Source organism: Anarhichas minor, unplaced genomic scaffold (genome assembly GCF_050575085.1).
Source record: "Anarhichas minor isolate MPS153535 unplaced genomic scaffold, ASM5057508v1 ptg000027l, whole genome shotgun sequence".
NCBI classification, from domain to species: Eukaryota; Metazoa; Chordata; class Actinopteri; order Perciformes; family Anarhichadidae; genus Anarhichas; species Anarhichas minor.
The window spans coordinates 3344639-3416727 of NW_027466473.1; the positions used below are offsets into that span (position 1 = coordinate 3344639).

A 72089-nucleotide genomic window follows, 5' to 3' on the forward strand; every position below is an offset into this window, starting at 1 on the left:
GTAATTCACAGACAGATACAACTCTATTTGCTCATAACGTAAATAACAGTAGAAAGAAGAAAGTGAACAATGTTCTAAGTTCATGAACAGTATATTACTGACAATGGAATATATTTTCTACTGAATATGTTTTTCTGCCTCGCAATTGACGAACATACTTAAACCCTCATAACTTCTCACATTATGATAAATATATTTGGTACATAGTAATACTACGCTCATACTTATGCTTTGTGTTCTCTCACCATAATTACAACAGACACTTTAACTTACATGCTCCCCTTTGACTTCTACCCATCACGGCCCCCCTAAAACAATACACAGATGTAAGAGACAGAAAGAAAGTCTGTGGCAGCTTCATGCCAGAAAATAACAAATCTAAATCCATTGACATTTTGAGCCAGAACACTTTACCCTGTAATTCTAAAAGAGGTTTTTATTGTTGGTCTTCAGACCACGGGAACTCTTCATTGATGTCCACAGCCCTTGTGGATACAGTACTCTTGAAAATCTACTGTAGAGAGTGTCCCAACCCCCCCACTGATATCACACTGATTCAGTCCATAGGAGGCCTAGTAATGACTAAATGGTGCAGTCTCCTTCAACTCATGGTACCCCTGGTGGTTTGGCTCTGTGAAGAGACAGAGAGGGCAGTTAGGGCTAGGAAGTACCACAGATCTATCTCCTCTACATTAAGCAGTGCTTTTAATAGACTCTTTTAGAAATACAGGCAGTTCAGTCTGGCTTTAAAAACAAGAAAGAAGAAGCAACACAATAAAGAGAGAAAAATACTTAATTAACAACGTTTGTATTTACTTGAATTTGCTTACAGTTGCAAATGTTTCTCAAACTGCTTTCTCAGGTCCACGTGGATACGACCTTATTGTGTATTCAGTGTCTGTTCAGAGAGAACTGCTTATGCTATCTTAAATTTAAAGCACTTGCTATTCATTTTCAGAGCCTGTGTCTGTAGACTGGAGGTCACTTAATAATTTTCTGTACATCCCAGATTATGTAGGTAAAAATAGCCACTAGCAGAATGCGTTTGAGTGTGTAGATAAGTGTTACGGTACCGAGACTCATATTCTCCTCCACCAGAGGCCTCTTCTCGCTGCAGTTCACCACTCTTCCCTGCGCCGCTCCCAGAATAGTCATGATATCCACTAGGTTGAGCTTCCCTTCTTCCTTGGCCTCCTCCACCTCCTCTGCCAGCTCCATCGCAGCCTCCTCACGCTCTTCCATCTCCTCTTGGGTCAGCATTGCGCTCAATCCCTGCCCTGCGGTGGTGTTGCCCACCTGTGGTGGCGCCAGCGAGCACAGTGCCCTCACCTTCCCATAGGACATCAGGTGAGCTACGTTGGCACGCAAGAACAGCAGGAGGACATTGAGGTCGTTTAATGGGCAGCCGAGTTTACGGCGGTTGATGAGGTCGAGGGCTGGGAGGACCTCGTAGACAGAGAAGAAGGTGGTGTCCCAGACGAAGAGCCGAATCAGGCTGAAGAGGACGATAGGAGCCAACAGGACGTAGATGGCACCGTTTGCCACGCTTATCACCTGAAAAACCAACTGGCCAATCATTTTGCACTGAACCAGTTCAGGAACCCAGTTCTGATCACGCAGCATGCCCGTGCGGACAAAGCAGCTGAACTCGTCCTGCAGGAAGGCAGACAGGTGGAAGTAGGCCAGGTAGAGACAGGCAGCTGTTATGAAGGTCAAGAGGAGGAAGCCTCGCAAGAAAAGCATGCTGACGAGGAAATAGGAGTTTTGCTTGCACTGCATGTATCTCTCCAGAAGAGGGTACTCAAAGTATCGCTTCTTCTTGGCCCTGCAATTGGACAAGGAAAAGAAACTCAGCACCATGTTCTCCTTCATGTTCATCAATCCCAGCTGGGAGCGCCCCTACCCAACCCCAATCCTCTACTTTTGGCAATTAGGAGCTGCCAACAAGATCACTTCTGTATACCCTTTGAGCAATATTTCTCACCAGCAGATATTTTTATTTGCTACTGCAGTGACCCAATTTCTCTTTTGGAATCAAGTTTAATCTAACAAGGCATATTCTAGTTTGGGGGGCAAATCAAATCAAGGCTCCCTGAGATCGGGTTACTGAAAACATGGATATGGAAGCATTTTGTTTAAAAAAGACATAAACAGCAACGGATATTATTATATAACGCTGGTCTCTTACCTTTGCAGTTCGGCCTGAAATGTGAGGGGGTTCTTAGTGTTCTGGCGCATGTCAAGAATGCTCTGGGCCATTCGGATCGAGCGGTTGTACGACTTGTCCAGTTCGTCAATTATGAAGAGCAGGTCTGAGCCCAGCGTGGGCATGACAAGCTGGCGCCAGATTAGAGCCGGCAGGTACATCAACACTGCCATGGCCAGAAGAGAGTAAGGGAACATCTGGATGGACAATGAGAGAAAAGAGTTGAATCAAGCAGTTGAGTCAAATCAACAATGACTTCACAACCCAAAAAAGGTTTTAGCAACAAAGCATACTGTGCTTCATATAAAATGTGGCACACTGACATTTTTAACTGAAGTTTTGCAAGTTACAGCGAGGAGAAAGAGGGTTTCAGCAGTTTAACTTCGTCAGCCACTCTAGGTGGGAAAAACAAGTCAAGCACGCTTGATCAGAGTCTCTCAGCTTACTTTGTGTACCCAGAGCGAGCGCTCCTCAAAGTTCCCATTGCTGTCAAACTCATGATGCATGAGAGAGTCCCAGCAGTATGTGTCGACATAGCTGGCTTGCTTCATGGTGAAATTGCTGGGAGGGAAACAGCTGATCTGAGGCCCTGCAGAATAAACAAATGTTGATTTGTAACATTATCTGCTAATATGGGGAATTACTATCTGCTTTATCAAATTGCCTGTAAGCAGTTGTTCAGCACTTGATTTCACACACACACACACACACACACACACACAAACACGCACACAACCTTGTACTTCTATCTTTGTGAGGACACAGGCGTTTGAAGGTCCGTCCCAAAGTGAGGACCAGCCAAAATGCCTTCACTTACCAAAAATGTCAATTTGGTCCTCACAAAGACAGCTGTACAAGTAGATAGATACACACACACACACACACACACACACACACACACACACACACACACACACACACACACATGCACACACACACACACACAGTACTGTGGGTCCACTACCTGACATGTACATGTGAGCTTCTGCATGCCCTTTTCTTTTCAGTGGAACATAATTTCACTGGCGAAAGCATATGTTTCCAAATGGCAACCTGGCATTTAAAACCCTGGGCCAAATTTGGACTCCCCCACCTTATATTTAGTTCACCTTGATATAACCACATGTAGTACAACCACTTGAATCCATGCTCCATGCACCCATCTGTCATTTCCCAAGGGTGCTCCACCCTAAAGAAGAGAGCTTGGGAGGGAACACACCAAGGGTGTGCCCCACTTAATGCAGAGCCTTAAAAGAAAAACATGGAGCTTCTATTTTTTTTACAACACCACATCTGCCCAGCTTTCTGTAAGTAGAAACATACTGCCACTCATTTACTGTCAGGATGTCATTTATCCTGCCAGTCCACCTCTTTATAACCAACTGTTACACGGTCCAGATACACTACAGCGTGTGTGTGTATGTGTGTGCAATTAATCAGCCGGATTTTAACATATTGATGGCGACACCTAAAATATCATTTTTGGCAGCTGAGGTTATTAAGATGGAGGATATTCATTTTGGACTTAGATACACAAGAAAGAAGAGGTTGCAGTTTATATTTTTAGACTCAAACTGAACTCAAACTAATTATGTATTGTCTATGTTGGTTAGTTCCCCATATGGTTTGCTATGTCAGATTTATATTCTTTCACATACTGCAGGTAAAAGCTATTTGGTACAGCAGCACCGGCCATAAGGTTCCTCAAATTTCAGCTTTACTTATATTAAATATCATATACAAATTGCCCAAAATGAATCTACTAAATGTACGTGATACATTGAGATATTAAAAAGTATTTATTGTTCATTCATAACATGTTTCACGGCAATGCATATGCATTCTGGGCCAGCTTGTAAAGACATATTGAAACCCTATTAAAAGCAGATTATATGGGAGGCCAACATGGTGAGGCTAATGTTGGGGACAGATGGTAGAAGTAGTGAGCAGAACAGCGGTTGGTTCATCCATTATTGGCAGCCCCATAATGAAATGATGTTACAGTGTGTCATTTCTAAAAAGGTTTTGTCGAGCTGTCACATTCTTTATCTTCAGAGTTTCACAAACCCCTAAAGGCAGCATGGCGGAGCAACTCATGGAATCTGCTTTGAATTGTGCAAAATATGTTACAAACATTAAACACATAAGTGGAATTTGTGTTGTTGTTGTTACTCAATGTTCTTATGGTCTTAGTTGTAGTGTTATATGTTGCTGAACTGAAGCTGCATTGGCACTTTAAGTCACTGTGAGTGCTGTAGTTATAATACTATCTGACGCCACTGTATGTTCTAATGCAGCTCACTGTGGGAATCCGTTTTTCCACTATAGGTGCATGTGTGGGCGCATGCATTGACAACTCACCCTAAATAAAAACAACGACAGCAGATGCCTTGTCATGAAATCTTGTAGAATATTCTCCCGCTCACTCCCAACCCCTGTGAGCCATTTGGCAAAGTGAGGCAACCTACATTTCTGCCACTGCTCCTATCTCCGACTCCCACTCCCCAATTAACGTTGGCAGATCGTCCCCACATTTTGTGCTTTGTACAAGCATTCTTGGCTGAGAGTCCAGGTGCAAGTAAACCAGACTCCAGACAGCAGCGCAATCAAGCACTACTGTGGAACTGACGAGCCAGCAGATAGGCAGCCAAGATCCATCAGTAGAGCCGTGCACCCCCGCCACCACATCATGTTCTACGACCCCCCCCCCCCCCCTCTTGTTAATCAACATATCCTCTCATTTGACTCAAATAAGGGGGAGCTGCCACAGAAGAACTTGGCCTTGTAATTACAGCGTGCCAGCGTTAGTGAACGCTGCTCTCAATCATCCCCATGGCAATTAGCATCAGGAGCATCCGGCTGATTGCAGACCAGCTCTGGAGAGACAACGTTTAGTTCAAAGTCAAGGGAGTCAGCCTCCTCAACGACAGACTTGTACTATAGTATTGCCACGTATACTTTGGATTGTCAGCTCCGCTCTTTGTGTTCTTTGAATGACCATGGATGGACAGGTTGTTGGCATGTTTCATGTTAAAAACCGCCCATTTTTTTCCTCTGGTCCAAAACACTTTAGGCAACAGCAGAACAGTAAATGGACGAGATGAATGGAGTCCAAGAAGATTGTGACCTTATGTTTTCGGTAATATTGTGTTGTCACATCATGATTGCTGCGGTGGTATGCACTGTATTATGCTGAGGAGGTCTTAAAGGGTTACGTGGTATTTTTCAACTTGGACACAATCTCTCATGTTTTTGTGTTCAAGTGACAATTTTTGAAATTGGTCCGGTATTAAGCAGGCAGCTGCTTAAGGGGCTGCAAATGTAATGCTTCTGGGCAGTTTCCCACCGTCAATGTGCGTCCACTAAGAGTGCCTGTTTTTGTTTCCCTTTAATGGAGTCAGTCTTCCTTTTATGATAAGTTGTTAAAGTGTTTTCTCCCTCTTGCTTTATTCTGTTAAGGAAAGTGCCGTGCAATTACCACTCTCGTTGTTATTGCTTATATATTTAAAAGGGAGGAGTAAGGATTGGGAAGATGTACCTTAGTGAAAAGATCAAAGCCTGCAGGGAAAGAGCACAGACATGCTCACTTGCCATGATTCAGGACTTTAAACTCAGCTTTGAAATTATAACACGTTTTGGTCACTACTTCAGGACATTCTGTCCAAACCCTTGTGTTTACGTTGAATTAAATACCACGGGCCACAGGAGCTTCTAAGTATGATATTCCTCCATATCAGAAGAACAACTAAATGCAGTTTAACAAGTACAATATAAGAAATTCAAGGACAAACACACGATTACTTAACAGAGGATACCGCTTAACAGAGTGATTGAAACACAGAAAATGCTTTCACATGGTTTAAAAACAGGATGGAGACAGGGAGTTGCTCACCCAGGGAGATCTCACGAGCGAAGGCCATGGTCACCAGCAGCAGCGGAAGGCCGACGGACACAAACTTGATGACCTTGTCCAGAGGAAGCTCCAGCTCCAGGTGGCTGATCCGGTTTAACACGGGGCTGTCCTGCAGCAGGGCATCAGATAGCATGGCCTTGGCCGCTGCCTGAGCGATGGACATTTTGAACTCCTACCCAGTGATAAGAAACGGTTTCAGTACAAATCAGACTGCTTTCCTTTCTCTACCTATGGTCTCTCTCGCTCTTCACTAAATGTGATATAATAAAGCAGAAATACCTATAAATCTGCATTTATAAAAGAAAAAAACATTTCCAATTTGGGGGAAATTCAATTAGAAATGCAAATAACATTATTCCAAGCAAATGTCCTTAACATACCGTAAGTCTTCCAGCTTTCTTTGAGAAAATATGTTTGCAGAGTCAAAGAGTTTCTCTAAAGACTGGCACGGTGTTGGAATGATTCTTAAGTATTCAGGGAGGGCCTCTGTAAATGAGAGGTTGGATCTGGGCTGGACCGGGCCGAGCCGAGTCTGGCTTTAATTACAGGGAGGACATCTGGGAGCATGTAGGCGCCCAGATGGCACTGACTGCAGCAGACCTCCAGCACTCAGTCACATTGGGCAATGCAGTTTGCCCAGTGTGTGTGTGTGTGTGTGTGTGTGTGTGTGTGTGTGTGTGTGTGTGTGTGTGTGTGTGAAGCACGGTGGCTATGGCCCACTTCAAACAAGTGAACCATCGCCAGTGGCTCTTTCAGCCTCTGTCATTGGGAGACTATTTTTACTGCTTTACAGCCTCAGAGCGACTGCTGGCTGAGATAATGTAGCATACAACAGGGATGGTCATGTTTCTGTTCACTGCAGTATATGTGTCAAAAAGAAAAACTAACAGTGTGTAAACATGTATTTGATTAAACAGATCTGACAGGACTCAAGAACTTGAACTAAAAGGAACAAACTAGCTTTTGGCTAGTGCATGCATGGGATCTGTGTTATAGTTTTTCTGTGTAATAATTTGTGCTGTAAATTAGGGAGAGCCACAGTGCAGTTCAGTGTCAGACATGGTGTGTTGAATTGCGTTTGAAAAAAACAAAAGGGTTTAAAAGAACAGCACCGTTTTTTGAAATGCTTCAAATAAAAGGTTCAAATCAGCTTGAAGTCACAGTATCTATGCACAGCAAACACAGGGTTTGATTGTTGTAATCACACTTTTTAAATCTGATTAGAATGTAAGTCATGGGGGGCAGAGTCCACAGCCACCAGGGGGCGACTCCTCTGGTTGTATAGAAGTCTATGAGAAAATGACTCTACTTCTCTCTTGATTTATTACCTCAGTAAACATTGTAAACATGAGTTTATGGTCTCAATCTCTAGTTTCAAGTCTTCTTCAATACAGCATGATGTTCATTTAGTAAATTATGGTCCATTTAGAGTCAAACAGACCATAAAGCAGGGGATGCTTTAGGGCGGGGCTACACAGTGATTGACAGGTCTCTACGACAGTGTTGTCCGTGTTTTTGTCTTAAAACTTTAATCCTTTTGCAGTGTGTTCTCACTTCACCAAAGTTAATTGTAACATTTTGGTCAACCAACAATACTGTACTCAGTGTTGAGTTGTAGTTAGCTCCACCCTCTTCTGTCTCTTCTGGTTGCAGATGCTAACGGCCACAATGCTGAGAAAGCTTCACAATGACAGTCCACAAATGAATTGATGACTACTTCCACTTCTATATACAGTCTATGGTGAGGCCTCAGGTCTTTCTCTCCTCCCAGTATGAACATCCTCGATTCCTTTCCTCACCTCCTCTCCTCATGTCTTGGTCCCACCAAAGTGAGATGCTATCAGAGGAGTCAAGGCAACAGGAGTTTAACAAATGAGACATCTTTGGGCCGAAGCGGTCATTTTAAAGAGATGTAACTTAAACATGACGTATGTCACAGCATCCATTGTTTTGTTTTACCGCTACATTTTATGATCTCAGTCAGATGAACATAACAGTGTTCAACTTACATATTTACTTTTAATTTGATTTACAACGTGGCATAATGTGACACGAATGTTTGGATATCATTTTCATAGTCTTTATATATTTCATTGTGTGAAGCACAAACAATGTTTGTATGAAAAGTACAATACAAATAAAGAGTGATATGATTGAGTGATATAAATATGATATATATTCTACAAATACAGCAAACTAGTGCTGAATGTAAGAGAATGTTCTTGTTGACAGCATCACTTAACAACAGCAGCCGTCTGCCCGAGTAAACAAAATGTCACCTTTACAGAAATTGAATTGGATGCAGTAATATCAAATGTCAACAGCTTCACGATGCGCTACACATGTGGTGAGTAGAACATTTTATCATCCTGAATAACTAAAACGTATGAACGCAAAAGGAACAGCTTCATTTGTAGAATCCTGCCATGGTCTGAGGTAAATCCAGCTGTGTGTCACGCAAATGATACAGCGGTGTTTCCTCGCTGAAGCATCTCCGACAAATCTCCTCTATCCTCGCTCCTCGAGATGCATTTTAAGAATTGGAACGTCAGATGGAGCACTGAGATGAATTTCTAGGTCACAAGTCGGAAGATCGAGGAGCTACGAGAATGGCTCTTCATCTCCTTTCAACAGTCACTTAATGTTGTAAACACAACAAAAACGTAACGAAACTACTTGGTTTAGGTTTAGTAAAGCATCATCGTTGGCGTAAAGTAAGTACAGTTGTTAGATTATTTAAGTAGATTAGAAGAAGGGAATGTTTTTATTTCGTAGTTTTTTGACCTTTGGTTTCACGCGGGAGACGATCAGCGGTCTCCGGTGAAAGTTCCGTGTTTATTTGGCCCACAAAATCTATAAAATAATCTATCCCTTTTTTCACATATTCATATGAAAAAAAGTATTTTTGCTGACCATTCTGGCATTATTAAATATTGTATTTATTGAACCTTGAACCCTGCTGGTGTAAAGTGAACCACACTGTACCCCAACAACCCCAAAAAAATGCCGGTAAATGATTTATGAGCAGTTGTGCTGCTGTATATATGCTGCCCATGATCAATTAAAACGCCTACGTTATACTGCTGCATGGGATACATTCATATATTTACATTTTATCCTACTTGCTCTGTTTTTACTGTTCAGGCCAGGTCAGCTGCTACTTCCCTCCTGCTGTACAGAGAGTCCTGTGTGGAACAAGAAGAAATGCTGCGATGCCCATTCTCTCAAACAAACGTTTTATTAGATCACTTTTAAAATACGATGATTTCCTCCCACACATGAGACCTTGTGAGTGTTGCTCTCTCATGGTAATGGTAACGACAGATATTTAATAAATGATGCTGCAATTAAAGAATGACCTTTTGTAGGGGGGGGGCAGAAAACAAAGCAAGGATGCCATTATACACAAGCATTACAAGCCGTGTAAACAACAATATAATGTGGCTCGGGCAGCAAACACCCACAGGAGTGATTACCACTTTACTCCGGGAGGAGCAGAATCCACATTTCAGAAGCTGAAGGCTGTGGTGGAGAGAGCTCTGCTCTGGTAGGCGGGGGACCATTTGGGCGGGCATCTTCCAGCAAGTTAAAATCACAGGCTACAGCAATAACCAGTGGGTGGGAGACTGCACATGTGACAGGAAAATGAGGGAAGTTAAACCAATATTTAGACTACTAACTCTATAATCTGGAAATAGGTTACAATGAAGCCGGAGCACGAGGGGGATGGGAAATGTCGCACATACATGAGCCTCGCTCTGTTAATATCCTGGCTTGGATATGTGCAGCAGGAACAACGCTCCCGCTAATTATCTAGTGTGTTGTTCTTTTTATTTGGTGCTTTTCATCTCTAAATACTCTCGTGAATCTATGGCCCTGCATGTGTCTGCTCAGCCGAAACTTAAGCAGAACTTTCACATCACAAAGTCAACATCAGTACCTTTACATGTTTTAATTATTAAAATTGGGCTATTGAAACACAATAGATTATGACAACCAAGTGTATAAATGAAATATAAATATTCCCTATTGTCTGTCACTTGCTCTGGAAGATCCATTTTTTTAAAAAGCAATCAAGAAAAGAATATTATTGAGCAACATACTTCACAATGGACAATCAGAACATTCAATATAACATCTTTTTTTCTTTTGTCTTCACATTAGAAACGAGCGCCTGCATTTGTGTGTTTTAGTACAAAACAGAGAGCTGAAATTCTTTCACAGTTTCTTCAAAATCCTTCACATAAAATTGAAAGAGACGTCGCTGCTGAGTTTTTACTCTCTTTCTCGTTTTCCTCGGAATTGTCATCTTTGTCTCCTTGAAAAGGTTTGTCAGTAAAAGACAGTTGGCTCTGTAGGTTGGGGATTCCAACGTCGCTGGCCTTGTCTGTGTCCTTTCCCTCCGTGTGGAGATGTGGGTGAGACAGTTTGTAGAGCACGGCAGTGCTTTCCGTGCTCTCGTTTTGTGACAGATTCAAGGTCACGAAAAAAAAAACACAAGCAATTCTCTAAGACTGACTTGATGGCTGAAGTCAAGTATGTGCATGGCCACCTGCTGATACAACTTATTCAGAAAGATTGCAAAACAGGGTTCCGCCACATACTGGACTCTATGGTGAAAACTCCCCTCCAATCACGGGCATGCAGTTCAGAACAATCAAGATGTGCAGATACCTGCATGTCCTCCTTGAACTGGTGAATGTGGTGTGCTGGGTGTCTACTGACTACTCACCGTCTTTTTGACCCCTGCAGGATTAGGCCATGCCTCCACCCAGTTCAGGTGCATACTACCTGGGGTGGCTTCGTTGCTGTGGGGGCCAAGGTTATAAAGAAGTAGGTGAGCCAGTCAGGATCAGACTGGTTTGGTTGATGTTATGTTGCGACAGGGCGTGTATTCCTGGGGCGGTGATTGGCAGGCTACCCTTATGCAACTCTTCAGTGGGCGAACACGTGCTCGTGATTGGACGAGAGTATTACCCATCGAGTCCAGCAGAGGGCTCCCCTTGTGCTTATAGACCTGAGGTTACAATAACGTAACCTTCAGCTACGCAGAAGCAACTGCCATTGTCTCGTTGTTCCTTGAGCTACCATCTGAGGCCACGCAAAAAAAAAAGAATAAATATGCAAACCTTTAACACCAGAATGCAAACATATGAAAAATCTGATGCACATACTATAAGTGTAGTCAGTCACTGGTTTACTACAGTTTTTTTTTTTTTTTTTTTTTTTACTATTTGCACATGAGAGAAGAAAAAAATGAACTAAGATTGTTTAAAAAGTCATGCTCTAAAAGGTTTGCTGGAGCAATGAGTCAAGTGTTTCACTCATGAGGAAGAAACACGGCGACCTGAGAACCTATGGATCATTGAAAAGGCGTGAATGATGTCGCAGCAGTGGAAGCCAACACTGCTTGGAAGCCAAGCAGTGGAAGCCAACGACTACTGCACATATTTGGACAGCATTACTATTTTTTTGTTGTTGAATTCTCTTCACTCCTATTTTAGGAAGCAAAATGACACAAACTGCAAAGTTACATGTAGATCGTTAGTTGAAAATTGAGAGAACTTTCAGTAATTGTACGGTGTCATGATATTTGGACAGATTATATTAAATTTTAAAAGTAGTTGTTTTTCACATACATACACATAAAAATCTTTTTTTTTTGATCCACTGTTCACTTTTTCAGTTCACAGTAAACTTTGCTTTCAAAACTGCCTTAAAATTTCTCAATTTAAAACTGGCAGCGATCTCTTCAACTTCTGAGTTCCTGTGCCATTTTTGTCCATAAATAACAGGAGCTATAGAGTACAAAAATGTGCTACTATCCAAATATTTCGAGAGCTCACTGCATTAGAACATTCACTAGTAAAATGAAACAACACATATTCATCATGAAAGTCACATCCGTCCTCTGTAAACGTGAGCATGATGGTCATTGTGTCTGACTAGAGTTGCTCTACATCAGAGTCTGATGAATTTGGAGAAAAATATGTCCTCACATGCTCTCAAGAGTCACTTAGCATTCCAGCTGTCCTAGTTCAGGTTTGAATGAGGCTGTGCTCAGGGGACAAGTGAGGTCAAAGTTCATATGGTCTTTTCCTCTAGTCGACTACTCTAGTTCCTCCCTATGCTCCATGTGCAGATCTCTCCTTTCTCCTCCTGCTCCCCCGGTGGACATTAGCCTCCCCCTGTCATTTTCCTCCTCTCCCTCCTCCTCCTCCTCCTCCTCCTCCTCTTCCTCCTCCATCCCTTCCTCCTCCTCCTCTTCCTCTTCCTCTTCATCCTCCTCCTCGGTGCCGTCCATGGAGTCATCGGCTCCCAGCATGGCCTGCTGCATGGCCAGGGTGGCCGAGTCCGAGGACAGCGACTGGAGGCTGTCCATACTCAGCGGGTCTGAGGGGAAGCAGAGAAACAGAGAGGGGGGAGACTATTCAAAAACCCAGTGACAGACCACATCCATTTCCTCCACATTCATCCGCGCTCCCTTCTGTACTAAAGTTGCTTTCAGCAGCTAAGGTACGGTGGCCCAAGGAGGCCATTTTAGTGACTTTATCTCCTGTACTTTGCTGGTTCCCCAGTGAAACACAATATTTGAGCTATTTACAGTTACAAGAGGTTAAGTCAAATCCTTTACATTTGATTGGACAGCTAACAAGTGTCCGGGCCTAGAATGACATGGAGCTACAGAGGACTGTGGCTCCATGCACACCTCCCTGCACTAAAAGCTGTAGATTGATTGAATGGACATCAAATTACTGGTAGAAGTTGGCCGGTACTGCTTATAAAAGCAATAAATACAAAATAAATATAAAATATAAAAGCATGTTTTGTTTCACAGGCGAAACAATTACTGGACTTTGATATGGTATATATACTGTATATACAATTATTATAATTTTTTTGAAGAACATATGCACATATTTTAGAAATACATTTGACCGAAATGTGATCTAAAAGGTTTAAAAATAAATGTTTAATTTCATCTCAACTTTAAATACCAGCGACAGAATGGCGCAGACTCATTGATTGCACTTGGTTAATTCAGAGTTTAGAATGGTGGTTGTTTACTAATATAATGTCATATCAGAATATGTTAAGTTATGTATTTGGCAGTACTTACACTGAATACAAACTTGCATACTAATTATGCACAGTTTACTACTGCCTAGAGGCACAGCGTCCTTATGTTATGGCCTGGCTGTGCTTTTGCTTATTTCAGTGTCTATTATGTCTCTCTCTCTTTTGTCTCCCAGTGTCCCCCACTTCTTCCATGTTTTATGTGTGCGGATGTATGTGGGTCTCTTCCTGTCCTAACATTAACCTGGGCCCAGAATACCGTCACACCTGTAATCGGCTAATCACCTCCCTTAGCTCACACACCTGCCATTCGTCAGCTCCTCATCCCTGCAGGATATCCACCCCGGCTCTTCGCCAGATCAGTGTCTCAGCTACTGTGGTTGCTACACTTATAAGCCAAGCTTATAAGTTAAGTTCATTGTAGTCCTGTTTCCTGTCCTCCAGGATTCCTGTCCTGCCATGTCTGCTCCCCCTGTGCAACCTCAGCTTGCCCACGTCACCCTTGTCCAGCCTGGTCTCTCAATAAACCTTCTTAAAACTCCACCAACCTCTGTATTGTTTTACATGTAGGTCCATCCTTATGATTCCACAACAAATGATCCAAATCTTCCCCTGTCTGAATGAAACCTACGCTGAAGAATATCATATTACTGCTGGTTCCGTTACAGAGATGACAGTGAAGTTTGCTTCTCCACGTTGCTCAGTCTTTGCCTTCTACAGCTGCAGTGCAGAGATAGCACATAATAAAATACACCCGATGACTACAATCTATAACCTAAAATGGGCCATGGATGACTGAAATCTATTTCTCTATCTAACTATTCTCTAGAGAGTTGGACCCCTCCGGATTCCCAACACACACTCAGATCTAATTTAAGATTCCGTAGAACAAATGCTGATTTTTTTACCCACCAAGAATATTATACTACTTTGTTGTTGACTTTTGCCTTCACGTTTTCTCACATAAGTAAAAGTCAATAGTGACATCTAGTGGGGACATTTCAAACACACAGTGTTTGAATTGAAAACTTAAGGGGTTGTTTTGTCTTTTTCATTTCCTGGGAAATGTTGGCGTTATCTTACTGTCGGAGTTGTTTCCTGATCTGTGCGCCTGCAGAACTCCAGCCACGATGGAGTCGGGCCAGAAGCGCTGTGTCGGACGGTGCTGGGACTTCATCTTCTTGGCTTTAGGAGCTGGGTCTGGGTTACTGGCGTCCAACATGGGCTGAAGGATACGCCGACGAGCATTGATGAACCTGAACAAGAACAGGACAAGGCTTTCTTATTTCCTTATATACAGTCCACTGATCAGTCATGTCACTTATATATCACCAAAGATACCAATTCTATAACATTGCCGTCATCATTTTTAAATATTTATTTTTATGAAATACAGTATTAACTGCTAGTATAGACATTTACAAGACAATTGTAAATGATGGGAAATAAAACACATGCTAGATAATATCATTTAGAAAAAGCATCTTTCATCTCAACCAATCAATGGATCAAAAGGCTGAATTCCAAAGTACAAAGTAGCAAATTGTGCACCTCTTATCTTCAAATATCTTCCATGTCAAAAAAAAAACTCAATCCTAATCCTTGAGATCAAAAATATATCAAAGAGTGACACATGACAAGCAGGGAGGCACACTTTGTTCTGAGGTGTACCTGCTATATAAAAGCAGGAGATGGCACCACAGAGCCAGCAATGTGCTGAGGAGCGACAGTATGTTCAAGTCCAAGTAAATCCTCCACTCCACACATAACTCTACTACAATAATAGTGTCTTCCTGTCTCCCTACATGAGGACTTTATGGCAGTATTCTTATAGGAATACAGCATCTTACCAGTTGTTGACTTGTAAAAGCGTTAGATTAGTTTGTGCTGCAATCTGCCTTTTCTCGTCTTCTGTTGGGTACGGGTGCTGAAAGAAGGAAGAAACACAGTCTCAGTTGTTAAAGCACGTTTTCTCTAGTTAACAGCATTTGTGTGACACTCCCTGATTATCTCTGACTTTTAATGTGAGAACACTGAAATGCTCTACTCTTCATAAACCTCCTTCAACCAGTTTGCTCTCCATATACATCCCTCACATCATCAAACGCTGCTCTGATTCTATAGCTGCCACTTCAAAACATTTCCCTTGAACAGGCCAACGTGTATGACCGTCTCAGACTCACACTCTGCCTCACCATGAGATGCTGAAAGAGCCAGGAGCGCATGATGTTGGTGGCATGTTTGGGCAGGACCCCCCTCTTATTCTTTGACTTCTTGTCTTCGCTGTCCAACAGGGACGACAGGTCCAAGTTTACCTTTACAATAAACACAGGAGGAGAAGAGAAGGGAAGAAAAGGAAAGAAAAGAAGTGGATGGTATCTTACTTATTGTTGCCACGGAAACAAAGGGAGACTACCAATTACCTATCTTTTTTTTCCAGTGACAAGGGCAGAAACACCTCCTCAGGAGTCACCATGGAAACTGAATTTGAGTAATGACACTTCAAATATAAGAAAAGCAGCGCATTGACTGTGGTAACACAAGAGGGTCAGTCGTCCTGTTGGTGCTTCGACGAGGAGCATACAGAGTCGAGGGTCAGGCGAGGCTTCGCTCTAAAGTTTGGATTTCACACTTTGGTGCTGAATTAGTGAAGGGCTGCTACAAAGTGTGACTGTGTTTGTCTTGCTTTTTCATTTGTGTTGACCTAAGCCTGTCTTTGTGTTCAGTGAGAAATCATTATTCAGATGTTATTGTTTGGAGTGCAAGTGCTGAAGGACGAGATGCTCTCAGAGTATTGACAGTGTTTGGCAGCCTGCGGTGCATATATGGATGTGTGTGTGAGTCCATGGGTTTGGTCTGGCTGAGCCATACTTGTGAGGACCGACTTCGTTGTCCACTGTTCTTGTGAGGACATTTAGGGCTGTGATGGTCATCAGTGGGTCTGTGGTCACACTCGAGGTTCAGTGAGGGTTAATAAATAGTGTGGCTGTTCCAGGTAAGAGGAGAACTGAGAAGAAATGGTAACATGTTTCTTATTATCAACAAACAATAAAAGAACCAAACCACCAGTGATTGTATCTACTAACAAGTATTTATCAATGCCTGATATCTCTTCTTTCCTCTGTGCCATAGAGCTCCATTAAAAACACATCAATGCTCTGGGTGACATGTTCCTTCATCACCATGAACACACACACTAGTTTATTTTGACTCAATTCTACATACACCGTCCCGCTGCCACAAATACTCATAAGAGCAAACAGTGTGGATTAATCCACCACTGAAAATAGTCCTCAAAACATGACATATTTACTATTTAAGAACCGTTTCATTAAATCTACAGTGGCCAGTTGTTTTAGGAAATGACTGAGCCTATTTAAAAAAGATAAACAATATATTTGTGAGCCATTAAAAATGTAAGTATTCAATAAGAATCAATGGAATTGGGGCTAAAGTGCAAGAGGTAAGGTAGGCAATTCAGAAAGTATTGGGAAATGCACTAATTAATTGTTGGTTACGGTCTTTTAGTGGGATTTGTTTAAAATCACAAAAATATTTAAAAAACACCAGACTGATTCTTTAATGTAAATAAATGTGATATCTTTTTGAATGTGATTTCTTGTGTGTGTAGGAAAGTCTCATGTGGAGACTCCTCCTAAATGGGGACCTAATGCTGGTCCCCACATGGTAAACCACTAAAGGGTTGGGGTTAGACATGTGTTAGTTATGGTTGGAGGTTAGCCCCAGAGTCCCCAGAGAAAGAACGCAAGATGATGCAATGTCCTCCTATGGGGAAAAAACAAATGCATCTGTGCGTCTGTATGTGTTCACTATAGAACAGTACAGTATGTGTTTGTTCACTTCACTGTGGAGATAGATATGTGTGTGTATGTGTGCTCTGAGGCAGATAATATGAAACACAGTGAGCCCTCATTCTTCTTTGACACTATTTCTATCCATACACATGCACCAAGTCACTTCGCACAATGTCTTTTATTGCCTGCATAGTTGTACCAATGTAATATATAATATTAGAAATAACTTTTTAATCCAACATTCTAATTGTACCATGCAGTACCATCCACTTTGAGTTTTTTTCATGATTTCTTTGAAAGAGGTACCCATTTGTGAAGGCTAAAACACTTTAGAGGGGAGCATACTGGATGGACATTTCTTAAGCATAAGCATGGAGGACAAAAAGCATGAATAAATAAAAGTATTCTAAAGAATATAAAATGTATTAATTTAATGAAGAGCGTAGTGGTAGAAAGAATCCCTGCTGTCTTGGAGATAAATAACAGACAAACCTATATGCAGCCAACAACATGCAGGCCCCCCCTTAACCCACACGAGGCCCACAAATACACATTCACACACACTAACATCCCTCTCTCATACTCCCCACACGAAACAACAGTCCTTACAGTTGCAGCTGGGTGTCACATGGATAACCCCTCCTCTTATACCCCCCCCCCCCCCCCCCCACACACACAGCCCTGGGAGTGCGTGTGTTGCGGGGGAAAGCAAGGTTGAATTAATTGGCGGCACCGAGCTTGAGAGTGTGATTACTCAGGGCTTGTCGGCAAAGTAGCAACGGGGCTGTGTTCAATTCCCAGCCCGCATGTAGCCCTCTGCCTCAGCTGGGTCGGGCCTATTCACAGAGGCCTCCTTTGACTGTCAAGCACAGAATTACCTGCCTGAAACTGAGCCGCTCTTCAGGCCACTGCCGCTGCACAGGGATCACTGTTTGAACTCCCAGTTTTTATTTATATCTATAAGCGAGTGTTGAGACTGTACAGTCCAGACAAAGACTGGCCGCACCAGTGATGCTTTAAATCCACTTAGCATAGCTCAGATTTCTTGCACTTCTTTGTACGAAGCCAAACAGAGACATTTGTCCTGTGAGCAGACCTAACAAGGGCTCAATTGCCTGATGGCCTCTACTCTCAATACTCTTAGACCTCCATCCCAACAGAGGAGGGTCTGTGATGGTGGATACAACAGGAAAGTCATAAAGGTTCTGTTTGCCAACAGTCATCTCCTACCTTCATGGAGATTATCTTTCAACAAAACAATCACACTTTTGAAAAGACATTTAAATAACATTCTAAATGCTTACCGCTGGCCTAAAAAACATGAAGGCAACAAACAACGCATCATCAGGGTTAGATGCTATATTCAGCTGTGATGAAATGTTAAATTGTTAAGCTCAACTTAATAAGCACAGGTAAGCAAGTATCAAATCAACTCTGACTCATCATTCAGAGAAAAACAGAGGGAATGATTAAAAGAAACAAAGAGAGAGAGCACTGAGGCTAAATAGTGGTTCACTAATAGCAATGTTTAAGCACAACTTCAGGGAAACAGCTGTAGCTCTTCGTTGTCAATAGCACTGCTTTTGGCCTTTAACCATGTAGCTCAGCTTAGCCAAAGTAAAACATGTACTCTGAGCAGCTTTACAAAGCTTTTTACAGTAGGCTTCATCTCTAATATTCTGAGGTTTTGCCCCTATGCATGACTATGATCAAATGACTTCTTTTGAATGAGTTAGCTTTCAGCTAAATTTGTAATTGACCCTTTGCTAAGCCTTGCATTCTGCTCCTGCTACTTAATTAAGCTGTCACTAACAATTACAAAGCTAAACTGACTGACAGGTCTAAAATCTGCGTTTGAAGGGTATATACAGGTTGTTAAACTGATTCAGCAGTGAAAACCGGTTAAAAAGACAGAAGCTTAAGCTACAGATCACAGTGTAAAAGTAAACCAGCACATCACCTGGAGATCCAGACGCAACACATTAAATTAAGGAACAACAGTGTTGCTGTCAAGCCAATTGGTCTTTATTCACTGTTACAATCATTAAAAAGCAAAAGCAGCATGTGTATACATTCAGTATACCTTCAGTAGCTAGCATAGCATAGAAGTGCTAATGCTAGTTAATGATGTGCTAACATACTCTGCTAATGTTAGCTCCACAGGTTTTTAAGTAGAAACATAACGTTTTATGAACGTACTGTATATCTCCTTCCAACGTCTCCGGGTAACCACTATTACTATGACAAGCTCCAAATCCACTAAACCGGCCTGAACATGGAGATGATCTGAAACGATTCAATGCGATTCTATAGAGCAGAGCCAGATAGTTGTTGGACGCTGGTCTGGGTTGGCCGATGCTACGCTATGATAACCAGTCTGCTTATGGGCGTTGATTACTAGGAACAGGTATGAGGCTCATTCATCTCCCAAACAACCTAACACTCAAAAGACAAAAGAACTGTGAGTATCCTAAAATAACTGCAGAAGCATTTTGAGTTGGGAAATATTAATACCACAAATGCGGCCTTGTGCCATAAAAAAATCCAACTCCAGGCATTCATGTGGAGGTAACTGTTCTAAGGTCCTTACATAACTCGTTCACAGTCAAACCTGACAGGATCCTTTTAGTGCCCTAAACATCATAGGAAGGAACTATTTCTATTGTGTCTGTCAGCGGGGGTGCTGTGTTCAGACAGACAATGAAAAGGTTGCGGGGGGTTTTCTGTGAGATGTAAAGAGCCTCTTTTAATAATAACAATGTGATAACAACAGCGAATGTGTCGGCCAAAGCACCATCGGTCAGACGGCTTTACCTGTGAGTTCTGGATCTGGATGGTTCCCGGCGGCAGCGCCTGCGTTAACATTTGCCCTTGCGATGTCACCATGGCAACCGGCTGGTACAGGGTCCCACCTGAGGGGATAATTTACCATCATGAGTATCAAGTGGCTTCAGCAGCTACTGGCAGCCACATCTCGCACTGCCACCGGAGCCTTATTAACTTCTTGTCAGACGCACAAACAAACACAAGACAAACGAGAGACGACAAGATTAAATTCGAGGTGCGTTGATGTCTTTCAGCCCAACAGAAGAAGAAGAAGGGAGTGAGCTTTTGCTTCTGGCTTAATTAGTCTTGATCAAGACACTCTTATCAAAGTCTGTTTGAGCTCTTCAGTGTGTAGTGATCAAAGGCAGATATTGATTTATTTTGGGTTAAAAGGGATTTCCGGAGGGCAGGATTAACATTTCACTGCACAGGCTTGACATTATAAGATCATATCAGCCAACCAATCCAACATGGGAAGGATACTATCATGGCTCTCCTAGACACATAGTGTACAGTATACATACTATACACACAAAGCTCTGTCACTAATGCATGCTAACCAAACTGATTCTTTGTTTTACTAATATGCTCATATATATTTGATAATAATGATTATTAATGCAAACCAATGTTGATTTTGCATAGTAGTAAACTACTTTTAACATTCCTAATTTTTGGAAGAATATTAGAGATAATAATAACCTTTGCAGGACTTTTCTAAATGCAGTTACAAAGAAATTGTAAATTTTGAAAATAAATGTGGTTAAAAGGCAGAGAAGAAAATGTTAATAAATAAAAATAATGCCATGATGAAAATAATATTAATTTGAATGAATTAGAGTTAAAAAATTAGGTATTTGTGCCAGGCAACAGCCCTCTGAATAAGCTAGAGCAAGCAACTATGGTGTCGTATGGCTAAGAGCTGAGTAAAGGGTGTTGCAGTAATCTAAACTAGAATACACTAGAGAGTTGAAAATTAATTTATGTTGGCTTAGGAGAAAGCATGATGGATCTAGTCTCACTTTATTTTCAAACAAAAGTCTAGAGTCAGATATCACTCCCATGTTACATGTCCTGTGATGTGATGACTCCGTTGTGACTGTGCAGGAAGGGTGAACAGAGGGAGGCCAAAGAAAGGTTTGGGTCATCTAGCTTTTCACTTCCCAACATGACCAGATCTGGGTTACATTAGCTGTGTCACCAAATCTAACATGGACATACAGCTGTGTGTCATCAGCGTAGAGGTGGAATTTTGTCTAAAATCTCCGTGACCCAGTGGCTGCATATACATGTTAAAAACAAAAGTGGTCCCTAAATGAATCTCTGGGGGACTTCACCGGTGGGCAGGTATAAATGAGGCTCCTCCATTGGAGACATAACTTCTGCTCGTATGGTAGAAATGAAACCAGAGAGCCAGAAGAAGAACATCACGTTGGATATCACTGAATACAAACTTCAATAGAGTAGACTTTATCCCCGTTACCAATTAGTATAAATTAGTAATGGTAACCCTAACCCATGCAGGTAAACAGTTCATTTGGTGAGCAGAAGAAGCAGAAACCCATCTGCTATCGTCTGATGACAATTTAGCTTTTTATTAACTAAAAGATAAACTGTAAAATGGCTACTTGTGAAACAGTCCGATCATAGATGACATCTCAACTCCCGCAGGCTACACAGGAAGCCCAGAAATAGTGTCCGTTGCCCCCAGAGGCTAAATTGTCATTAGACTGATAGCCGATGGGTTCGAGGATTGGCACATTAGTCACCGCTAGTAATCATTTAGTGTCTAGTAACTAACACAACTTGAAGCATTAAACATAATTTATCTACCTTCTCATTCTGTGTTTTGCCCCTGATAATGAAAATGAAAGCATGAATCTCTATAATTCCCAATAGGTTTTGCATATCACGATGTTTCCACCATGCATACAGACAGTAATACTATTCAGTACTGGTACATACAATGATACAATATTGACCATTGGACAAATGAAGGGTTTAGATTATAGACATAATGTATTCCCATTAACTGAAACCAGAGAGATGCAAAAATAGGTGTATTGTAAAAGCAAGTGTGATCATGGAAAATGTAATTTATGTCATATTATGTCCGTGGAATGTATGTGGAAGCTTCAGTTCACTCTGTGTGAAAGGAAACTGCTGTTCTTACCAGAACAGCCTAAACCAATCCAAGTCACTTGGATCTTAAATATGCAGATTTTTTAAAATAACCTCTCCCCAACTTTTAAATGTCAAATTACACAAGAAATACTGTGCTAATACTAATACAAGCCATGAAAACTGCACGTGACTGTGTCAGAGTCCTGGTGTTTATGTGTGTAATCACATGCTTACCCGATACCACTTGAGAGTTGATGGTAGTCATGGCGACATTGCTCTGTTGCAGACCCCCGGCGGGCACCAATATCCCTGAAGGGTTAACAGAGCTGGAGACAGAGGTCATGGATGGAGAGGAGGTCTGAATTAGTTCCTGGGGGATCACAGAGAGATATTAGTGAGCAAATGCAAAGAGGCAGCTCTACTGTTAGTGACTGAAAAACTCCCAGAAGCAAAATCTACCTGGTGATAAATGACAAGGTGTATCTTGGGAAGTGCTACTCAGAGAGAGATACCATCAAGGAAGTGTAAGATCCACAGAGAGTCCATGACTGACCTGCTGCACGTTGAGACTGGTGTGTGACGGGGAATAAGGTCCTCCGAGGTCGTTACGGAGGAGGTTGTCGCTGTGCATCTTGGTCTTGAGGCAGGTGATGTAACGGTTGCAGAAATCTTTACAGAGCTCATTGACCTTCTCTAATTCTAATAGATGGATTCGCAACACCTGAATGGCCTTTACCATCTGAGGGAAACAGAGACTAACTGTAAATAGATCACCTCCACAACATACGACAGAACTGATCACTTAAACACTTCAAATCTACCATGTAGCATGAAGCAAGACTTATTTGTCTTTTCCAAAACATTCAGGAATATCTATGCAGAAATGAGGGTGTTAAAAGGGGAACAAGTCTATCACTCTACAGCCATGCGAACGGCTCTGTGGGGCTCTATGAAGCACAGTGCTGCTTTGAGCTTAATGCTACCTAAATGCTCGCAATCATACCAACACCTCCAGTTTGTAATGAAGGTTTTTCAGTATTAAATTTTCAAGACTCCAAAGTCCAAAGACCGGCAAGCTCCCTCCTCCATCGCTGAAAACATTATAATGTGAACCTCATGCGTACAGCTGGTGGATTGGTCCCTTCAGATACAAATTCAGGGATTCTTTTAATTTAGTTGATTTCAAGGTTTAATCTCCTTTAAAAGTCAATGCAGGAAACCCATTAAAAACCCTTAACACTGGTGCACATGTGCCCCAAATGACTGGATACAAGTTAGTTCTAAATATACAGCATAGATGATCCCCCATATTAGCTCTCAAACACACATTTGGCCACGTTAAGTGAATTAATTAAACTCTAAGACACTAGGTGTGAGATGGGATGTTTCCAGTAGGTTTTTAGAGGGTGAGATGTGATGATAAGAAGTGCCATGCAGCGGCTTCCTTTATTGATGAGTGGAGTGACATCCACTTTTATTATTTATTCCAGAGATGCATATAGATTGCAAGTATACGGGGGCGGGGGGGATTCTGTAATCTTTTCATCCTTCACTCTCCCAAAGATCCAGCCTCTAATGTAATATAATGCTGACAGGGCAAAGGTACAGGACGCTTTTCTACTGTCTGTCTGCCTTGTGGGCTACAACATTCAAACTAATCCATTAAAATAGCTTATTTTCATCATAATAATATGATAATGACGTTGATTAAATATTATGTTTAGTTGAAGGTTTTGTTTGATCAATACAGTCCTTTTAATTAGCTTCACCAGAAGAATCTTTGTCACATATAGTAGCCTCATCCCTCTCTCTACTGTTTGGAGATGTAATCTGTGCTACAGGGGCTTGCAGAGATTAGAGTGTTCGATTTTATAGCTCACAGTAAAGAAATATTGTGTGGTCAGATGTACACTTACTACTTTTTCAAGGCTTTCAACTGCATCTCAGGGTCTTCTTCAGTGGATGAGGACTGTGAGACTATGCAGTTGAAAGCTCAGAAAAGCTAAGTGTAGATATTGTGTTATACAGTACATACTGTTCCCAAATGTCAAGAATGAACTTGAAACTCAAAGTCTATAGCTGTTTCCTAAGCCATATCACATGTTACTTTATTAATGAAAGCTTATCAATCAGCCATTACTTTTAGAACACTAAAGTAGGCTTCTCATGTTAGAACTCAGTGAGAGATAACACAGCCCTTCTTTGTCATAGCTGAGTCACTTGTTACTGAAGCCCTAAGAGGCCATTGAATAAAACAATCTGGTGATCCCTTTTCTAAATCGAATGTAAAGAGTTTTCTCTCCTGTGTTTATGACTTAAGAATAGGTGAATTTGTTTTTTCTGTCAGAATCTTATTTGTTGCTGTAATACTAATTTTGGCCACAAAATGCTAAGGTGCACCACTACCCCATGTTCTAAACAGGACTAAAAGCATCCGTGTTCTTCCATGTGAGTTTTCATTTCTCCAAGCACTCTGAACACACGGTAAATATATTGTGTGTTAACAAGTTATGTAAATTAAAACTCACCTCACCATTGAGAGCATGGGATAGTGGTGGTCAATGAGTGTAACAACAAGAAACGCTTGATCCTGACCAAAACAAAGTCACCTGCTACAACCACTTTCTTTCACCTGTCCTCCCAGATGAAAAATAAAGCAGTTTGAAGCTTTCTTCTTTTTCTGAAACAATTTACAAAATGGATTTTTAGATTTTCTTTTTTTCTCTTGCATCTCAGGGCTTAAGGATTTATTTAAAATTAGCCTGCAAAAAAAGTAAAACTATAGCCGAAATGGCAAGCAAATAAAGACTTGAATACAGCATTCAGACCATCACGGGCCGTTAATTATTCACTGAAACGCGCTCCAAAGGAACTCTGAAGGCAGATGAGGCAGGTTTCAGTACAGCTGTTACAGACCGATGTTTCCGAAGATGTTGAGGAAAATCTCCCCACACCACAGTGAATTATTGCTCTACCCGCATAAAATAATGAATTAAATGATTGCAATAGCAGGGGTCAGAGAGGAACTTCAGCCATATTAGATACTGATGGACAGATGTCTGCTATTTAACAGACCATTTCATTGGTTGTGTTGCTAGGAAACTGCATGGGCCCAGGTTTATTTCCTCATAATGGCGAAGAATATATTTAGAATATTGTTTGGAACTATAAAAAGATTAGAATCTTGAGGGTTTATTTGTAGTAAAGTGTTGTTGTTGTTTTCTAAACAGGAATAATAATTCTGTATTTTCTTGGGTTAACTGACCATCAGCAGGGGGGGTCTTCTTCACTCCGCACTGTGCAGCACACTGCAGTGCACTCCCTCAAAGTTACCACTCAAGGTCAACACAATGGACAGAAAAGTGCTTGGCCAAGGAGAAGATAAATCAGCTAATTAAACTGCGCTCGCTTAATCAAGGGACCAGTAACTCTTTGTCCATCGCAGCCAGTCAGGCCCAGTGTAACGTTACTGTCCTGTGGAAGAGTTAGTGCCCTCTGGGAGGGATGCCCGTACCCAGTGCCTCATAAAACACACAGATGCAGGGTTAATTGACTGTTCAGCACTTGTCGGCCTGTAGACCCGAGTACTGTGATGGCAAGAGAGCACATTATTTTTTTTTCCTTCTCTGGTCTGTCTTTGTCTCTGGCTTCAACTCCTCCCCCTCTTTTCTCAGTGAATATGATCAGCATCCTCATTCTCTTAATTAGTAATTACTGCTAGCTGTTGTGCAAGGGGAAGTGCAGGGGGAGGATGGGGAAGATTACATGAAAAAGGAGGGAATGATTAGGAGTAGTAATGATGGGATACGCTGGAAACAGACAAACAGCTATTGCTACATCTTCATTATTATTTTCTCTTATTCTACATTTAAGTTGAGCATGCTCCCTAAACTAACTATGCAACGTGTTCCTGTTATCAAAGTGGCTGAAGCGTTCCGTGTTGGTACTGATTACCAGGTATGGGATAGCAGTTGTCTTACCAAGTTGTCCAGCTCTGGATCCTCACTGAAGAAGGGCTTGTGTTCTCGCTCCTGCTGATGCACAAAGTTCTCAATGTCCACGTCAAAGCTGGCTGACGTGATGCATTCAGATCCTTGTGTGGCCTGCTCGCATTTCTCAAACAACAACGCCAGCAGGGGGAACAACGGATGTCTGGGGAGGAAGAGAGGGAGGGGCACAGTGTGTGTCAGTTTCTAGGGACTTCTTTCATGCAGTAAATGTTGGTCATCATCAAGCCATAACTATTGAAAATATTCATTTCACTGTATTTCCAGTTCAAGTTAGACGGTAATTCATGTATTTTAGGAGTTTGGGGCATTTTGTGTGTGTTGCAATTAATGAAATTGGTGCAGCCACTAGTTTTATCTCAGTTGGAGGTGTCCTACATTTCGCAGAAAACCTTTCCACAGTCCGAGAGAAGTGGTGTGAACTCTCAATCAATGGCGGTTGTGCTGACAATAACTGGCCAGCTGTGCGACTGTGCATGTGTGGAGTGGCCATTTGACATCATCCTGTTTCCATACCATACTAATCCCATCAAAATATCACTTGAGTGCTTTTCATGGACCCTGAGCAGAAATTTGCTAAGGACTCAAACCTGCACACACACACACACACACACACACACACACCAAGTTCATATTCAGAGACCGTGAGAGATGGCATGTTGATGCATCTCTGTGTCATTTCATTGTAATACTTGACTTTTGAAAAAAGTAACATTTTCCTTGACAGTGAGTGTCAGACTCAGTCCTCACTCTAAATGAGTTGTTCTGATGTCCTTAGAGGACAACAATGTCAGCGTCCTAAAAAAACTGATTTTGAATCCATTATTTTCCACTTCAAAGTTTAGTCTTTCAGCCAACATCAGTCCTGATCATAGCTACCAAATATTAATTTTCAGAATTCTAACCCTTTCAGTGCAAGTATTGTGGCATCACACAGGGCCAGGTGGTAGATGGGTGCTACTTCTCCTTTAAGGAGCAGCAGCCACACTACAAGATGGCCACCGAGGCAACAACCACAGCTCCCAGAAGGCCTCACCACTCACCCAGGTGTGGGTGTTTAGGCCACCTGATTGATTTTGTCTGTTTTTGTTAGTTTCCCTGGCACCGCCCCACCCTAGCCTGCTCCAGTGACCTCTCATGACGTTATGTTCACACAAGGCCACTGTTATGAAAAAAACACACACAAATTTAATTTTTATTCTGTATACTAAATTGTCTTTAATATTTCAATGATTAGCAACAACATTGATTTTGATGCATTGTCATGCTTCTGCAGGAAACCAGGAAAATAGCATGGATTTGCCCCATAGGGAAAACACAAGAAAATGGCTCAATCTGGTGGAAAATAATAAAAACTACAATTTTGAAGCCAGGGCTCAAGATTGAAAGCCTGATATAATAGAATGCATGATTTGATGTTTTCAGTAGCTCTGCTGGAGGCGCGCTCTGTCCATCAGGTCTGATGATCAGTTCATCAGAAAGACATTAAATCAGAAGGATATCGGTGTCTGCTCATTCAGTTACAACTGATTCTCTCGGCTCTGTAGCTGCATCTCCATCTTCTTTTCTTTTCACGCTTTCCAGACACTACAGATGCGATTTCCCCCTTTTTCTGTAGTTTATTGCAGAAGAAGAGTTAACATTTGCTTCTTGTTGTTGATACTTACATAATATTCCTACAATGTTCATATATTCTACAGTAAGAAAGTAAAAATGATAGTAAATTAGAAAACATAAATAAATATAGAAAAGAATAAGAATAAAAAGGAAAAGATTAAGAAAATAAATGTACAGAATAAAATGAAAGTTAGTATGTTGTTGTGTACATTATGCCATTCTAACATTTATGTACACACCACAGGAAAAGAATGAGGCTGAATCATTCAATATTGTTCATTTATGATCCTATCTAATCCATTATTCCATCGTTGGGTAGCACTTTATAATAACTACACACTATGAAGCATTAGTTAAGTATGAGTAAATACTTAATACATGCTTTATAAGGCATAAATAGTCCTCACTTTAGATGAGGTCACATAAAACACTTTACTAACGAGTAGTAACTACCTTAATAAATCATGAATTAATCATGAATTGCAGTATTAATATGCGTTTATAAAGCATATATTAACATAGTCCCTAACCATTATATATATAAATGGATGAATAATATACATCTAAATAAGTTATTAATCATTTACTAACACTTTATAAATTATCTTATTAATCATCTACAACTCCTTAATAATTGGTTTGTAAAATATATAATACTTCATTTACAAATGGGGAATCCATCAAGTATGAAAACACAATAATGAAACACATAATAGATGGGCTTATTAATCAAGAATAAAACATTTACAACTGTTGTTATGAACTGCATACTAATGAATTATTAATGTAGGAACAATGCTTTATAAATGATGAATTAAGTGTTTACTCATACTTAACTAATGCTTCATAGTGTGTAGTTATTATAAAGTGCTACCCATTGTTGCATATATTCCTGTTCTTGATTCCTGATTATATTGTATATTTCTGTCTATTTCTAGAATGCTGTTTACATATGACTTCCAGTTATTAAATGAAGGTGGAGTAGGTCTTAACCATTGTTTTATGTTTCATAGTATCCTGTATGGATATCTGTATATTCTATTGTGAGTTCAGATGGTGATACACCTAAAATAATGCATTCTGGTTCAAGTGTTTGATTTGGAAAAGTGTCATGATAAAGGTTATAATTAATTACCAGAATGTTTATGTAAGATTTGTATTATTTTCCACACAGCTAGTCCAACAGTGTGGTTTAATGGATGTTGCACATTTGGATTGTATCTTGGTGTGATAAAGAATCCTGTGTTTCCATCAGTGCTCCCTTTAATGTGATTTCCTCTTTTGAGAGTTGAATTAGTGTTACTTTACTGAACTGGTTATGTTACAAAGTATTATGATGATATAACATTTGTATTTACATTTAAGCCTGCTTTCATATAAACAGATTTATTTTACACATATTTCTTCCCAACACAACAACACGGCCCTGGGTGTCTGGTCTTTCCACCATACAAAGACATATGGACTGTCAGTAGACTGATAGCATAGAAAAATCCAAGAGAAAATAATTCAAGACATATTAGGAGTTCCCCTCCAAAACCCTTCTCCCTCCCTCGCTGTACTGTTAATATGACATTCCCTAAAGGACATGCTGAACATACGACAAGGTTCAGCTAGAGATAAAAAAAAGATCTTTAAGTGGGAAGGATATGGTCCAGTGACAGCGCAAGGCTTCCCAGTGTCACCTACATTGTTACCATCTGCCTTTTATAGGGAATGTCACTCACATAAGATCCCCCAGATACACTGTGCAATGGTCCATACTGTGCTGCTAAATGTAGTACAAGCCAAATTATTGAGCATTTCCACTTGGAGGAAAGCTGCTGCCCTAATGGCCATGGTGACAGAACACAAGCTTAGAAAGGAGACTGAGTGAGAATATATGAATATGTTTGCCCCAGACACCACTATTTCATCGCGGTTGTTACGTTCCCCTTTTGGCGTCTAAGGGATGCGGGGAGTAACGATGTTAATTTCCTGGGGAAAGAGAGAATGAGCAACTGATGAGGGTTAACAAAGGAGTATTTATTGCAAAAAGGTTAGCTGCTTACACGGCAGCAAAAGAGAACTACTTTCTTATCAAAAGAAAGCGACACTACTTGACGATATACAAACAGCACACACGGCTTAAACACACGCTGGAACACACGCTGATCCACACGCTCACACACACAGCTTCACTACTGCGGTTTTGGCCCAAAGGATTGTCCTCCTGGAGCTCCCCTCCTTTTATCCACCGTGGCCCTGCACGTAACACCCCCTCCCATAAGACCAAACACCTGTTTGGCCCCAACCAACCCACATCATACATGTCTCTACATTATAACAACAAAAAACACACAAGACAACACACAGAAGGGGACCTATTGCCAATGTCCTCTTGACTGATTTAACTGCTGCCTTACCCGTTGTTGCGACCCACTTCCGCATCACCACACCGCATTCCACTAGGTAGGGCTGCTTATTACTGCACTCACTAGTGCCTTCACCCACTGCGGCGAAACTCCTTGCCATGGCTGGATCGTCTCTCTGGGCGCTGATGAGCGCCTTACGGGTCAATGGCAAGGCCACCGCCGGCTCAGTCGCGGACGTTGCTATACCTTTTGGGTCCTTTGAGGTGCCGTTCACCGACCCACCAACAGGGAGAGAACTAGCACAGAAGCCAACAGTGAATCAGGTATGGGGACATCCACAACTTCAGGGTCAGGGAACACTTTACCTCCCGCTACATCGTTTCCCATGATGAACTCCACCCCATCAACGGGAAAACGCGAGCGGATGGCCACGGGGGAGAAACCACTTATTAATTTGGTCTGCACATGTACTCGGTGGAGAGGTGCGGGAACGAAACCCATTTCAATCCCTCTTACCACGGTACTCACGTCACAGGCAGACTCGTCAGTAAAAGGCAGAGCACTGGCAAGAATAAAGGACTGCGACCCACCAGTGTCGCGTAGTCCGTCACTGGGCGCTGGTCCTCCGCCTCTCCTGTGAGCGACACCAATTATTTTAAGATAAAGGGTTTAAAACACTCATCAGGCTCTTTTGGAGCGGCAACCTGGCCAACGGGAGTCACCGTCTTCACTAACCCAACTCCCTGTGGCTGCTGTCCGGAAGTTGCCTCCTGCTGCTTCCGTCTCCAGGCTGCACAGTCTACAACCAAGTGACCAGGGTCATGACAGAACAAACACTGCTTCTCAGCTTTAGGACCCGGCCGAGTTCTCTTTTGCTGCCGTGTAAACCATTTTTGCAATAAATACTCCTCATCAGTTGCTCATTCTCTCTTTCCCCGGGAATTTTACTCCATTACTCCCCGCATCCCTTAGACGCCACAAGGATAACGTAACAGTTGGGTTTTTTAGATCTCTGTTCTCTGCATGTTCCTATTGCATCCCTCTTTTTCTGCACTCTGTCTCTTCCATCCTCTCACACACTGTGCTTTGTTCTACCTTTGACTGAAAGGAAACCCAAAATATGTCCCTGCCAAATTAATTATGATAATTATGACTCTCTGCAGTATATTATATAACCCCTTTCAGCTGGTTACTAGTGGCATATTCCATTATTTTTACATCCAGTGGCTTTAGTTGTATTGTTCAAAAATGGAGGCAAAGTTTACTAGTGATGTTTTTACCATTTAAAACGTGAGAACTAATAATCCATATCTTGATACAAGTCATTCAAACACAGCTCTGTGCTCAAAGGCATATCCACGACTGTTTCTTCATATTATTTAAACTATCAAATAATCTGATCTATTGTGATGATCCATATCAGAGTGCTTTCACACCTAACCTCTTTGGTTTATTCAAATGAACTCAGGCCTTTTTGTTTCAATTTCTTAAGGCCAGTGGGAAATCTGCCAATCAAACTCTGGTCCAGACAAAACAACCTGCCGAAAACAAATCTCTGCTTGACTTTAACATGCAAAATCTAAACTACTAAATCTAACGATCATCACTGACATTTTCAACATATCACTGTCACAGGAGAGTGTTCCCATGTTCTTCAAGACAGCCACCATCGCTTCTGTACCTAAAACGTCTGCAGTGTCCAGTCTAAATGACCAACGGCCTGTGGCACTCACCCCCACTCTGATAAAGTGCTAAGAGTGTGGCTCATCATAAACAGCATCCCAGCTAGCCTGGACCTTCACCAGTTTGCATACAGAGCCAACCGATCCACAGAAGATGCCGTCTCCACTGCTCTCCACTCAGCCCTAGCTCATCTTGAAAAACTCAGCATTTAACACAATCTCCCCATGAAACTGATTGGTAAACTTAGCAGTTGTGACTTGAGTACCTCACTCTGCAACTGGTTATAGGACTTCCTAACAAACAGACCCCAGGCAGTCTGGATTGGCAGCCACACCTCCACACTGGAGCCTCCCATGGCTGTACTCAGCCCCCCCCTGTTCACGCTGTACACCTATAACTGCGACCCCGGACATAAAAAGAACTCTGTTTGCAGGTGACACATCGTCGGCAGGATTACAAATGATTAGACTTTATATAGAGAGGAGGTCAGAGCTCGTAGGGGACGACTGTGGCTCACTGGATTAAGAGGGTTGTCTGGTAACCACAGGGTCAACAGTTCAATCCTCGACTGGGATGTGTCACGTGTCGTAGTGTTCCTGAGCAAGACACTGAACCCCCGGCTGCCTATCATTGGCAGCCCACTGCTCCGATATACAGGGATGGGTCAAATGCAGAAGGCACATTTTGTGTATGTATATATGACAATAAAAATGGTTTCTTTTCTTTCTTTCTTTTCTTTCAACAACCTTCAGAGTGGTGCTCAGAACACAACCTACTGCTCAGTCAGTAAAACCAAGGAGCTGACTGTTGATTTTAGAAAGAAGGAGGCAATGAGGCACAGCCCTGTCTACATCAATGCAGCTGAGGTGGAGCAGGTGAACAGTTTTAAGTTCCTTAGAATCAGCATCACAAACAACCTGACATGGTCCTCACACATCTCCATCCTGGTGAAGAAAGCTCAACAGCTGTTTTTCTTCAGGGAACTTGAGAAGGCTAAATTATTTTGCCAACTTCTTGTCAACGTGTACAGAGGAGCAATAGTAAGCATCCTGACTGAAACATTACAAACTGGGACGGGATGTGCACGGCCCAGGACAGGAGGGCTCTACAGCGGGTTATTAAAACTGCCGAGAATATCCCCCATCTACTGAACATCAGGATTATTGGTGAGAAGAAGAGCCTGCAAAGAGCACAAAGGATACTAGAAGACAAAACCTACCCGGACACAACTTGTTCACCCTGCTGCCGTCTGGAAAGAGATACAGAGGTATCAGCTGCATCAGCTGCCGTACCAAGAGACTTTAGAGCAGCTTCTTTCCTCTGGCTGGGACTGTGTGTCTGCGGGACTCATTCTCCACCAATCACCATGTAATGTACTTTGTTCTGTTTGGTTTTTCTTAAGTAGCAAAATTGGACCGCAACTGCATTTTGTTACGCAACCCTGTTGTACAATGAAAATAAATGAACCTTGTAACCTTGTGACTACATCGGCAGAACGTCCACTGTCAAGGAAGTGATCTAATTAGTATCTATATTCATTCACATCATGTCTTGACTATTCATTTTTACAGCTTCTCATTTCTTGGGTAGCTCTTTGTGACATCCCAACAGATAAAGAAACACATGGCTCAGACAGTGCTGCACGACTGGCTGGCAGTCACAGGAATTCGATTTTGGATTTAGGTTTGTTTCTAGTAAGTGAGTGGGACCACAAAGAGCTTAAACCAGAATATTATTTCTCTACCCCTTTGTCCAAACCAAATGAACCAGACTACAAGGGTCCCAGGTCCAAGTGGCTTTGGGTCACTTTCACACCTGTAGTTCATTTCCAGCTGTGAATTTCCCACTGGACAGGAAACCCACAAACTCCCACTATTATCTGGCTTTTTGTCTTTGGTGGGAAAGGTTCCCATCAGCACTCATTCCCGGGACAAATTACTGCAATAGTGAGAAGTATTTAACTGCTCCAGGTTTAATCGTTAGTGATGGAAACGCGACACCCAGGTAGACAGGCTCATTTTAGCCCCTTTTCCGACACTTTCCTTGTCATCTCAAGTCTGTCCGTCTCCATCCAAGACACAACATCGAGTTTTAAGAGAGACTAGAAGAGAAGTATCACATATAAAAAACAAATAACAGCCATAACGTTTTCATATCTATATTTATCAGGTTTTCCATCATTTAAAAGCCTGCATGTACTAATGTTGGTGGAAAAAAGGTTTACGTGAATGTGGAGGAGGGTGTCGCAAGAATGAGCAATAAATCTACAACAATCCATAAAGGTTAAATAAACTGAGCACAATGCATGTATATAGATTCTATTTTCCACATATTGGTAGCCGCATAGTCATATTTTTCTCACATTTCTATGTCAGACTGCTGTGGACATGTGTTTGTGTGTGTGTGTGTGTGTGTGTGTGTGTGTGTGTGTGTGTGTGTGTGTGTGTGTGTGTGTGTGTGTGTGTGTGTGTGTGCGTGCGTGTGTGTGTGTGTGTGTGTGTGTGTGTGTGTGTGTGTTGCAGGGGGCTGCACTGACATGGAGGCAGACTGGGCCCCTGCTCAGGCTCTAACCCATGGCTCTCATTTGCAGCCTTTAATAGTCGTCTATATTATACTCTAATCTGCCTGATCCCAATTTAATGCTGCTCCCTCAGCCAGACGTGGCAGGAATACTAAACAGGAGGGTCACATGCTGAGTGGAGAGCCTCTGCCTTGTCTGTTTAATGTCTGCTGGTGGAGAAGAATCCAGGTGGGGGAGGAGGAGGGGGGGGTGGGGTGGGGGGGGACTATAACAGAGCAAACAGGGTGACTCTCAGCGCTGAAGACGGTGCCTTGACTAGTTATTTACTCTCACATTCCGTCTCTGTGTTATTTTGATGTTATCACGTAGTGGTTCATTCTGCCAATGCGGTGAGATCATTTAACCTTCTCTTTTTTCTGTGACCGTTAATATCTACAAACAAGGACGACTAAGACATGTCAGACAGATAGAGTCAACAAAATGACACTTTGTTTGGGTCGTGTATTGCTCTAGAAACATAGAAGTGCCTGAAAGAACGCATCACAGATATATGCTGTCAAGGAGATGTGGCACTGCAGGGCCTAAGGACCCAGGGGCATTGTGGGTAGAGCTGCAGAATACACAACCCCTTTATTGTCTGGTAAATATATAGACTCTACTGCCTGTGCATGACAGAAAAAAAATACCAATAGCCAAGGTAAAAATACAGCAAATACAGCAATTAAAGGTGGCAATCCATATGATAGCAGAATGTCTTACATGTCAAAGAAAATGTTAAGTATTCGTCACAGATAAATAAATACACACAATAATGTTCACAGATAAAGATATAAAGACAGAGAGTATTATGCAACTGAACAAAACAGTTAGCCGTGTTGCTGAGAAGATGTTCTTGTTTCAACAAGATCCTTTTCATGTTTTAACAAAAATATTTGTCGTGTTATTATGACATTTTTTTAATTATTATTATTATTATGTGCCTACCAAACCTAAGTCCAGAGCACAAAGGAAAGGTCTGGCTCCACACGTCATCATTCTGCTATTGGGAAAGGAAGAATTACTTGTGGTTGAATGCCTCCAACAACCAGTAGTGTTACATCACAACACAAAATGTCCTCACTTCATAATTTTATCCTATTAGACATTTGTGTGAAATTATCATAACTAGCATATTAATTCTCGTTTTATGAGTTATTGGGTTCAAGTGGACTTTTGTGCCAAATTTAAAGGAATTCCCTCCAGGCATTCCTGAGAGTTCATGAGAAGTGACTGGACGGACGGACAGCCCGGAGACATAAATCCTCCAGCCACTACTGTTGTTTGGGTGGAGGCATAAAAACACTCTGGCCTGTTGGGCGGCACTGAGCACAAGATGCGCGATCTATGTCTTCTGGAATAGATAGCGCGGACAGCGGAAATACACAGCTAATGGCAGACCTATACCAACAGTCTGCATCTGGTGAGTTTGACACTTTTGTACCAAAGGATTCTCTTTTAATAAGAAACATTTCTTTGTTCACATCCTCATCAATCAACAAAAATCTCCCTAATCATCCTAACTTCTTGAAAGCTTTTATTGTTAAAATCAGTAAAAAGTCCAGTAGATGCCTAAAGAGACAACATGTGACTGTTTTTACAGCTTGATTGAAGTTGTATTGGATGTTTAAAATGAGACAGGGCGTCTTTAATATCATCTGGACTGGCAGGATGGTAGGAGACCTCTACCGAGACAAGGCCTGGACGTTGACAACCGCAAATCTGATTCAACAAAACACACAATAATTATGGAAAGGCCATTAAAACAATGCAACAGCCATAATGTATAAAAACAACCATCCTGCCACATTTAGATCATTGTTTTATGCTCGATCGAAATATGTCTCTTTAAGAACTGACAGGACAGAACTGACAGCACCATTCTTTTTTCTTGCTGCAGCAGCATACCAACATTTATGGAAGTCCTGAGGGGAAAATGAGAACAATGTCTAGTGTTCATTTTCTTTTCTGGTCTGATCTAATTTGCTTTCTCTCCTGTGTTTATGACTTAGGAACGGGTGCCACCTGTGTCAGACATGAAACAGGTGGCAAAAAAAGAAAGTTTTACCAGGAGCTTTACTTCGAAAAAAAATCGAAAGCTTTTATGATGGCGTTCTTACAGGTGACTATCAAATAAAAGCAAAAAGGCCCCTAAAAATCTTAAAGGAAAAAAATAAAAAATAGATCACCAGAGTTTAATGTTTTCTCACTTGCTGCTCCGGGCTTCCGTAAACTCATCACGTTATACTTGTTTTAACGAGATACTTTGATTTTGTTTAATTACCACAACGTTTTGTGCTGTAACAAGATTAATTGATATGTTTCTACAACAAGAACAGTTTGTTGTTATAATGTATTCATAACTGATATATTAATCTTGTTATGAAGTGAAAATCAATAGTTTTATATTTTTTGTGGTGGCAGCTGGCACATAATGTCGATAGGCTGCTCTGTAAAATACACCAACAGTTGGATGATGGTACCCCTTCTTTTCTCTTTTGCCACCCAATAACTGAATATCAATCTGAAAATGTTTAAAGCTGTCCAGTATGAGTAAAGCTTTATTATAATGTACTATGTTATTTATTGTTATTTTCTATTGTAATTTAATGTGACATTTACATGATCTGAAATCTTAGAATGAACCAAGTGATACTTGAATCTGTATTTGATCCTAATTGCAGATTGGTATGTTAACAACCCTCTCCACTAAACCCAAGCTGTTGAATTTGTTGTTTGAAAAATAAAGCATGTCTTGTTTAATGGCACTGAGTCTGATTAGCATTCAGAGTCAGTGGAGTACATTAAACCCAGAGTGCATTTGTTCAGCAGACTTTGTTGAGCTGAAATGCTCTTGAAATCTGTGAACGTGTTAACGTACATGCTGAGGATTTTATCTTGACAACAGCAGCTTTGTAAAGGCTTGATGTGGACTCATTTGCATTGAATATTTTATATTTGCTTTATTTTGTTTTGCTTGCTACTGCAATCCAGTCCCTTTCTTTACTCACTTATAGATGTGGCAACAAACATTTCTTAAACATGGTATGTGGAGCCATTAAAGCAAAAGTGCAAGATGTTATCAGAAATGTTTATTTCTTTAAAAAAATCATTTTAATTTAGATATTGAGATACTTACACCAATAAAGTCAGGAAGAAACATCTTGACTTGAATGCTGTTCCCTCCTTTCTTGAGGAAATTTGACATATGTTTTTTAATATTAGCTTCATACTTTAGTGTCTGTGCTCTGTGGGAATTACTGTATGAGCTCTAGCTTATTGGTGCTCTGCGGCTACCGGCTAAAGCTAGCAAAGCAATCAGGGTTTGCGTGAGGCGACGTCTATCCTTGAAGACGTACCACTGTGCACATCTCGGACTGAGGTAAAAACACTACCTTTCGGCACTTTCTATGACCTTTACACAGGAAGTTGGGATTAAGGTAGATGGGGCGTGAAAAGGCATGCATTTTTATGAACGGGAATGTAGCTGCATGTGTCTGCCCACGTGTGTGTGGGTGAGTGCATGGTCACGTTATGTGTGCTTCCCAGTCTCCCACTACCTCCTGCAACAATCCTGAGCCCCCCCGTGTCGGCTGCCAGAAGCGGCAGGTTCTATCTGCAGTGCGACGGAGTGGAGATTGCCGGCTGGGGGATCATTATGAGGGCCATAAAAGAGCGATTTACAGGACGGCCAGTGAGTGGAGTCAGCACGGTCCCCACCCTCCAGCGCTGCACCGTGCTGGGTCACCAACGAAAAAGCCCAAAATGGAGAATCATAGGCCAGCGAGGGAATGTGATGACTTAAACATGAAGGTGAGGGACGTGGCGGCTCTAGTGGCATCTGCTTTATGGGCAGTGAGTCAGAGGCTGAAGGAGGAAATAAGGCACCACTGGATTTTCATGTTTGATTAGATGGCAGCACACTTTTAAAAGCATGACTTATAGGTGGAAAGGTATCGAAATATTTAAAAACATATTGTTATTAGTGAAAGCTGACCAAATGTAATAACTTTTCTGGAGGTGAATAAACCTTTTGATCTAATACTGTTACAAGGCCAAGAATCAACCGCAACAGTTGTTTTTTTCCATTTATATTAATGGAAAAGAAGCTGAAAGCAGCAGACACCAGAACAGATTCATCCTGCACTATTACCTCTGTTTGCACTATTACCACCATTCTGCACTAATACCTCAAATCCATTGTCATTGTTCTTTATGTTCATTTATATACTTTTGAATATATATTTATATTTATATTGGACATAGTAGTTAAATATTTATGCTTACCTCTGTTCTACTTTGTTATCCTTGTTTTTATTTTTTATATTTTGTTGTTTATTTGTATATTCTATGTGTGTACATTGATAGCAACGTGGAAACTAAAGTCAAATTCCTTGTATGCGTACGCAGGCCAGTGTGTAGTATTTGGCGACATCTAGCGGTGAGTTTGTAGATTGCACCAACTGAAACTTCTCCCTTGTGCCATGCATGGAGCAGAACTATGGTGGCTGGTGCAAAAGCGCAAATGTCCCGATGTGGAGCCAGTGTTTGGTTTGTCTGCTCTGAGCTACTGAAGCATGGCCGGCTCTGTGAAGAGGACCTGCTCTGTATGGAGATATTAACCTCTCATTTTAAGCTAACGGAAACACAAGGTTTCTTATTTTTAGGTGATTATACACGAAAGAAAACAACTTCATTGTGTTATACAATCAAAAGCTCCACAACAGCTACTGAATGGCCCACTACTGTTTACAAAGTCAATGAACTTCCAATGTCAGCAGGAATCATCTAAAGCTGGTATCTGGTTTTCTCCTGCAATACAAAATGTTAAACCTGCAGATGCAGAGCTGTGCATGAAAACCAGCTCAAATCAAAGCAGCGTAGACGTCTGCGGAATGAGTCATGTTTTCCTGCTTTAGTAATAATCTAGCAGGCCACCAAGGGGGAACAGACAGAGGTGGGGGTGGGGTTTGAAGGTGTGTTTATGCGTGTGTGTGTGTGTGTGTGTGTGTGTGTGTGTGTTAGAGAGAGAGAGAGAGATGGAGGTCTCTCACACTCTCGGCTCCCCACTGTTTGCCAGCCTAACCAGGCCTGCTGTAGCTATGTATATTAGAAGCCAGTTTGTGGAGGAGTCCTGCTGCGTTTGCTCCCTACAAGGCCCCCGCTTCCCCAGGCTACATGTTTTACACACACACACATATACTGTACACATGTGCACACACACACCCACACACACACACACACACACACACACACAAAGAACCCCCGGCATTATCTGACAAAATCCTGTCTCCTTTATTTTACTTTTCAAACTCCTCTTTTCATTCTCATGTTTGTTCCTGAACTTCACTCGAGGTTCAGTTTCTCTGAGGCTTCATTCTAGTCTGTGGTTTGTACAACATAGCTCCCAACAGCAGGCATGACCACAACAGATGTATACAGATGGGACATGAGGAAGAAGTGTAGTGCATACACACACCGGTCACAGAACCTTGCTTTTGTTGTCACCAACATCACTTGCATTCATTATACAACACAATGTTGTCATTGCTACAACTTTCCCCTTCTCTTGTCCTTCTATTTATTACAATCCTTTAAATCAATAAAAAAATAAAAAAATAAAATGTCCAATGGACCAGCACCCTCCTATAGATCTAGGGGCTGCCCATGGCATGAGAACTAAATCCATAGCACATTACAAGTGCCGGCCCCCACTCGCCCTCCCTGACTGCCTCCTCCATGGGGCTGCACTGAACCTCTGCAAAACCCATGTTGCCATTGTTGTTACATTTTTGGAGGAGACTAGATTTCTTCTTCTCTTACATTTTTTCACACTCTTTTTTCATTTATTATCATTTATTTATATATTTATATACATTTTTTCGGCTTCCTCTCTCATCCTCTTCCTCCTCACACACACCTCTGCATTCCTCTGGACCATACGAAATATGTATACTTAGTTCTCCCACTTTAAAACACAAAGAAAAAAATCTGTAACAAATTCAAATATTAGTTTGTATGCCTCCTCCGCGAATCGCCACCTTATCGTGGTGGAGGAGTTTGAGTGGCTCAGTGATCCTGGGAGCTATGTTGTCCGGGGCATTAGCCCCTGGTAGGGTCTCCCAAGGCAAACAGGTTTCAGGGGAGAGCCCAGACTAAGAGCGGTTCAAAACGACCCCTATGATAGATAGCCCACGGACTATAGCCACCTCGCCCGGACCAGGGAAACCGGGGCACCCTCCCGGGGCCAGACCCAGGAGGGGAGCTCGTAGGCGAGCGTCTGGTGGCCGGGCATTTGCCCATGGGGCCCGGTCGGGCTCAGCCCGAATAAACACCATGGAGCAGCCACCCTGTGGACCCACCACCCGCAGGGACAAGCATCGGGGTCGGGTGCTATGCAGACCGGGCGGCGGGTCGGGCGGGAGGCCCGGGCATGCCGATCGCCGGCGGCATAGACTAGCTCTAGGGACGTGGAACGTCACCTCGCTAGCGGGGAAAGAGCCGGAGCTGGTGCAGGAGGTGGAGCGATACCAGCTAGAAATAGTTGGACTCACCTCCACACACAGCGTTGGCTCTGGAACCAAGCTCCTGGAGAGGGGTTGGACTTTGTCCTTTTCCGGAGTTGCCCAGGGTGAGAGGCGCCGGGCGGGAGTGGGGATACTCACGAGCCCCCGGCTGAGCGCCGCTGTGTTGGAGTTCTCCCCGGAGAGTGAGAGGGTCGCCTCCATGCGCCTACGGGTTGCGGGGAGCAAGGCTCTGACTGTGGTTTGTGCTTATGCACCAAACAGCAGTTCGGAGTATCCGGCCTTCTTGGAGTCGGTGGGAGGGGTCCTGGAAAGGGCGCCGCCTACCGACTCCATAGTTCTCCTGGGGGACTTCAACGCTCACGTGGGCAATGATGGAGAAACCTGGCGGGGGGTGATTGGGAGGAATGGCTTGCCCGATCTGAACCCGAATGGTGTTTCGTTATTGGACTTCTGTGCTTGCCACGGTTTGGCCATAACGAACACTATGTTCGAAAATAAGGTGGCTCATAAGTGTACCTGGTACCAGAACACCTTAGGCCGGAGATCAATGATTGACTTTGTAATCGTATCATTTGATTTGCGACCGTATGTCTTGGACACTCGGGTGAAGAGAGGAGCAGAGCTGTCAACTGATCACCACCTGGTGGTGAGTTGGATCAGATGGCAGGGGAACCGGTTGGAAAGACCCGGCAAACCCAAACGTGTAGTGAGGGTAAACTGGGAACGTCTGGCGGAGGACCCTGTCCGGGAGGTCTTTAACTCCCACCTCCGGAAGAACTTCTCACACATCCCAAGGGAGGTTGGGGACACGGAATCCGAGTGGACCATGTTCAAAGCCTCAATTGTGGACGCGGCTGCTAGGAGCTGTGGCCGGAAGGTCATCGGTGCCTGTCGTAGCGGCAACCCGAGAACCCGGTGGTGGACACCGGAGGTGAGGGAAGCCGTCAAGCTGAAGAAGGAGACCCTTCTGAAGGTTGGCCCAGGGGTCTCCTGAAGCAGCTGACAGGTACCGGCAGGCCAGAAGGGCTGCAGCTGCGGTGGTCGCGAATGCTAAAACTCGGGCATGGGAGGAGTTCGGGGAGGCCATGGAGAAGGACTTTCGGTTGGCCTCAAGGAGGTTCTGGCAAACCATCCGACGGCTCAGGAAGGGAAAGCGGGGCTTACCCCAGGCTGTTCATCGTCGGGCGGTAGAAAGAGCACTTTGAGGAACTCCTAAACCCGACCAACATGTCCTCTGCAGAGGAGGCAGCGCCTGAGGACCTAGGGGGAGGCTCACCCATATCCCTGGCAGAGGTCGCTGAGGTAGTTAAAAAGCTCCTTGGTGGCAAGGCGCCGGGGTTGGATGAGATCCGCCCTGAGATGCTGAAGGCGCTGGACATAGTTGGGCTGTCCTGGCTGACACGCCTCTTCAATGTCTGTATGGGGGTCGGGATCAGTGCCCATGGAATGGCAGACCGGGGTGGTGGTTCCCATCTTCAAAAAGGGGGACCGGAGAGTGTGCTCGAATTACCGGGGTATCACACTACTCAGCCTCCCGGGGAAGGCTTATGCCAGGGTGCTGGAAAGGAGGCTCCGACCGCTTGTCGAACCTCAGATTCAAGAGGAGCAGTGCGGATTCCGTCCCGGCCGTGGAACAGTGGACCAGCTCTTTACCCTCGCAAGACTACTGGAGGGGCTCTGGGAGTTTGCCCAACCAGTCTACATGTGCTTTGTGGACTTGGAGAAGGCTTTCGACCGGGTCCCTCGGGGGTCTTGTGGGGGGTGCTGCGGGAGTATGGGGTGCCGGACCCGTTACAATGGGCGATCCGGTCTCTGTACGACTGCAGTAGGAGCTGTGTCCGCATTCTCGGCAATAAGTCAGACACGTTCCCGGTGGGTGTTGGCCTCCGCCAGGGCTGCCCTTTGTCACCGGTCCTGTTCGTGATTTTCATGGACAGGATATCTAGGCGCAGCCTGGGGACAGAGAACGTCAGTTTCGGGGGTCTCGGGATCGCCTCTCTGCTATTTGCAGATGATGTGGTCCTGTTAGCCTCCTCGGATCATGACCTCCAGCATTCACTGGGGCGGGTTGCAAGGACACCTACAGGAGGAAGCTGGAGGCCAAAGTCCAGCAGAACAACGTGAAGGAGGTGTGGACAGGGCTGAAGCAGATCACCGGCTTCAAGGTTGGAGGCAGACAACCAGGGGGCTCCCTGGAGAGGGCCAACGAGCTAAACTCTTTCTTCAATAGGTTTAGCTCAGAGCCCTCAGTGTGATATATGATATATATATATATATAATATATAACTTGCCCAGCACTAATATATATTATATATATTATATATATTAGTATATTATTACATATATATATATATATATATATATATATATATATATATATATATATATATATATGTATGTATACATATATACATATATACACACATATATATATATATATATATATATATATACATATATGTATGTATACATATATACATATATACACATATATATATATACATATATATATATATATATACATATATATATACATATATATATATACATATATACATATATATATATATTAATGCTGGGCAAGTTAACGCGCTATTATAGCGTTAACGCATTCATTAATTAACGCCGCGTTAACGCATTTTTTAAATTTATTATTATAAATTGTTTTTTTTAATTGAAAGACAAGAGACAATACATAGACATAACAACAAGAGGATGACAAGAACAGTGGGATAAAAGCCAGTAAACATCCTATAGTCAGACACTTACATTTTAGTGCACCTATATGCTGAAATTCACGGTGAATGCATTTAAACGCATTTAAACGGCACAGATCGGGAGCGAGCGAAGGACTTTGAAAGTTAGCGGAAACATTAACGTGAGACAACATCCGGTTTCTTCAGACGAACATCCGGTTTTCAGAATAAGATGCCAACAAAGTATGAATTATATTCACATTAAGTATAAAACATGCTACCTGCATCTCGTGAACCAAATGTTATTGCACTTTTGTTCATATAGCAGTACTTTTAATAAATAAATAAAAGTGCGCAATACACTACTTTTGAATTCATTATTGAATTATTTGTCATAACAATCATGTTATCAATGTTATTTGCCATAACAATGCGATTAATCGTGATATATATATATATATATATTAGTGCTGGGCAACGATTAAAATTTTTTATCGCGATTAATTGCATGATTTTTTTGCAATTAATCGCATTGTTATGCGCAAAATTCAATAATGAATTCAAAAGTAGTGTATTGGGCACTTTTATTTTAAAAGTACTGCTATATGAACAAAAGTGCAATAACATTTGGTTTGCAAACACTTTAAACAAATAAGGTTATTTTTAGCAGCAGTATTCCCTTTACACAGTAGCAGTTATAATACAGTTATAATGATTCTGATAATAGATATTCAGCCGGTGTTCACAACTTTATTTTTTTAAGAAAAAAATTTAAATAATTTTTTTAAATAAATTATTATGTGTGTAATAAATGCAATTTGAAATATACTTCTTGAAAACTGCAAACCTATCTACGTCGTTTTTTCCTTTTTTTTAAATGTTTGTTAAATTCTCATTAGCGATAACTAAATTATGTGCTTATTATACATATTCCAAACAAAAACACTTTAAAAACTCTAAAAAAATAATTTAAATGAATCATTTATTTTTTGCTTCTTTTGGTATTTTGGTCAGACACATATGCAATGCTGATTACTGTAATATGTGTGGTATTTGTTATAAATGTACGTTGGTACATAGAGGGTGATAAGAAGCTGTACATGGAGGGACTTAGGACCCAGGGGAATGTAGGTGAAGGAAACAGGAAGAGACGGAAGAGACGCCACACAAACAGCTGTTCACCGCTCGCTGCCTAGTTCTTGTGTTAAAAATGTCCGCTTAATAATAAAAAAAAACTGCGTTAACAAGCGATAAAATAATTGTCGGCGTTAATTAATGATATATATATGATATATATATATATAAATATATATATATATATATATATATATATAAATATATAGAGAGAGAGATACAAAACCACCATTGGATTAAGTAATCAGTCAGGGATGTTAAAAAAGTCAATCATATATAGATTTTGCATCTAGCCAAAGTTCAAAGAAACAAAGAAATGAAGATAAAACTGTTTCTAGAGGGTATTACTTGAAGGCTGTGAAGTCCAAATACAGTTTTATTCTCTTCTGTGTTTTCTTTGGGCCACTCTTCTTCCAAGGAAAAATAACACAGATTACTAAATTTGCCCAAGTAAAAAAGAAAAATTGTGGACTTCCTTTCTCACCCAAACTCAAGCGGTGAGGGAACTCGTAAAAACGGGTATCTGACAGAAACAGCAAATAAAACCACTTGAGCTCTGACACAGTTTCCTGCGTTCACCAGCACACGCTGACCTGCTAAATGGAGGAGGCACAGCCTGTTTTAAGCCCGTCAGACGGCGAGTCTTTGCGCCTCTGGAAAAACAAAACAGCACGGCGGTCAAGGGTGCATTGATGCATCGTGGAGGCGAGGATAAACAGACTTTATGGTGCATTACAGAGGCAGACAAACACACAGGCAAACACAAATGTGGCCGACGGCATCCTTGGACGTGGCAAATTAAATGCACTCCCTCCTGTCGTGTACGACATGAGAGGTCTTCAAATGTTCACGCCATTAACGACGAGCGCACATACAAGCATAAACACACCCGAGGCTGGATAAATTCCTGTACGTCTTGGAGTTCTGCGGCTGTCAGCGTGACGGCATGTTAACCTTCCTTCAATACACACACAAACCCTTAAATCCAGTCTCAATGCAAAACACCCAGGCTGACCAGCATGAGAGAGGCTTTCAGCAAAGACCCACTATGGAGGGGAGTGAATGATAATATGCACCATACAGGGCTCCGCACTATATCATGGGGCAGCTTTGAAACAGGATCCCACCACTGTCAAAACACAGAATAAATCACATTTGAGTCCTGTTTTCCTTCACTTGCTCATACGGTGTGTTGCATATCATCGACAACTGCAGTTCAATATGTTTAATAAACAGGTTCCTGTAAATAATATACCCAAAGAAAAGATGGTGTCTTTTATTCTAGATAATTCAGGTAATAGCTCTCTGTCCGGAATAGTGTGTAGTAGGGCTGTGCAAAAATATTGATATAGCTTAGTATGGCGATATTTCTTTAAATGATAGTGAATTAATATGTCCGCCATCGATACATAAAAAACACTCCTGTTTTAAACGTATGTAAAATGTCTTTTAAATTGCCTCAAATCCCTGTGAGTGTGTCAAACAACCTCCTCCTCCATGACATGTGAGGAGGAGTACTCACCTGTGATATATCATTTTCACAGGTGAGTACTTTGCATTTTAGTGTTATTTCTTCGTCATGCCCCACGGTGTGTAAAGGCCTTAATACTGCCTGTGAGGACTTATGACAAACACACTCGTCTTACTGGTTATCACTGATTGCCTAAGTTCTCTCCATGTCAAGCAAGTGAGCAGTTAACTCTACACAAATTGTCAAAGTGTGACGTTAAAACAGCTCATTCTGGTAAACACAGCTCTTCAGCCAGAGTTGTTTCCAAGCATCACAAGGACATTTCTGTTTGAAAAAAAGGACTATTATGATGTCTCTTATTAATTAAGTGCACGTTTCCATCTCTGCGGCGAATCAGCTTCCATCAGCTGAAAACGCTACATTCGCAACCTACAAAAACAAAAGCCTCACCGGCTTTTTAATAAGATGCACAGAATCCAGAAGGATCTTTATTGTAAATGCCACAACTCATTAGGCTAATTACCCTATCACACATTTACTCTGCTGCTAATAATGAAGTAGGCAGAGAGACAGAGAGAGGGAGAGATGAAACCACACATCTCCTCATAAAGTTGGCATTCTAGCAATTAGTGGAGAGAAACATTAAAGCCCACACAGACTTCCTGAGCAACATAATTAAAGAAAATTGGCAGAGGAGCTGATTCTCCCTACTTTTCTCTTTTCAAAGTCTACAGCCCCCATATGAGCACTGTGTAGAGGCAGGAACACTGGCGGATCAGACTTCTATTAAAAAAACAGTGCTATTTGTGTTTTTTTTGCATAATTTGACTCACTGTGGAAGACGGTGACTTGTGAAGTCAAATTTAATTGCGATTATAACAAGGTAACAAGGTGCGTTTAGTCATTAGCTCATCGCATGGACAAAAAAATAATTCCAAAAGTTCTAACGTGCTCTGCCTCCTCTGGATACGGAACAGCAAGGGTTTTCACTTAAGAGCTACAAATAATCATATTTTAACAGTACATGCTGGTGAATCCTCAGTGCTGATCACAACATTTTAATTGGCCATCCTACACATTTACAGACTCAGCAGGCTCCACATTCTGCATAGCGCCATTTAACCGGCAGGAAACTTATTTTATTCTCATCCTACTGTGTCGCATAAATACGCTGATACTAAACAGCTATACTGTATTTGCCTGTAAAAGGAAAAAACATGGACCCTGATAGTCTTCAAAGGGGTTTTGTGAAAGTGCAAATACTTAATTGCTGGTGTAGTAAGATCATGAATCATCTAACTAACTGATCAACTTATCCTCATACAACGGTTCGCCTGCTATCTGTGCTACGACGGTTCAGCAACACGAGCGATTAGAGCGCCTGTGCAAGCTCGGTTCAGTCCAGGCAACACGTCCACTTGGTTATAGGACGAGATGGGGCTAATGTTGGAATGAGGTGCGTTTGTTACGCAACTCACGAAGGTGACTTTAGTTAAGTACATATGTTACGTGACAGAAGTTCAAATAAATGAATGTTGATTTGTCTGCAGATAGTGCCCCCTTAGCTGAGGCGTGATTCTCAACTGATCAGCATAGCGACGTTGTGTGAAACTGCAGTGACATCATATTTAACGTGTGGCTAGTATATTTATTGTCGCTAGTTTGGCTATTAAAAGACGGCGGGTTGGTGCAAGATGTCACGTGCGGCGCTAGTGACGATTCTCTCTGATCAATCAGTTTTCTGCAGTGTTTTAACTCCACCCTCTAACTGCTCAGCTCGCTCGGAATCCGGACTGAGATGGTACCAAAAAAAAATACCAGTTACTATTCACAACTTTTAACTGGAAACTTTAAAATAAACATTCTAAAGGGTAATACACTGAACTGAACAGGTGGTAATGCAGCTTCAGAGGCAGCCCTGCATGTCGTGGTGATATACAGATTACAGCGCTTTACTGCTTTTCATAGAACAGTGAATGAGTTTTAGAGGTAATGCAAACTCTCATACAGTGCCTGGATACATTAAGAAATCCGTCTTCATGTTAAGGTAGTTAAATCGTATAAATGGCAAAGGTAAACATTCTATTTTTAAATATGTCATGTCGTGTATTTATCTAAAAGCTCTTTTAGCACGGTGTTTTTTTTTTACCTAAAAAATATATATATAATAATTATATAAGGAATAGTTAGTTTAGCATTTTGGGAAATATGCTTGTGACTGAGAGGAGAAGATGGATATCAATTTCATGACTGTGTGTGAAGTACAGAGCTGGAATCAGGACGTGGTTAGCTTAGCTTAGCATCAAGATGGTAAGAAGGGGGGTAGTAGATAGCCTGGCTCCAACATACAGTAGTTCCCACTAATTAAAATGTTTGACCAACAGAAATGAAAAATATCTGACAGCCTCAATGTGATGTAAAGACATTAGTGATGATAGAGTTACAGCAACGTATGCTGCTTTAAAGTCATTTAGAAAGAAAAGTGTTGCATATCAAAACAGGATATTCAATTGATAAGGTGTCCAATAACACTAAATAGAAGCTTCACTTATAGTTAGTTAAATTGCTGCTGTTGTTATAAAACCTTATCTGTAGTTCACACTACATGACTTCTAGCAGGATAGATATCTGGAGCTGTGAAGGAGCAACAACCAATGAGAGCAATAGGAACTTTACTGTATATGTTGCATTTGCAACACCGGCCAAAACTGTTATTGCACCTAGGCTGTTGCATGTTTGCATGAATAAACTTAAGACATAACACGATGTATGATCTACATAGAAGGAACAGAGAAGATGAGGGGAAACAGGCTAATATGTGATGAAGAGTACAGCGATCCGACCACTTTGAAAGTCGTGTATTGAAATAATGTTAACACCATGTCATTTGTGAGGCACAAACCTGTCTCAGTCAAACAGGCAAAGCCATGCAATTAAACCGTGTTTTTAGTTCAAGGATTACTGGTTTCATTGAAACAGATTATATTATGTTTCTGTGTTATTTATGTTGGAGGTATATAAAACGTGCACTGAATGGTCAGTAGCCTCGGTTCGCATTCCTCACCTCACATGGGCGCATTGATTGTTATTATTATTAGATCATATGTCATGTTTACGCAGTAGTACTTATATTATTTACCCATAGGTGATTTATTTTTGAAATTAATGTAAAAAAATGTAATGCAAACTATGACAGACGGGTAAATATTTTGTCCGAGGGCCAGATTTGTCTCGCAGGCCGTTTGCCTAACACTGCCATAAATGATTATTTTACGTTTCTGTATACGTCTAAGTTACAAACATGGATACATGTTAACTAGCCACCTTTAGAATATTGGTTGACATTTTTGTCCCACTCTGCTAGGCTAACTGTCTTGCCCTGCTGTCAGTCTTTATGCTAAGCTAACCGTGTCCTGACAGTAGCTCCATACACACAGACATGGGGTTGATTCTCATCTCCCTCTCAGAAAGAAAGAGAGTGAGTTCCAGCCCTTTACTGCCACACAACACACAATCAATACACACTGCTGCAGGTCCACTTCTACTGTGCATGTTTCAAACTGTTTTACATTAATCAGCACACCCAAGAAAGGATACACAGATCCCGGCTCTTATAGAGGCCAATCAAGATGCTAATAAAGCACATGAGCATTATTAACTTTAATATATTCCCTCTAGAACACAACAAGAGAGACCATATTTAAATTAACTTATAAATAATAAGGTCTATCAGCGCTGCAAACATTCTTGTTGTGTTTAGCTGCTACTGTGAACTTCCTCTGTTCTCACTTTAGTGTGTGTGTGTGTGTGTGTGTGTGGGGGGGGGGGGGGGTTAAGGAATGAAGAGGAGGAAAGTGGAGATCCAGAAAGCCCATGTGGAAGGGAAAGAGGGGCTGATTTGGACTGAGACCCCCCCCCCCCCCCCCCCTCACCACCACCACCACCACCCGGAGCTGCTCCAAACATGGCTGCTCACATCAAAGGCAGCCTTGTATCTCAGAGGAGTCGCTGAGGACTTTACAGCAGCTCGCCTCAGGCCTGAATACGGGGGCCCCGCACACCTCCTCCAACAGCAGCGGTGGATAGCCGCCGGTGGGACCCGAGGAGCCGGGACAGACGGACCCGGCACGGTGTGCAGTGTCATCGTCACAGGACGGGCTGCACCAGGCCTCGCGTCTCATTCCACTCAACAAATCTAGTAAGTTGTTGGTTTGCTGCCGACACCGGCTCGATTAAAAATGTCTGTATTTTGAATAATTTACTTCATAAATAGATAATACAAGCTCATTATAAGGGTGCATCAATATTCTAGCGATAAGCTGAGAGAGGAGGTACTAGAGTTTTGGGTTTCACCCAGCAGTGATTTTCTTGCTTATTTCCCACTCCTAACAAGGTGGTGCCTTCCAGGGCTTCTACATGGTAAATAAAAGAATACAGTTTGGAACACATGTCTGTAGGCTGATCTGTAAACAACCTAAAAAAATAGGGTGACAAAAGAGAAAGAAAAGGCAAAAAGCTTATCTACACCTCAGCGTAAAAATTGTCAGACAATATCTCACAATGCTTTTACTCAGAGCTTAATGCTAATTAATCTGAAAGTTTACTGAAAGAAACAGTGTGTAGCATTTCAGGGGATCTATCAGTGATTATACTTTAATCGCCTGAAACTAAGAATCTTTGCTTTTTCTTAAGCTTAGAACGAGCCAAGAGAGAGCCTTTGACGTTTTTCCGTCACCTGAAGGCCACCGTAGTTCTCCCACACGTGAGCCACTGAGTGCCAAACTGTGGAACCGCCAGCCGCCGACTGACTTCCTTTGCTGCTAAAATAGTGTTATTATGGTGATAATTGCCTCTGAAGGAGGCAAATGTCGTTACCACGGTTTTGCCCTCTGCACCCCACGTTACACAGTCTTGGACAGGGCTGAGTGAGTGGAGGGTTATACAGTTGGGTGAAATCTGCAACCACACCACTACATGGCACTAAATCCTATACACTGTCCCTTTAGAGAGAGTGCACTAATATTTTTGAGAATGAAAAAGGATTATTTCCAAAAATTCCACACTGAACCAGTACACAAAGATGGTTCAAATGTATTGATTTGACACTTGGAATCTTTTTTCACAAAAGTGCATTGGCCCCACTCAGTAGGTTCATATATATTTGGACTTTCCCAAGACCAAAAAGTCTTAGCCAACTAGTAGCTTACTTCCAGAATGAGCACTTTACCACTTGGAGAGTGATGCTTACCTTTGAAAATGACTGTTGGCGTGAAAGAGAAATAAATTGCGTTTTACAATCTAAGTGTGGAACCTTACACAAAACAACGCTGTTTGCCAAATGAACATCACTAGATTTAAATGTGTTTGTTTTTGGTTTCCTTTACAGCTCTTGGGTTTTTATAAGCCAATACAGTCCATTGTCACTCCCAAGTTGTCAAAAACAGGAGCTTAGTCAATGTCTCTACCCTTCAAACTATGACGCTCTACATGGCCGTGGTTAGGAAGTCTGGTGACGTAGCATAAAGAGATATTATGTCAGGTTGGGAGGAGGTTGGAGAGTTTCTAAAAAAACACGGGGCCGCTGTTCATGTCCAGTGTGAAACCAAATGTCAGATTTATTTTAAGTCAACATAAATTATGTGACGTAAAATAACGTAGATTACATAGATTACGTAAACATAAAAAAACATACTTATTTTAACCCAAACCACTATCTTTTCCTAAAGCTAACCAAGCTGTTTCCTGTGAAGACAAAAGTTTATTTTGAAAAGATGCATGAAACGGTGGAAATAGGCTCATCCGAAAACGGAATCTAGAGGTGTACGTAGAGCGTCACATTTTGAAGCGTAGGGCCACTGACCAATCATCTGTATTTGACGAGGTGGGAGGGGTAACATGTTGCACCAATACAATGACTGGAAAGCATTAGAAAGCATTCATTCATGTATCCATTTATTCATTGTCTCACCCTAATAATCAGAGTCAGACTCCCAGTCCACACTACGCAGGAGTCAGAGAAACAGCCTGACCGCTGCCAGCATATCAAATGCTTATTTCAGAGTCAATTTATTCAAAGAAAAGAGAAGTTAATTGAGGGTGCTTCTGCTTGCCTTTGATGAGTGAAAGCCTTTACTGAAGGTGCTCTTTAGTTTACCAACGACACTAAGTGAAAATTGAAAGAGGCACTTCAAGTACAGTTTTTTAAAAAGCGGTTAAGTCATGGCTTGTTTAAGGGAACATATTAATTAACGACAACACCAGTGCTTGTGGCCTTCATCAGCAAGTAGCACATCAAGTCAATTTAGTACAGTGTTTTGTATCAGGCGAGAGAGGAAATGCAATAATCATTTCAAAGAGAAGAGAGGAGAAGGGAAATTCAAGGGCAGAATGGTCCACATTGACAAGCACTCACATCTATTTACCTAAAGGCAAAGTGAATACCAGTTAGAGTTTCACGACTGTGCATCATTCGCCCAGGACAGAAGTATAATGACACATGAACCTCTCATGGGAGATTGAACCAACCTGTAAACGGCCCTCTTGTCAGACTCAAGCTGGGCCTGGGGGTCAAGGGTCACACTGACAGAGGTATTTCCTGTTGCAGAGGCTGCTGGGATATGGACCTGTGGGGTCTTGGGGTTCTGCTGAGTGGTGCCCGTCATCTGGTGACCGAGAAAACAATGACAAAATCAACTTTGCATTTAAACAACGGTATATTTTGTTACTGTTCAGGTGGTTTTCCGGTTGCTTCTTTCGCTTAAAGGCGTTCATACACCCTGGATGTGACGAATAAACAACATGAACACGCAAAATTCCTGCCTGGGATTATTTCACATTAAAACCAATGGATCTGGTCTTTGCTGCTTTGTCAAGGTTGAGAGTAATAAAGTTTGCCATCTTGGTTCAGACTTCGGAGCCTCTGTGTTGTGTCCATTTGTGAACATTTTGAATCAAGCACAGCGTGATTGGTTGAGGCATTTATTTGCAGTATTTAAAGGCCTTAAGAGTTGATGTTGGGGGAGAGTCAAATGGATCCTTTGGTTCCCAGCTACTAATAAAAGGCCAAACCTGGTCCCCCTGTCAATCAGGCCAAATATGAAAATCACATGACCGAAATAACAGGTTTATCAACGATGTACAATCTTAACATGGACTTCTTCTACTTCTTGGAATGATCGAGCATTTTGTAATGATTTTTCAAAAGCAATAAGGTGCAACATTCAACTGACTAGGAAAGAGGATGTAGCTGGAATAAATCATTGTTGCCTGACATCAGTAGCCTCGTACTGAAGCTGTTAAGCAAAATGAATGAGATAGGACAGATCCAGTAATTGAACAAGGCACGCTCCGGTCTCCTATAGATTCCTGTTAGATGATAAATATTCAATTAGCAATATGTTCACAACAGGCCATACTGCTGAACCACACATACTGTATTTCTGTTGCTCTGGAGAACGACAGTACCACTGGTGGTTGATGGAGGAATCATTGTAGAATCTGTTCTTTGGGTGATATTTGTTGGGTGGCCAGGGGAGCGAATACGCTTTACGAATACAATCCATTGTCTTCTTCATCTCTCTCTACCCCACTTTGTCTCTCAGTCGTTCTCTCTGAGGATATGAGTCTAACAACCCCCAGCCCCGTTTTCTTGTTTTTGAGTCGGGGTGGGGTGGGAGGAAGCTTCACCCCACCTTCAAGCACCAAATGGGAAATAAATTAGCTTCTTCACACTTAACTAGATCTCATTTGCATTTGCCGAGCGTGCAGACTGCAGCTCGGGAGCTCTCCCACGGCACTAATCCTCTGGGCGAAAGCAGACAGAGGTGGCGGCCGGGTAAACCCGCTCCACCTCCCCTCCATGGGAGGGTCTGCAGTGTTACACACAGCCACAGTTAAGGCTACAGTAATTACAATGACCTCTTGGTGGCATCACATGTTGTGTTGAACACGGCAGGCTGGGGCTCGACCTCTTATCCTCACACTTTGACATACAGTATGTATCACTCTTGTCTTAATTATGAAATGCAATTCAACCTGAGGAAAAATAATTGTAATATTCCTGTAGAGACTTCCGTTTGGGATGTCAGCTGTATTCGAGTTGTGCTGGTTCGAGCTCTAAAAGGGAGTTAAACATGAATGAAAAAAAGTGTTACATCACTATGTAAGATGAAATACTGTATTTTGATTTGTCAGCAGATGACTTTGTGGCAAGAAAGTAAGATATAGTTCGTTGTCATTATTATCACGATTAGACATAAAGCATTTGTGTCTGTGAGGAAGTAATGCCACTTCAACAAAAGCCGAGGGTTAACTGTGAGTGGTTTACACTTCCTATCCACACCTGTCTATAACACATTATAAACATGCTTAAAAGGTGTTATAATTGGCTTATAGCACTGTGTAAGTAAAGAGTACATCATTAAAGCTTAAAGTAATTAATTCTCACTTGACTTAAAGCAAACAATGACCACTTAGAGTAACTTATAATCACATTATAAATAATTATAACAGTGATTATAATATATTGTGTTATGTTATCAACTATGGGAATTATAATACACGAGGATTCTGACCAGCAATTATAAAGTATTATGACACTTGACCGTATTAGTCATAAAATGCTTAATATTATTGTTATAAAGCATTATGAATATTGATTAGTGCTTAGAAGTATAATTATATACTATCAGCACATTAACACATTATAAGTATGTTTATAATGCATTATAGACATGTGAGTCTTATTATCATATTTATGTGTACCGTTGTAAGTATTACTTAAATACTATAGAGTCTGTGTATGCAATTCATTATCTACCATAAACACATTCCTAGACTTCACAGTGTACATTTGTATCATTTACTGATTACCATGACAGTGTTAGTTGGAAGGAGCATTAACTTGTTTTTTTCTTGCACAAAAGAATATTAGCTGCCTGCTCTAAAAATGAAAGGTCTTTAAATCACCTGAAAACTTTATTTTATTAGCACTGCATATAAATGATCATGACTAAACGAGCAGCAATTTATGTTAACGTTTCGGGGGGGAAAGCTGAACGCTAATCTGCTTAAATGATTTGTTTTTCATCAGATGATGATTCACACTTTTAGCTGAACAAGAATATATGTTTTCACCTGAGCCCCGCCCACTCGAACCAGGATAAAGAGCACAGATAACACACAAACATCTACCCAAACAACTAAGACTGTTCTAACTCTGACAGAAAAGCCCCATCGCTTCCAATGAGACCTGCCAAATACAGGCCTTCAACATTTACTCTTAGGGCGCTACCATGAGGTCAAATTCTGATGAAGCCTCTGACCTGTTGACTCTCCTGGTACGATGGTGGAGGAACGCTCTGGGTGGCCATCATTGTCACTGCAGGTGCTGGGGACGCATGTTGCATCATGGGATAGCTTCACATTTAGACTGGGAAAGAGACAAAAACAAGGGCAACATAAATCCAGTGCAAGGAATGACTGTGAAGTATTTTACAGCAGCAGCCACCAGGTGCTGCTATGATTAAATAATAATTCTCACTCTTCTCTTCCCCCTTCTTCATTTACTAATTTAATTCTTTGCTCCGTCTCCCCTCAGTCTCCTCTGCATGTGTTGCATAGAGCCGACAGTCAGCCGGGATGCTGCATTAATACTGAGTGATCTAACAATGCTGCAGAGCAGAGAGAAAACAAAGCAGACTTAATCACGGAGCGCTTTTTACAGAAATACTTTACAAACCAGCGGGTTCATAATGACGACGCAAACAAACCCGACCACTTGTTTACCAATTACCGACCGCCATGCTTGTTTACTAATTACAGTACAGCTGGCTTTAAAGCAAAGCGTCTTGGTGGAGTCACCTTGGTCGCCTCTATGTGTTAGCTTCTGATGTTGTTGTCGCGCCGTTACCGAGCCAATCAAGAGGGCTAATTAGGGCTCTTGTTGGCGGGCTAATTGCTATTGGCCGGGACCCCACAGGGCTGAGGGCGGTACCTTGCGGAACACCGCTATAACTATCACGCCCACCCCTACTGAAGGAGCTAATTGGTTCAGGGGTACGTTACACACACACGGACCCCCTGCCATCGCCACAACTTACTATAGGGGAGCTCAGCAGGTGCTCCATCCTAAAGCTACATGCAACCTATGTGTACACCCTGCATGGAAATGTGCTGTAAATGAACTGTTTGACCTGAGGGGGTGAAAGGGTGTTTTGATAAATATTAAGGGGTAAATTGTATCAAATTGTACAGTTTTAACCTTTATAAAAGATGAATGTAAATCCAAATGTTGGCTGGTTACCTTCAGCCCCTGGACTTATTGGAAATATCTCTTCTACTGCCACATTGAGCCTTGTGTGGCCATGAAAGGCAGGCAGCAATTACAATGGACTGGTGCACTCGGACTGCATGGTATTGACGTGGAGGGACACGCTTCACTGTGAGCGAGTGAAATGCAACTGGAACATCCGAGAGAAATCTCTGTGCCGGTTGCAACAACGGTTCAGATCTACCGCTTCAGGACATAAAGATGTGCAGTAAATCTGCCGGACCGCTAAAGCCCAGGATAAAGCGAAAGATGTGTGAGTTATGGACTGATAAAAGAGAACTTTAATCTTCCAACAATAGCCATTCAAGGATCTCAGAAATACTATAAAAGGAATATAATTTAGTGATGTCATACAAAATGAAATATACCATAAAGTACTCACTACATAGGAATACTACAGGAACAGTAATGTCCCGTCAGAGACGAGGCAACTGGCTGAGGCCGTTCCTCGCTTTGAGTGGACTCCCAATCCAATCCAATGCCAACATTTTGATATTAAATGCTGGTTCAGTTTCATCATTGGCAAGTTCTAAATTGGGGTTTTAGCTGCAAATCTGCATGTTTTATAACGTCATACTGTGCTCCACGCGTGCTGCGTATGCACGTGTGTGTGTGTGTGTGTGTGAGTGTGCACGACTGTTTGCACTGTGTGTGTTCACGCTTGTTTGTGTGCCATGTGCATGTCTCCGTGAGTCATTTTGGTGTACTGATTGCGTCTCCTGGTTTCTGTTCTCATTCCAACCGGTATCAGCCGAGGCATCTTCTCTGTTATCAGTCCTCATTTTAATTGCAAATGCAGCGAGCGTGTTAGTGATTAAATGGAAAATTGCACATTAATTGATGAGACTGAAGATAAAGCAATTCCAATTACTGCACTGTATTTTAGGCAGCCTCTCAAGTTTAGCCCAGCCCTTCAAGGAACGAGCCACCAAACGCCAAATTTGAGCAGGCAATCATGCGTCCATAAATACTGTATGCACACACAGGGACATGATATGAGCACAAACACATGCCATGCAATGCCTGCTGAAGCGTGAATGTACATACAAGAACACTGCAAAAACACCAACAGACAAGACGTTTAATTTCAACGGTGAAATTAAACACGCAGGAAAAATCTTGCCCCATGAAACTGAAAGTACAAATCCACAATAATTGTCTGGCAACTGCTCTCTCTGAACTCGCCAACGCTGTACGCTCACACAATAAGTGGTAAAATTCACTTTGAGGACACATGACATGTTTGTTCCTCAACAAAGGCCTTTGAATTATTACAGAGTTCATAATGCATATCAATTGAAAAGTGCCTGTAGTCATAATCAAAATTCAAAAGCAAGCATAAAATGGAAAATGAGAAGTAGGCATAAAATTATTCCTACAAACATCAAAGGGTTTTGCGACTTTGGATTGGAGGCAGTAGTACTCTTTCATCGGATTCTGTGTCTATTCAGCATTCAATTTTCCAACGATTCTCAGGCATGGAATGGCTCTCTGCTGTATTGATGTAAGGTTAGTCAGTGGCAGAGCTGCAGTTTCACCCCGTTTACCACCGGCAGTGGAATGAAAATCCATATCTGGTCACGTATGATGTGATCACTGCCTCTGGCCTCCACACTTCAACCGTGTCCAAAGCTTTTCCTTGTCTGCTCTGGTTTGAGGGTGAATTCATTGTACGGTGTTGAACTTCTATCAAACGTGGGATGGGAATGCTTTCTGCTACCAACCAAGGCGATGATCCTCCTTGTGATTTACACAGAGAACAATCCCTGCACTCCAGCTTGTGACCCGGCAGGATTTTAGCACCAGATCATTAAAAGCAGACTTGTGGCAGACAACGATGTGACCCTCTCTCATGGTGATTTATCAACACTCTGCAAATTCATACCAACGAAGCAGTGAACAGGAGGTGTCGGGGTTGACTGAGACACAGGTACATTCAATCCTCACATGTGAAACTGAAAATAACCCCACGTTGGTGACTTGATGCCGCTGAGACTGTGATGTTCTGATTTGTAAAGCGCCTCTTGAACACAGCTCAACTCTCTCTCCTACCAAACTAAGACTGGGTGAGGACTGAAGTGGAGGGCATTTAGTATGATGAGTGTTGCAAGAATGAACATACAGTATAACTAGAATTAACGCCTCATGGATGTTTGCCTCCGCCAATCAATTTTCATCATCACTTCTTCCTTTTTCTCATATTAGATATTTGAATAAAATCATCAAAAAAAATTGAGTTACAGCAAATAAAAGTGTTTTACAGAGACCTTTGTCCACCAAATTCTATTGAGTTCATCCTTCAGTCCAGTTTGACAAATTTTCCCTCCAGGTCTTCCTGAGATATTTCATTCTCTAGAATGGGACAGACATGCGTACAGGACGTACAGAAGGACAGAAGGATGGTCAGAAGGACAACCTAAAAACTTTACAGCCTCTATTCAAAGCTGTAATGTTTAGGAGGTGTGTGCTAAATACGGGGGGTCTCGGGAGTACTGAGACCCCTTGATTGACACTTCAGACCCCTGAAAGCCTCAATAGCAAAATGTCGGGGGGTCTCCGATTGCCACTGGGTATTTCACACACTGGGTTAAATGGTTACCATTGTCACACAGCTGAGTTTGTTGGTAATGTAATTAGTTTTGCAGGTATTTGGTCATAAACCAAAATACTTAAACAGCCAAATGTTGCCCTGATGATGGTGCCAGATGAAACATGAGAAATCACCAGAGTTATTACATTTCATCCTGTAGGGGAAAATTATTATCTTGCTTCAAATTTCATGGCAATCCCAAAACCACAAATGGTGACGCTTAAAGAAAAGTCAGGGGGTCATGAGGGTTTCTTGTCTGGGAACCATGATTGCTTATATCTCATCTTTTGTCAATCCATTTCACAGTTGTGGGGGTATTTCAGTCTGGATCAAAGTGTATGTGAATGTTTGTTGTGTCATAATATGCCCAGCTCAGTGTTTTTCCTTTGTTTGATTTATTAATTCATGTGTTTATATATTATATTTTGTTACTCACCTGTCCTCTCATTTCAAATGAGTTGTGATGGTCGGCCCGCCCTGATTGGTTTCACCTGTCCCTCGTTAGCCCTGACCTCACCTGACCTCCTGCTCACCTGTCCCCACTTCAATCAGTCCTTCACTACATTTGCCAGTTGCAATTAGTGATGGAAGATAAAACCTAAGGCAGAATTCTAGTCTGTCAACTACGACGGAGTATTAGAGCCACTGTTTATATTAATATTAATCAGCAATTTAGAGTATTAAGTCATAATATTATAATAGCATGAGCCTGATAGCTCTGTCACCATCTCCACATCCCCCTAACTTATAGACATCTGTCTCCAGACTCCAGGCTGCCATTGAAAAGCTTTGGGAAGCAGTTGTGAGCTGCACTTTATCAGAGGTGGTGAAGTTACATTAGTGTTACATTAGCAACACAATGGAGGGATTTCACACTACCATACAGCAGAGCAATACTGTGATGCATAGGGCAGGTCATTTTTGTTCTTGAAATATTATAACTTTATTCACAGTAAATTACGAATTTATTCTCGTATTTTTATGATTTTTTTTGTTCCTCAAAATATTCCAACTTCTCAGAGAACACAGAAATGTGGAATATATATTTAATGTGCAGAAAATGTTGAAATCTTTCTGAAATACATGTGTGTTGACTCGGCAGAGATAACATAAATGGGAAAACTGATCAACAGCAGAATACATACCTGAAAGCAATACAGAATGCCTGAGAGCCTAACTGAATTAGTTCCATTATATTCTAATATTTGGTCACCCTATTGACATTTATTTTGCTTTACGTAAATGAAGATATTTCCACCATAAATTGGTGCATAACCAGAATGCAGGAAATGTAGTGAAATACACTTTTTATGTTTTATTTGTTTCAAGTCGTATTTGATCTAATAGTTAATTTGTTTAAAATAAATCATGTTGATATTTAACATTTGTTTACTTCATTTAGTATTGATTACCAACGAGCTCTTCTTAAGACCCTCTTCATCAAAATCTGCATGCTGTTTTCAGCTGACTAGTAAAAGCCTCTCTGAATCAAATGATAGACCGTCCATTTGCTCTCATAACCCACAGTTTGGGAAAAAAATTAAATAATTTCACAGACAGAGAAATTAGCCCATTACCCACAATGCCAATTTCTTAAAAACCCAAACAACATCAGTGCAAAGGCTTGTCTGACTTAGAGATCAATTTAATCCGCTTCTTCATAAATAATATCTTGCGCATATTCATGAAAACAAAGACGCCGTATCATAGTTTTTTCCACCCGAGGCTGGATTCTCTCACTCACAATGTTGAAACCATGACGGATTGCAGCACCCATTCTGATCCCAGATCTGGTATCACATGTACACGCATGAGGGGGGGGCTGCTGAACAGCATTTCCTCCAATCAAAATCTCATTCAATCTGCCCTGTTTGAGTTTGTTGGTTAAGAGGTTGACCTGCGAATGCCATGAATAACATTTAGAAGTGGGCTGTGTCACCTTGGTCAGATATTATGCATCTCGATGCCCATGCAAGAGGGGAAGATGAATAAATAAATCAGGTGTTTCTGAATATGAGAAGGATCTAATCATGGCCTTATTGTCAGGCCTGATTTACAATGCAAACACCGGGAGGAGAGGCCTTGATGGCGTTTGGTGGAGGGAAGGGCGCGTTGGTAATGGGATTGGGGCAGGGGGAGGAGGGGCCTTGTGTACACATTCTGTGGTCCGACAACACAGAAATCGGAAAACGCACAGATCAGAGCGCAACCCCCCCCCACACACACACACTTGGGAATGGGCATGCATGCAAACAGAGGCACGTATATTAATGCACGAATGCCAACATTAAACACAGAAAGAGCAAAGCTTCAACCAGTGTCATCCTGAGGGCAACATCACACACACGTCTAGTGCACATACATCCCTACACACACACACGCACACGCACGCACACGCACGCACACACACACACACGCACACACACGCACACACACACACACTCGAGGTGCATACACAGCCGGAGGCGAAGATAGTCTCACCAGTCGTCTTGGGGCTTCAAGTCCTCCCCCCGGCTAGGGCGAGCTTCACACATAGCGCAGTTAGAACCCGGTCCACACTCCCAGACCACCTCATTAACCTGAGCCAGCAGCCCTCCCTCCACCCTGCTCCCCACACTTACAATTCATGCTGGTATGATTTATTCACCCGCTCTTGTTGATTGGACCCATCCCACAAGATGGATGAGGCCCGAATTGGAAGCTTGGTGGAGGACGTTTCAACATCGTTGTGGACATTGTTAAGGCCTCTACACACCGGAGGCTTCATGAATAAACAACACCAAATGCGAAAATATTTCGCATCAAAACTATTCATACTGGTAGTAATGTGAATTTGTGACAGTTGAAACACTTTTTCAATAAAAGGTACCGATAGATTGGGGCAGGCTGAGGACTACGAGGATCCTACTGAACAGAGCAGAGAGTGACAGTCGGTCTGGGGTAAACTGTCATATAGCCTAAGCTACTGTAAGATATGTTATTGAGTTTCCTTTTAGCAAAACGCTCTGAGTAAATTTGAGTTCCCTCTGGTTAACATACGTGCCAAGAATTGGGACAATTCTGAAATATGAGCAGTTGTCTCTATTTCAAAATACTGTCCTGTTTGTACCGGAAATCAGACTAAACCTAAAGTTTTGATTAGTTATAACCTAATAACACATTAAATACTGATCCTTGTGATACATTAATTAGAAACACGCACAGTTATGTCTGTAGCCTACATGAATTATGGCTGTTGTAGTTTTTTCTCTTTTTCTTGCTGTGCACAGTAGTGCCGCATATTTTTAAACAACAACGCATAGTTTTGATGTTGTTGAAAGAAAACATTTACAGAGCAAAATGAAACCATCCATCGCTGACATGGAGACCGTGTCAAAAATATAATGACGAGCAAATTAATCGCACAAAAAAGAATGATGAGTAGTAGTTCTCTTGAATACCTACGTTGAATACACTTATTGTAAGTCGCTTTGGATAAAAGCGTCTGCTAAATGAATGTAATGTAATGTAATGCCAAGGAGAAATGTTTGCACGTGATTTCTTCTGTGTTGTGGAAGGGTCTCAGTGTTACCGTATCGCTAATACTGCAGCTAGGGTCTGTTGTTGAAATAAAAACACACAAAGCTGAAGTGAGTGCTCCTGTGGTCACCACTCTGCTGAGCATGTTCCCATTTAGATGTAAATCAAGTCACAAAGAGCAGAGAGCCACTCAGCCGGAAACACCTAACACAACGTTGTGCTGCGTTCAGTCAGTGGCGGGCCGTGCATTTTATACCTGCTGTCCTACTGAGCTACGGTTATTTGTTTCTAGGGATGTAATAATACACGTATTCGTATTAAATCGTTCGGTATGAGGCTTACGAACCGAACAATACGTTTGAATAATACTAGTGCATTTGGAAAATGCAGAAGCTTAAATTGTGGGAAATATAATGTTTTCGGTGGACTGCGCTCATGTAGGAGACAACGGGATGTGTGACCTTTTGAACCTGGAACAATAATGAAAAACAGCTGAGGCCCCGCGTGTGTTCAGAGAGGCTAAGCTAAACTAGCTTAGCGGGGAAACAGCAGTTAGCTGTTCCCTACTGATTCAAACAGAATCAAATGTCCGAAATAACCCCGCGATGACGGGATGCTTCGTCATTAACGGACAAGTCAGAATCCATGTAATTAACACAATGACAAGAACCAGTCACATATATTTATATGACAACATAAAGTGTCAAGCATGACAAATCAACCCAGCAACACAGCAGCGCTAGAGCACGAGCCATTCATATTATTCATAAAAATGACACGATAGACAAATGAACACAGTAGTAACGCTAAAGCAGTTAAGTTACCAAAGCTGCCTTCACTTAAAGACAAAGTCCATCCTCCTTTCTTTGTTAATTAATAAAGTCCGTAACTCCCAAATCCATTTCTCGTCCTTCAGCCATTGAGTGTTAAAAAAACGCAGCTAGGTAAAACTAAAAAAGAATCTACACCAAGCAGAACGCTAAAATGTTATAACTTCTCTTACATATGTTTCAACCTGAACTCTTACTAAACACTAAGATTTGCTAGCGCTTTCTGTTTGACAAAAGTCATGCTGGCCCACTGACCAATCACGGCGCACGTTAATGCAGACGTACTTAGGAGGCTACCTCGATACCACTGGCACGTCAAAGAATACGCCCAACATGTCAAACTAAAGATCTGATTGGCTGAAGACTATGACAATCAACAATATCGTCCCCATTCACTTAAACTGCAAAGTCTACCTAGAGGAACTCTGGTCTCTCTTCTTACCTCGAGACAGAGGTGAAATCTGATTGGATAAAAGCTCTATTTAAAACAAGCTGTGCTGGAAGCAGATCAACTGAGGAAGACAGTAGCTGTGCAATGAGAAAATAAGCTAATGGGGGAAAAAATGATGATACATGTTGTGTATTTGTGAATAATTATAAAATTATAAAATAGCTATAACTTTGTGATTCTGTTTAGGCCAGCAGAGAAGGCCTGACGGCCCACCACTGCGTTCAGTTCAGTATGAACCTCCACAAACCCGCCGCTGAGTTGGTCATAGAGCGAGAGGAGAAATTGATCAAATGATCACAAGCTAGACTCAGCGATAAACAAATTGGAATACTCCGAATTTGTTACGGTCTCACAAGGTTAAATCTGCACAAGGTAACTTCACACTTCAGCAGCTCAGTGGGGGAAACTTGGTGATTTAAAGAAAAATTATAATACGCTGCGTCATCATTGTCAACATGATGCTTAACATGCGTTTTCCTCTTCTCACTGACTTCTCACTCAAAGGCTTCCTCTGACTCGTCCTTATCAATTTCCAATGACATTTTTATGCTTGAATTTAAATCTATAACCTTTCCAGATTATTCTTTCATGCTGAACTTCTTAATGAACGCCCTTCACATATTCAAATATGCCCAACAGCCATAATGAAGACACAGGGAATTCCCCCGGGTATGGCAGTTTGCGAGATTCATTGCCTTCTCTCGAACTGCTGGCAATGTGCTCCAATCTGACTGCAATTCTTGTTTTCTTTGTATTTATGCAAATGTTTGTTTGGATATTACGGATTCCGGTTTGATTGTGTCCCTTCCTGCTTTTAAAAATGAGATTAGAGTCTCAAGTAAAATGGATAGTGGTAAAACTACAGTACAGTGGAACATTTTTGTAATTCTCCAAGGACAAGTGGTTTGCATGCAAATAACCTTATTAGCATAGCTAAAAGCCCCTTCTCTTAATGAGGTGAGGCTTTTTTCTGAGGAGGCTAAACATATAAGATGAAAAGAATATTCAGGCTGCAGGTAAATGATTGCACCATCTTTAATCATTTGTATCAAGAGGTGCCTGATTTTCAACCTCTTTTATTTTTACTTCACTAAAAAAAAGTAAGAAAGAAAAGCAAAGCAACAAAATTCATATTCATGTCTCTATTCTATTCACGCTTCTTCAATTAAAATGCAGAACAAAACACCTTCAAAACCTGAAGATTCTTTTTCATTGTGTTCTTCATCATGGGTAAGTACTTTGCAAGGCAGCTGGAATCTGGTGATGTCACAAGATCACGTGAGAATCGCTGGATCAAAAAGCGCTGGTGTTCGTTAAGCCAGAGCACGGACCAATCAGCGTCCTGTGAGGAGCTACTGGCAGCTATGGGGCGGGGCTTAGGTGTGTGCAGGTGAAAAGGGGAGGCGACTGTTTGTTCAAAACAACAATGGCGGCTCCTAAAGAGGTTAGCGTGATAGCATCAGTTATATCAACTGGAGAGAATTTCTTCATATAAAGAAGAGCTATTCTCAATGAAAGATGTTTTAGTTCTTCTCCCTTACTTGCTTTGCTAAGAGTTTGATTGACAGATGGTTCATCCAATCACCTGCCACTTGTTTTTTTGAAAGTGTCTGCCCTTTTCCAAACAGCTTCGAGTGACTGCTTCTCGGATGGTTCTGTGTAACAAACCATCTGACGGGTCAGATCAGGTAAGTATTGTCTGTTACATACTCCAAGCTACATCCTAATAGATATGGCAGAGGCATTGGATTGGATAACAAGATGTGACTACACGTGTGTATTAGATATAGTACTGCATATCAGATGGATATTGGAAAATTGATTAACTCCGCGTGTACAAGATTGATCATATGATTGATTCCTGTGTCACATGATTAGCACAATAATCAATCAATCACCTTAGTCAGAACAGCGATATATTCCCAGTGAGCACTCATTAATGTGGAACCAGCTTCTCATTGGCTACAGCTCAAACATGCCAGCATGGAGTTTTGTTTCCTCCCAGCAGGCTGCGGCACGCTCCTCAATCCTCCTACTTAGAAAATAAGAACAAGAAGATGGACATGCTCCACCACATACACAACACGTGGCGAACATGGCCACCAAATGCTTGTCGGACCTGCTTCAGTGAACTTATTTTTGTTCCAGCTCTTCCAGATTTACACAAACTGGCGCTGCATCATTTCCTAAAACAAACACATACACTCACGCAGGCACATGAACACACGCACAGACACACACTCCTGGGAAGCGGGTGGGTGGAGCGTGCCAAGATTGCACTCTCCTCCACCAACAAAAATAGCACTGCAACACGTCTGTATGGTCCAAAAGACTCAGAGAACCACACATGAGATGATGTCTAGTGGATCTCAAGCCATATTTTTCTTGCTGTCGACTAATCTAATGAAAAGACGCAAACCAGCAGCGAATGTCTGTGATGAACGTGAGCACTGCAGTTCATTTTGACTCAATCTCACATACACCGTCCTGCTGCCGTAGATACTCACTAGCACATCTAATCAGCAGCTAAATAGCTCCAGCAAATGCACTATTTACCCCTACCCCTTTCCCACTGGACCAGACGCCCATTAACACCCACTAAGATCTGGCTTTTGTCTTAATTGGGTAAGGTTATGGTTGGCATTCATTCTCAGGAGGAATGACTCTGCAGTAGTCAGGTATTTATCAGCTCCAGCTCTGATTGGCAGTGATGGAAACATGACACCTGGTTGGACGCGCAAACTTTCTTCCCTTTTCCGGTGCAATTAACGTACAAAACATGCAATTAATATGCTCTCCTCAAAGCCACAAGACTCCATTCAAACTCAACAGAAACAAAACCACCAGCTTTGGTTTGAGAAATTTAAAAAGAGAGACTGAATAAGTAACAGATATGAAAAAAAGAAGTAACCACTGTTACCGGACCTATCGAGAATGCCGGTTTGGCGCTGAGAGAAACTCCACGCGTAGTATAACAGATCCAAACGTTTCCTCGCCATGATTTCCCCGTCAGCACACGTCTGTGCCGACCGCCCTTGCAGAAAGTATAACCGAGGTTTTATCCTTCAAGGTTGGAGGGAATGGTAGGTCACATGAGACGACCTGACAGGTCTCCTCCAGAGGATAAGAGACATTTTCATCAGCACATTCAGGATGTACGGCTTCATTAATTATGTCTTGATTAATGTCACCGGTCCTTTCTGCTGAAATCAAAGATGAAGATTAGGACCACGGTTGATAAGTGAACTGATGTTTTATTGAAGACGTCCTGTTTTCTCTGCCAAAGACATTCACGGATGTTTTAGTACGAAACATACACAAGTACTCCCACATGCACCTTGTAATCCATTCAGCTGTCAATGTCTAGGCATTTTGATGTCCACACACACACACACACACACACACACACACACACACACACACACACACACACACACACACACACACACACACACACACACACAGGAGGAGCATTTCCTCTGCTAAGCTGATAACCATCAGAACACTGAAGGCAGAAAAATTCGAGCTGAAATTGGAACGGCCGAGTTCACGGAGAGGAAATATAATCTACAAGAGTTTCCCGCTGAATCCTTTCCAGACACTTTGCTCTGCATCCCCCCCCTCACCGTCCTCCTCTTCCTCCACTGTCATGTTGGCTGGCACATACATTGTGCAGCTTATCTGCTGTTGCATCTGCGAAGTTTCTCTTTTTGAAACGATATCTCCTCATCACAGTGAGTGAGTGCCATCCATGTCAACTTCAGCTTCTGGTGACATGACTGACACAGGATGCAGGGTGGCTTATTCACTTTAAGATGTACCTCTATACAGAATGAATGATACAGTCCGGTGTGTGTACACAGTGCACGCTTTAATGCAAAGAGTTGACAACTCAAACTCAAAAAAGAATTTCACTAAAAGTGATATGAGAAACGACAATTCAACTGTTCCTTGCTGAATACACCACTGTGTCAGAGAGGTGTTGGTTACTTTTGCAGCAGTAGTTGTGGTGTTGTATCAGTGTGTGCACACTGAACAGTGCCTACAGTAGCTTGTTTAACTAAATGTTTGTCACTGTGTTGAAAATATCACATTTTCATACTTGCTATAACTAAATTCTTAAAGGATAAAACCTTCTTTTTTTTTTTTTGTCAGCTGGAGAACCCCAAGTCTGCTTATGTATTCCATGCTCATTACCTGCCTGTTCTCTGAAGCTTAGACAAAGATTGTAATGTTTGTCCTGAGGGTGGCGCCACATATTCAGCTCATCGGCTAAGCTCTTTGGCCAACCCTGTCTCCTAGAAATTACATTAACTAATTTGTTTTGCCCAAAACATTTTGATGGAAATGTAACTGCTGGCTGGATTACGTTTGGCAATGTTTGTGTGAGTGAAGGAAGTGCTCGGTTTCAGTAAGGAAGTGTGGAGGGAATGGTAAGCGTTCAAAGCGCAGGGCTTTGTTTGCATCCTAAGTGTGGTTAAGTTTTGGTTAACACAAGCACTTAAGTTAAGATTTGGGGAAGATCGTGGTTTTGGTTAAATGCAAATCAAGTAAACATGTTGCTTATTGAGCTGTAAATCATTTTTGTTTTTTTTAATATAATACTGCCATATTTCCCCAACCTAATCCAAAATGATGAGTGACGAAACATAAGCATAAAAACATAATCATGCTTCTGTTGTTCAGAATGGATACTGTTTTGTAAGAGGAGATATTGTAGGGAAGATAAACATTGTCAGTGAACTACCTGCTGATTCGTTTTTGTGACTTGTCATGTACGCTCATTAGAAACGCTAATATTATGTTGCTAAAAAAAGTCCCTCGAAAGGTATTTGCTGTTGAAATGAAAAACGTTTCTAGGAGACAAGGTTGCTCTGTTTGCTTAACTTCAACCAGTGTGTCAACTCAGCTGTACTTTGAGCTAAGTGAGGTTTACACGTCTACCGTAACCTCATAAAGACGCTAGCATTTAGCATGTCAAATGTAGCATCTTTGCTTATTCGCGTGATAACAGTGGCATGCAAGCAAACCAATCCAGTATCCCAGAAAATCCCTTTAGAGTTGAGATGGTCTGTATATCCAAATCATAGGCTTGCAAGTATAAATAGGACGAATGTTACCATGGGAACACAGCTAATTCACAACATTTTAAAAAGTCAGTGGGTTCAGGTGTACGTCTGTCTCAGGAAAAGAAAGATAATATTAGAGGATGCCACATTTACTGTAGGTTTTATAGTTTACATAACAGGAGCTTGCTGTGAAACTGTGAATTCAGCTTGGGTTGGAGGTATGAAATGAACACACTCCTCATGATGAATTGGTTATTTACTTTTAAGATACTAACTATAGCTAGAAGTAAGGGGTCCAACTGAAAATTGCCGTTTTAAAAAGTTGACAGATTTTCATCCACCAAAACTGGCTGCAATTCCGATATATAGAAATGTTTTTATTTGATTTAGACACAGTTACAAACAGGAAAGTGATGTCTTGGATCCGTCTTTTTAATTTAAACAGGGGGTTGGACATGTCTCTGCTCCTGAACAGTGTTACAGGCAGCACGTACCCCCGGGCTGCACGGCTGATGTTTGAGGTTTGAGGTGGGATTCTTCTGAACTCTAGTGTAGGTGTGAATATGCTGATAATTGGAAATGTTCTACCAGACTGAAAGTCAAATATCACTTTAAATGGACCCAGGAGTCTGCAGAAGGCCCTGTTGCACTACCACCCACCACCACCACCTCCCCTCACAACCACACTCCCTCACAATGAGATCAGCGGAAGGGAATATTTGAGGAGAGTGGTGGGGGATTAATGAGAAGGGGATTAGCAGGTGGGTGGCTCTCTCTCTATGTGTCTATGCGTGCTTGTGCATGTCTGTCTGTATGTCTGTGTGTGTGTGTCGGCAGTGTTAGCCACTTGAGTGTCAGCAGAGATCTGGTTGGGGAGGGCAGGGTGGTGAGTTTGTCTTGGAGGGACAAGGCAGGCGGGCAGAGAGCCGCTGCAGGCCAGACAGAAGCAGAGGATGACTGGGCAGACTGGCATGTACGACAAGTCTGCATCGGGGAGCCCAGCCAGGGTGGTGACGGATCAGACTCTGTGAGCATGCAAAGCAGGGAGTGAAGAGAAGACATCTGGAAACTTGATTTGGTGGAGGTATTGCTATGTTACAAGCAGCAAAACTGTCCAACGTCAAATGTAAGGATTCATTTGTATTTTATTCATAAAATTCCTGCTTATAAAATACACTACCCCTGTTTAGAGTATGTCACAAGCTGTTTAAATACCATCAAAACTAATCTAGACTGCTTCATTGTCAATGTTGAATAGTTTACACTGTAATCTCAGATGTATATGTTGAACTTTAGCTGCCAAATTGCACACAATGTCGAGCTTGATCCTGCACTGACTGACACATGGCACTGAGAGAATGTCTGAGAATCAAACCTCAAACTATCCACAGCTCCTTGTTTCTATTAACTTTTAGCCTGTTAGTTAGAAATGTTGGCCAATCTGCATCATCGAAAGTCCTGCTGCTTTGGCTGCTAGCGGTTCCTGTTCGACAACAATCACCTGGATCACTCTGATACTGAGGAAAAACTCTGAATCTGATGATTTAGAGATACGATCAGATAACATGAGCTTGCAGTAAAGGTGCAGTGGAACCAAATCTGAAGCCATGTAGAAAAGAAGTCAGGCAGAGGGGAACAAGCAGAAAGTGAAGTGGTGCTGGAGTCGTCTGAAATGTGAATAGAGGGGACAGGTCAACGAATGGCAACGGAGGAAAGTATGGTTTTAGTGGTACTGAGTAACTTAGAAAAGAGTATCATACTGGATTAATGCATGACATAAAATAAGGTTGCTGCTGCATTATATTTATCATTTCTCTACAATTTCAGGTCAGTGGCTGGATAGTTTTAAAATGGTGTTTTAACGCATTTGGCTCCAGAGGACGGTATGTGGGGATAGCCTTACGCTCGTAGTGTCAACTGCCCAGAGTGTGGAAAAAACAACAGTACGCATGTCCAAGGCCTTAGGCTATGAGAGCGGATGGCACAAATCTGATGCCATGTGGGGCTGATGCTCTGCTGCAATCTGATTGGATATTTGCCAAATGCCGTGGTCATCATTTACTTGTGGTTGACATGAGTTATGTCTTTTAAAGAAGATAGTTACTGTGGTTATCATGAACAATGTTGATTATCTTCTACCCCACAAAAGTGAAAGACTTTCTTTTGAAGAATGGCTTGAGATTAACCACTTAGGTGCCAACCATAGAATGTCAATAAGAAGTGGACTCTTCACCCATCGGTTGTGGACTGCTGTTTGGAAAATTCAAGTTTGGCATTTAGGCAGTCGCCATCTTGTTTTTTTGCAACCAGAAGCGAAACTGCTTTATGGTCTATTTAACTCTAAATGGGACCATAATTTACTAAATTAATGTATCGTCATTGTATGATAACTTAAGAAAAGCTAATCCTCATTTTGAGTGCATTTTCCTACGATAGCCTTCAAAATAAACTTCCGTCGTCACAGGAAACAACTCAGTTAGGTTTAGGCAACAAAACTACTTAGTTAGGTTTAGGAAAATATCGTTGTTTGGATTGAAACTGTGAAAGAAAACATTATGTCAGATTGTGAAATTGTGAAAAGTAAACCTGTGCAATGTAGTTGTTGCCCCACCCTTTTTTTTCCACCTAAAAAAGCCACTGAATGAGAAGACCAAATAACGAGGCCAACACCAGTGGTGTTTGCTGCTCTTGGCTGGACGGCCTCTGTTTGTCTTAGTGTCGGGGGGCAAAGAGAGCCGGCAGCCGAATGGAATTCTTGGAAACACCAAACAAACCCATATTAAATTTCCCCTGAAATGCCATGGGGAGAGGTGTGGGGTGTGCGTGGTAGGGGAGGACAGACAGAGTGGTGGACAGCGGAGGTATAGGGACACAGGCAGGGGAGGGAGGGAGAGGAGAAGGCCCACTGTGAAAGAAGAGTGGGTGGGTAGAGAGCTCAAAATAAAAGGGAAAGTGGGAGAGAAAGGGGTAGGACGACAAGGAGAGACAGAAAAAGAGATGTTTGCCGACTGTAAGCCAGACATGGAGAAAGTCGAGAGGGGACTGGAGAGTGTCCCATGCTGCAGGTAAAGGAGTAGTTAGAAGAGAAAAGATGGTAAGAGTAGAAAGATGGAGGTCAGGTGGAACTTTGAAAGCCACTAGAAGCATGTTTATGCCCCTTTGAGAGTCTCTGTGTGGGCACCTGTGATGTAGCTCTAGAGTCTCTCCTGGTGTTTGTGGGGGAGTGTCAGTGCATAGTCGTACCCCAGCTGCTCTAGTGCCGTCATAGTGGGTAAGCTACTGTAATATCACTG

At 41.9% G+C, this 72089-nt stretch overlaps 2 protein-coding genes across 2 annotated transcripts; both read right to left on the reverse strand.

Moving 5' to 3' along the window:
- Positions 1–981: 981 nt before the first annotated feature.
- On the reverse strand, positions 982–6282 carry LOC142960436 (pannexin-3-like). Its single transcript, XM_076102275.1, has 4 exons — positions 6099–6282; positions 2653–2795; positions 2189–2403; positions 982–1825 (listed from the first exon to the last, which is right to left on the reverse strand). Exons 1-4 carry the CDS (start codon positions 6280–6282, stop codon positions 982–984), a joined length of 1386 nt encoding a protein of 461 aa, XP_075958390.1.
- Positions 6283–12228: 5946 nt separating this feature from the next.
- Positions 12229–55417, reverse strand: LOC142960434 (homeobox protein PKNOX2-like). The gene is made up of 10 exons (XM_076102274.1): positions 55331–55417; positions 52533–52669; positions 25942–26113; positions 22515–22700; positions 22196–22331; positions 19826–19923; positions 15392–15511; positions 15047–15123; positions 14280–14452; positions 12229–12512 (listed from the first exon to the last, which is right to left on the reverse strand). The coding sequence occupies exons 1-10, from the start codon at positions 55415–55417 to the stop codon at positions 12229–12231; spliced, it is 1470 nt and encodes a 489-aa protein (XP_075958389.1).
- Between the last annotated feature and the right edge of the window lie 16672 nt (positions 55418–72089).

Excerpts from the sequence above, each read along its gene's own strand:
- LOC142960436 (XM_076102275.1), bottom strand. The coding sequence starts at position 6,282 with ATGTCCATCGCTCAGGCAGCGGCCAAGGCCATGCTATCTGATGCCCTG. Across the intron at positions 2,404-2,652 it reads GCTCGCTCTGGGTACACAAA|ATGTTCCCTTACTCTCTTCT; the intron begins GTAAGCTGAGAG and ends TTGTCCATCCAG. Across the intron at positions 1,826-2,188 it reads TTTCAGGCCGAACTGCAAAG|GGCCAAGAAGAAGCGATACT; the intron begins GTAAGAGACCAG and ends GTCCAATTGCAG.
- LOC142960434 (XM_076102274.1), bottom strand. The coding sequence starts at position 55,417 with ATGATGCAACATGCGTCCCCAGCACCTGCAGTGACAATGATGGCCACC. Across the intron at positions 52,670-55,330 it reads CGTACCAGGAGAGTCAACAG|ATGACGGGCACCACTCAGCA; the intron begins GTCAGAGGCTTC and ends CTCGGTCACCAG. Across the intron at positions 14,453-15,046 it reads CTTTTACAAGTCAACAACTG|GTTCATCAATGCTCGTCGGC; the intron begins GTAAGATGCTGT and ends GTTCTTGTTCAG.